General features: G+C 44.0%; 3 protein-coding genes and 1 long non-coding RNA gene across 10 annotated transcripts in view; 2 read left to right on the forward strand and 2 right to left on the reverse strand.

The window, feature by feature from the left end:
* Positions 1-33,728: 33,728 nt before the first annotated feature.
* LOC125739994 (uncharacterized) lies at positions 33,729-36,318 on the reverse strand. The gene is made up of 6 exons (XR_007397413.1): positions 35,925-36,318; positions 35,372-35,506; positions 35,038-35,127; positions 34,666-34,826; positions 34,315-34,411; positions 33,729-34,169 (listed from the first exon to the last, which is right to left on the reverse strand). It is a non-coding gene; the product is annotated as an uncharacterized LOC125739994 (long non-coding RNA).
* A 196-nt stretch (positions 36,319-36,514) lies between these two features.
* LOC125739986 (uncharacterized) lies at positions 36,515-38,972 on the forward strand. Of its 2 annotated transcripts, none has more exons than XM_049010603.1 (6): positions 36,515-36,772; positions 37,401-37,490; positions 37,801-37,911; positions 37,991-38,098; positions 38,193-38,303; positions 38,500-38,972. In XM_049010603.1, exons 1-6 carry the CDS (start codon positions 36,680-36,682, stop codon positions 38,953-38,955), a joined length of 969 nt encoding a protein of 322 aa, XP_048866560.1. In that variant the 5' UTR covers positions 36,515-36,679; the 3' UTR covers positions 38,956-38,972. The 2 variants fall into 2 exon arrangements, with proteins under 2 accessions (XP_048866560.1, XP_048866561.1); XM_049010604.1 differs by having other exon boundaries at positions 38,193-38,261.
* An 8,794-nt stretch (positions 38,973-47,766) lies between these two features.
* On the forward strand, positions 47,767-56,139 carry LOC125739985 (uncharacterized). 6 transcript variants are annotated; one of them, XM_049010600.1, is made up of 11 exons: positions 47,767-47,897; positions 52,205-52,428; positions 52,780-53,037; positions 53,137-53,210; positions 53,542-53,747; positions 53,914-54,010; positions 54,306-54,468; positions 54,707-54,810; positions 54,893-55,037; positions 55,145-55,267; positions 55,539-56,139. In XM_049010600.1, the coding sequence occupies exons 2-10, from the start codon at positions 52,330-52,332 to the stop codon at positions 55,223-55,225; spliced, it is 1,227 nt and encodes a 408-aa protein (XP_048866557.1). In that variant the 5' UTR covers positions 47,767-47,897; positions 52,205-52,329; the 3' UTR covers positions 55,226-55,267; positions 55,539-56,139. The 6 variants fall into 6 exon arrangements, with proteins under 6 accessions (XP_048866557.1, XP_048866558.1, XP_048866553.1 ...); XM_049010601.1 differs by having other exon boundaries at positions 55,542-56,139; XM_049010596.1 differs by lacking the exon at positions 55,145-55,267.
* A 7,781-nt stretch (positions 56,140-63,920) lies between these two features.
* LOC125739989 (uncharacterized) overlaps positions 63,921-71,602 on the reverse strand; it is a 9,082-nt gene continuing 1,400 nt past the window's right edge. The window contains exons 2-7 of the mRNA XM_049010609.1: positions 70,969-71,039; positions 70,381-70,668; positions 70,036-70,074; positions 69,684-69,725; positions 67,905-67,949; positions 63,921-66,723 (exon numbers count right to left, since the gene is read on the reverse strand). Of these exons, the coding sequence (XP_048866566.1) occupies positions 66,563-66,723; positions 67,905-67,949; positions 69,684-69,725; positions 70,036-70,074; positions 70,381-70,668; positions 70,969-71,039 (646 nt within the window). The 3' untranslated portion in view covers positions 63,921-66,562. The remainder of the gene's footprint in view (positions 66,724-67,904; positions 67,950-69,683; positions 69,726-70,035; positions 70,075-70,380; positions 70,669-70,968; positions 71,040-71,602) is intronic.

The following is a 71,602-nucleotide window of genomic DNA, read 5'->3' on the forward strand; positions in this document are numbered from 1 at the left end:
TGGTGCTCAGGAATGAACATCCCTGTCACTTAATTCTGGCATAGACAGTATCCTGTTCATTTCTTTCTCTTGTTTGGTCTCGCTTCTTGGGTGATTTGAAATTCACTGACACATACTGGACCTCATCATTTCCTTCCTGTAAAGCAAAGTAAGAACTTTATTTTATATATCAGTTAAAAGTACTAGAGTGAACATAAAACACTCAGCATAGTTTAATTTGCTATATGAACATGTGTGATTAAGCAGAGACACTTTCCCGCTGTGGTCTGAAGGCCACAGAAAGCCCTGTCAGTGACAGTACCTGATCGTGTCGGCTGGTCCTGCTTCCCCTCTGCTGTCAGTCAGAGCTCTTCCTCAGCGGCGCTGAAACAGTTAAGAGTGACGTCATTCACAGAGTGCACAGGGTGCTCTACCAGCCCTGCTGATAAGGGCTGCTGCTCTCACACTGTCTCACTGCACCTTGCATGCTGGACACGCTTGTGTTACAAAGAGACTGGCTGCAGGTTTGAGGTTTTAAAGCAGGAAACACAGAAAAATGATAGTCAAACATAAAGATTTCTAGATACAGTTGAATGTATGTCTGAATATTCACAAAATACTAATATTTAATGTAAGGATTAACACCAAGGCAGCTGATACTGTGTGTAACTTTTGCATTTTAACTGCTCAGCAGTCCTGCAGGTGTGACCCACTGAGCCCCACTGGCCTTTAGCTAAGGAAGAAAGTCAGAGTTACACTGTATCACAGTGAATTAACACACAGCCCACAGGAAGTGTATAGTGTCTGTACTGACAGACTGCACATCTGCTACGGCCCAGTCTGGGGCTGAATGACATGCAAAAGGACCAAACAGACAGGGAACAGAAAACACAGTGACATCACACATGTCTGACCTTTGTTATAAACGTAGCAGGCCAGGAAGACGAGGCAGAGGAGAAGGATGAAACAAATCAGGATGAAACAATGCAGGTGATCTGGGTTCAGGGTCTCAGGCTGGAGAGGGTGGGGAGTGGACTGGCCTCCAGGATGGTCTGTAAACAGAGTATAAATCCATGACATATATTGCAACAATTTGACCACCATATCAGAGAAGTTGAAACAGTCCTTTACACTGTGCAGCCTTTGGCTGCAGAAACAGGCGTGGATCCTGCTCCAGTGTTGCAACCTTCCACCAGTTACTGTGTTTACTGATCATTGTATATGTTTGTGTTGACATTCGTTTGATATTCGCTTGCAAACATACATTTTGCAGTCTTTGGAATAGTGCTGGGTGATACACCCATTAATTTGGTATACAGGTTATAGTTTCCCATACAGTATGAATCTTTAATATACCACCATACTGAAGCATAGCCGAAACGACAGCTGTGGTTGTGTGTATAATGCAATATAGATATTGTCATGCCCTGTGCGTACACTCCTCTTGTGTACCATGCCCCCTGATCAACCACATGTGCTCCCCCGATTGTGCCCAGCTGTTTTCTATCAGTCTGATGTGTTCTGTGTATTTAGTCCATGTCTGAGTCCGTTTCCCCCAGATCTGTCATTAATGTTAGTTGATCGTTGTTCTCTGTCTTCCTGGTTCCCCACAATAAACCTAATTTTCTTGAGACTATTTCAGACTTATTCTGAAATAGTGAAGTTGTTAACCATGACTAGTCAAGGGCTTGATATATCATATGTAAATTGTGTTAATATTCTTAATTGTTTCTATTTGGGAAGTTGCAGTGACATGTAGAATTTTATTTTGAAGAGATGGATTAAACACAATATGTCAACCTCTGTTTGGACTGTTGAACGTTTTATGTTTAATTACTTATTTATTTTAGTGCAGTGGTCAAATGTTATTATTAGCTTTGAATCTGTTTGTGTTTGGGAAGCTGCAGTGACATTCAGAATTTTAGTTTGAAGGGATTAAAGATCTCAGTCTGTGTTCAGGCTGGTGTGGAAACACCTGTCGCCATTTTTATTTTACCAAAGAGGGACCAACAAAATAAGAACCTTTATATTATATTATATTATATTATATTATATTATATTATATACTGTATATCCCACTGAGAAATACTGGTAATGTGTGATTAGTGGACATTGTGTTGATTTTGTTATTTTTCAAAACTATTGTCCACTGATTTCTAAATCATATTCCAGATATAAAATATTAATTATTACTGCAGATCTAATTTGTATGAAATTAGCCAGAAAACTGTCACAGATTAGTTTTCACGTACAAACGGTGGTTGGAGCAACAGCCAGCTTTGATAAAGTATCTATTATTATTATCCATCCATCCATTTTCCAAACCGCTTATCCTACTGGGTCGCGGGGGGTCCAGAGCCTATCCCGGAAGCAATGGGCACGAGGCAGGGAACAACCCGGGATGGGGGGCCAGCCCATCTCAGGGCACACTCACACACACATTCACTCACACATGCACACCTACGGGCAATTTAGCAACTCCATTTAGCCTCAGCATGTTTTTGGACTGTGGGGGGAAACCGGAGTACCCGGAGGAAACCCCACGACGACATGGGGAGAACATGCAAACTCCACACACATGTAACCCAGGCGGAGACTCGAACCCGGGTCCCAGAGGCAACAGTGCTAACCACTGCACCACCATGCCGGCCCATGTCCAAAAACATGCTGAGGCTAGGGCAGTGATCTGTTATTAACACACATTAGCTGTAGGTCACATCATAACCTTCATTTTGCTCTTACATTGTCCAGTCCAGTGCTGTCTGAAGTTAAAATGCTGTCCTGCCATGTGTTACAGCAGGAGGTGGACCTGGCGTGTTGGGAGGAGGTGTTACGGTGTCTGATGGTGGTGTGGCAGGCAGGAATGATCCCCAGTGGCACTTTTTAGCACCGTGATGAGATGAGCTGGTGCTCCCAGACAGCGCCCCCTGGAGGGGATGAGCAGAATCGTTCATGATCCTGTCCCATCTTGCCATCATCCTCTTCTCCGCTCCTGCCTCCAGTGTGTCCTGGGACAGTCCTGTGTCAGAGCTGTGCTTCCCAATGAGTTTGATGCTGCCTCCACTTTCTCCTGCTGGATGGTGATTGGTCTCAGCTTTTCTCCCGCCTGCTCAGTGGAGACAGACTAGGACGTGGAGTGGGGGCCTGGTGTCTTTGATGGGGAATTTGCAGGAAGGTGTGGAGATTTTTGGAAGCAGGAGGGAGCAGTGAAGGGCTTGGAACCCTCTCAGCTGGCACACTGAGGCTGGTGGTGCCGGGGGGGAGGGAGAGCTGGCCTGGTTCATAAGTCAGATCTGCTGAAGGACAGATTAGCTCTTTATCCCCATCTGTGCTCCGTTCCATCACAGTGTTTCCAGGCTGCTTGCAGACAGTGATGGTCCTCATCCCACTGCACACACCTGCTTCACACTGTTCTGCTGAAGCTTGTGCTCTATCTCATCCCTGAAGCAGCTTTTCAAGTCAAGTATGTCATTATAGCCATACAATCTATGACAGTTCATAGCATACAGTGGCATGAAATATTGTTCATGAAGTGCAGCTTTGGGGAAAAAGCTGAAGCAGAACCTAGAAGAGGACGGTCCGTTAATTTTGTACCTTCTGCCAGATGGGAGGGGGACAGAGACAGGGTGGTGAAGGATGGGAGGGGTCTTCCACAATGCTGGAGGCTTTGCAGATGCAATGTTTGAGGAAGATGTCCTCAACGTAGGGTAGAGAAGTCAGAAATGTTGCAGGTCCCAAACCAGACAGTGACACTCTCAGTGGTTCCCCTGTAGAACATGTTCAGGATGCGGGATGTAGACTTGCCCTCTTCAGCTGCCAAAGTACATGGAGATACTGGTGTGCCTCATTGACTAAGGAGGAGGTGTTGAGGGTCCAGGTGAGGTCAGCTGCCAGGTGTACACCAAGGAATGTGGTGGTCTTGACCAAATCTATAGCAGAGCCCTCGATGAGCAGTGGTGAATGGACACCATGGGCTGTCCTGAAGTTAACAATCATCGTCCACATTAAGAGACAGGTTGTTGCACTTGCACCAGTCCACCAGTCATTGTATCTCACTTCTGTATGTCGACTCATCATGTAACACTGTTGTGTCATCAGCAAACTTGATGATGGTGTTAGTGCTGCATGTGGCCATGCAGTCATGAGTCGGCACAGTGAACAGAAGTGGACTGAGCACACAGCCCTGGGGAGCGCTGATGCTCAGAGTGATGGTGTTGGAGACTGCGGCTGATGTGGACTGTCTTGGATCAATCTGTCGGGAAAACCACAATCCAGTTGCACAGGGAAGTGTTGAAACCTATCAGGTCCAGCTTCCCTGTGAACTTCTGGGGGATGGTGGTGTTGACTGCTATACTGAAGTCCATGAACAGAATTCTTGCATAGGTGTTCTTTTCCAGATGGGAGAGGGTCAGGTGGAGAGCAGAGTTTCATTGGTATGCATACTGGAGGGAGTCATGTGGTGCAGAACATCCAGTTGTATGGTTCCCCATGGCCAGCCTCTCGAAGCACTTCATGATGGTCAGTGTCAGTGCTATAGTGCGAAAGTCATTGAGTCAGGAGACAGATGACTTTTCCAGCACAGGAATAATGATGATGGTGGCCTTGAAACACTTGGGTATAATCGCCTGACTCAGGGAGTTGTCATTACAGACATGTCAACATCTGTCAGCTGCTCCACACATTCCCTGAGCACCCCGCCAGGTATGCTGTCTGGTCCAGCAGCTTTACGATGGTTCACTTTCAGCAAAATTCTACTTACGTCAGCTGTGGACAAACACAGTACCTTTTCCTCTCAAAGGGGGATGATCTTCCTTGCAGGTGTGTTGTTCAGGACATCAAACTGTGCATAGAAGTCATTCAGCATATCAGGGAAGAGTCACTGCTGTAGATGGGGGTTGTGGTCTTATAGTCTGTGATGTCCTGGATTCCCTGCCATTTGCGCTGTGTGTCTTTGGAGTCCAGAAAGCAGCTGTGGATTTTTTGTCATATTCATACTTGGCTGCCCTTGTGCTGCAGGGTAGGTTAGCCCTCACTGTCCTGAGGACCACCTTGTCCCCAGATCTGAAGGCAGCATTCCACACCTTCAGAAGCACAGGTACCCTTGAGGTCATCCACGGTTTCTGGTTGGCATGTGTGGTCTTGGAGACAGTCACATCGTTAATGTACCCAGTGATGGACGATGCATACTGCTCCAAGTCGATGTGATGACCATAGGTGGCAGCCACTTTAAACATGGCCCAGTCAGTGTGGTCAAAACAGACCTGCAGGGCTGAGGCAGCGCCCTCTGGACACACCCTGATTTTTTATTACCATTACATTTTCCTTATTTAGTAAATGCTAAATAAATAAATTAAAAATCCAGAGTGACATACATCTTTGAGAAAGCAGGGTGACACAGTGCCTGGAGTAATTGTGGGTTAAGGGTCTTACTCAGGAGTCCAATGGTAAGATCACTCAGCTGATTTTAACCCTTGCTGAGCTGCTTATTCAGTTCTGCCTGCACCTGCTGGATGCCTCCTTGCCTGTAGACTTGAACACCTGCTTCTTCTTGTTCAGAAGGACCGTCAGGTCATTTGTGACTCATGGTATGTTAGTGAGGAAACAGTGCACTGACTCTGTGGGGACTGTGTTGTCCATACAGAAGAAAACCTGCTGGATACCGGCACTCCAGGATCAGGGTTGCCTACATTCTGCTCCAGAACGTCCACAGCCTCCTCTGTCCATGTCCTCATGGTCCAGGTGGTGACAGGTGGCCATTGAATCATGGTTTGTAGGTCATGCTGTGGTCAGAGCTGCCCAGGGGATACAGATATACGGACTTGTATGCCTCCTTAGCATCAGCATATAACAAGTCCAGGGTCCTGTTTCCCCTAGTGGTGCAGCTCACAAGCTGATGAAAGCTGGTGAGGGTGGAGGAGAGTGAGGGTGAAGTTGCCAGAAATAGAAATGAAACACTGGGATGGTCAGTGGTGAGTTTGCTAACCATGGAATGTATTACCTCTGTAGTTGCTGCACCTGCCGATGGGACAGACCAATGTACACAGCCGGAAGCTGTGCTATTATTGTGATGTGTGAGAAAATATACGAAGACATGGGAGTCGCTATAGCAACACAAAAAGTATAATAATAATAGTATAATAATGCTAATGATGCATTATACAAACCCACAGTCACCTTAATCTGAATCACTCGTCATAAAATTACCTGTGAATTTCAGCTTTGTACAGTTTCCAAACTTTGTATCTATACTTTGGATGCAGCAGTAGATCAGCAGATCTGCCTTAGTGATGTTCTTCAGCTGCAGACTGTGTGTGCCAGACTCATCAACAGGAAACAACCTCCCTCTGTATTCATCTTTGATGTTAACAGGAGCAGGTCTTTCGATATGACCACGGCTAAATTTCAAGTCCATAACTCTGGCTGGCATGTGGTCTGACTGCAGGGAAAACCAGGAAAGCTCCATATTTACAGGAATCCCACAAGGCAGAGTGGCTGCTCCTCCAGGCTGGACCTCTATCACCACCGGCTCCTCAGTCTGGGTCACCAGAGCAGCACTGCAACCTGGAGACACATAAAACAGAGTAAATATGATATTAATAAAGGCTGAATATAGTTATGACATGTACAATAACATTTAAAATACTGACAGAACAGCACCTTCAGGACATGTAGTTTTAAATCTTTATTTTTGTAGTTAACAGGATAAGTTTTCAGTCTGCGGCGTGTTTCCTGTCAGAGACGCCGATCCGGGGGGCAGCCATTGCTCCCAGACTGCAAACTCATAAATCCGGCCCCCTGGGATCCTGCACCCCCCACTGCTTAATAAAGGTATAAACTGTCCTCATGGTAATAATCCAACTTCTGCTTTAAGATGCTTAAAATAGCATCACAGCGACACCTGCAGGACTGTATGAATTTACAGACACGTACCTTCAGCTCCTAGCTTGTATGTCGCTCTGGACAAAAATGTCTGCTAAGTAAAAGTAAATGTAACTGATCTTTTATTAAATTTAATAAAAACACCACACATACCCTTCAACATGCAACCTTTCACGTAGCGCTACACTGTTACTTTTTTTTAAATGTGACTGATGGTTGCCCGGTTACTGTCAGATCACATGCTGGTAACACAGGGACCTTCATCGAAAAGCAGTTTAAATTCAATTTTTAAGTGTTTGCAGGCCCGGTTTTCAGCCCATTCCATGTTTCTGGGGACAGAGTGTCATCAGCATCAACCCTGATCTGGCCCCCAGCTGTGTAATGAGTATGACGTCTCTAGGGCTTGGGCCCCAACACCAGCCACTGCTCCGGACACCACCAGGTTACTGTTTAATGAACATAGCATTTCCGGGGATTGGACCCCCTACACCCACCGCTACTGTAGATGCCCCCCAGTTACTGTTTAATGAATACAGTGGCTCTGGGGCTTGGATCCTTACACCCATCACTGTTCTGAATGAGATGCATGTGAATAAAGTTATCTGACACATTTTGTAGGATATATAATTTATATTATTCACAGCGATCTTAGCATTTTTATGTGTTTACATTCATGCTAGTTAGTAGATTGGATAACATTTCTGCCACAATGAAAAAGTGGAGTGGTATCAATAAATGAAGGATGGTGTTTTTTTAATCTTCCACAAGGAGTCTGACGGTATGAAAAAATAGATACTTGGGCCCTTCCATCTGGAATATGATTTAGAAATTATTAACCATTAGAACAATTGGACATTACATATGCGCACAACGCACGCGCACACTTCACTGAAACAGCTCGAATTCACACTCTGTGTGTGTGACCATGCAGCAGTGTGAGGGAGGGTGTGCAGGCAGCATCTCATTCAGTATGAAAAAACAGTGATCATCCATCCATTTTCCAAACCGCTTATCCTACTGGGTCGTGGGGGGTCCGGAGCCTATTCTGGAAGCAATGGGCACGAGGCAGGGAACAACCCAGGATGGGGGGCCAGCCCATCACAGGGCACAGTCACACACCATTCACTCACACATGCACACTTACGGGCAATTTAGCAAATCCAATCAGCCTCAGCATGTTTTTGGACTGTGGGGGGAAACCGGAGTACAAAGAGGAAATCCCATCATGACATGGGGAGAACATGCAAACTCCACACACATGTGACCCAGGCGGAGACTCAAACCCAGGTCCCAGAGGTGTGAGGCAACAGTGCTAACCACTGCACCACCATGCCACCGCAACAGTGATCATTATCTGTAAAAAACATTCCTAAACTGCGACCTTCTATAGCTTTTGCAGGAAAGATAATTGTATGAAACATGTTAAATATAAGTGTAGGTAAGGCTACTCTGGGCATAGTAAAGGTTGGGTTTCATTCATTTTACGCCTAATGGGCTAGATTAGGTTAATTAACGTTTTGCACAATGTCATTAATAAAAAATTATAAAACAGCTTATGAAGGGGACGGCATCAGTAATACTGTCTATATAAACATTTCAAAGCCAAATTTGGATAACAAATGTATTTCATGTTGGCTTGTAATGGTATGTTAATATTAAGCATTTCTCTTTCATTTTTATGTTTATATAAAATAATCTAAAATTACGTGCTTTCATACCCGTAATATTTTACTGCCCTGTAATGTTCTTATGATATAGACCTAAATTCACTCAGTAAGGCACATTCAAATAATATCTCTACATAACTTGCTGTAACCTAAACCATCAATTAATTGATATAAACTTTTATTTTAACACTGCCTACCCCCCAGAAAGCTGCACATGGCAGACATGTCAAAGCAGTTAAAACAAAATATATTAGATACATTTCTTATTGTGGTGCTTGCCCAGACAGGAAAACACGGATCCAGAAATGCGAGCAATAGCCGGATATAATGGCGAGATTGGGGCGAAGGTACTGGCAGGGATCAGCAGTAAGCAGCGTCAATGACTGAAAGCAAGGGTCAGTAGCCAGGGATCCGTCCTATGAAGAAGCACGGGACGAGCTCTGGGGAATGGAAAGGGAGCGGGTAAGGAGAACACACTAGGCACAGACTTGGCAAGGGGAAAAAGGCAGACAAAAGACACAGAATTGCTCGGTACGGCTCAAAGTCATTTGGCTCAATATTTCGCAACGTGCAGAGGCATCTCGGTTTCTTTAGAAGGTCTGCTAATCAGCTGTAACACTGCGTACCCGGTGGGTCCCACCTGCGTGGGCGTGACACTTACAAAGAAGCCTATTTTATATCAGCCCCATGACGAAGAAACAGACGTGCACACACACACACACACACACACATACACACACAGAAACACAGGCACACACACACACAGACACACAGAGGTTTGTAATTATATCGTTGTGGGGACTCTACATTCATTGCTATAGGGAAAACTGTAATCTCAACATAACGACCTTAACAAGATTTTTTACATTTTTAGTTTTTTGATTGGAGACAAACTTTGTGGGCCAAAAAAAAACAGGTTTTTATTACATTGTGGGGCACATTTACTGCCATTTATAAATAACAGGAATTATGTAAAGCCTAAAAGAACGGCGTAGAAGAGAATTAGATATGGGGGGGTTCAAATTATACCCCCACCTTAATAAAATATCACAGTATGACTATGCCAGTAACGGGAATCCTTAGCTTTCTGTTCCTATCTCTTATGTCTTTAATCAGCCATAAAATACCCTCAGAACAATAATTTATCATCCAATCTGCTTCTTACCTCTTGGTTACCTTGTTATGCTTCCTTATCCATGAAAAGATTGGTTTTAATATTTTTGGTGTGGCTTTCCGGACCTTTCTTTTGACAGCATGTCTCTCGTTTTCAATAAAAAAATAATGGTAAAATAAACCTCAAGAGAATTATATAAATAAACTGAATTGGTCTTGCCTTAAATGTATGGGCATGACTTGCCTTGTGAAAAAAAAAAAATAAATAAATTTTGTTTAAATAGAGGTTCCTGACAAAGTAAAAAAGCCTTGATGCAGTATAGAAATCTATGTGGTGCGTTTATGCATTTTAAACTTACAAATGGGTCAGTGCCGACCTTAACACTAGAGCTGTTATAATATTGACCAGAGCATTTATAATTTAGTGAATTTTTTTTATTATTGTTACTTTGTTTAAATAGAGATTCCTGACAAAGTCAAAAAGCCTTGATGCAGTACATAAATCTATGTGGTGCTTTTATGCACAAACGGGTCGGTGCCAACCTCAACACGATAGCAAGCATTTTGCTGAGGGAATGAAAAATTACTTCAGCACTCATCATTACTTTGACAGTCTAGGCCAACTTCACTGAAAACATCCTCACTGCTTTTGGAGGAGCAGAGAAAACACAATTAGTGAAAACTGGCATGAAACCTTAAACATCTGTGTCCAAAAGTGTCATTGTCAATATCACAGCCTTGAACTCACAGCCCAATTTTTCTTGTTTTTTTAGTTAAAAAAAACAATCAATCAGTTATCAGTTAATAATCATTATTGTTTTTATTATAATAATGAGTTTTTATTACATTTACATTTATTACATTTAGTTTTTATTACATTTACATTTAGTCCCCTAACCCTAATCCACACACATACAGTAGGGAGGGTTTTTCTCTCTGCTCTGCCAAGGTCACCCAGAGTGACCTGTTTAAGTTTAAAATCTCTCTTTCTCTTGGCACATATGTGATATATTGTCTATTTCTCAGAATTTGTGTCACTAATAAAAACGTAGTTTTTGCTAATTGAAATAGGCCTCATTATTTTTCAAGCCCTGGCTGCAGCTCTGCTCCCAGTCACCTCACACCACATCAGGACCTGGTACATTCCTGTCAGAGAGCTGTTCACAAGGTATGTCTCTTACTTATCCATCATAACGGTCTGTCACCTGACCCTTCTGTACTCGCCATGTCATCGGGGCTGCAGATGGCACTGACTCCCCAGTATGTCTGAGCCGAGCGCTCAGCTTCACTCCACATGTTATACAGCAAATGTGAGGAGCCCTGGGTTTGTCTTCATCACCGATTTTACAGCTGAAGTAGAGCCCATAGCTTTCTGTATAAGTGCAGTCATGCTGTCGTTGAGCCTTAAGCATGTACACAAATGTAACAGAATATATTGCAGCTGTAAATGCTATTGTTAAATGCACTCAAGTATGTTATTGTCTGAAGAACTTATACTTCAACATGCGTTCGTGCTATATCAATGTAATGCAAACCATCTGTATACGTGAGCTGTGGGTATAGCCTGTCTGCCAGCATCTACCCCAATTACACATTACCAGGCAAAATTCCCAAAATTAAGGCATGTATCCTAGTATACCTAAAATATGACAGGAAATCACAAAAATGGGGAATATTTACAAAACGGGAAATTTAGGGTTATTTTTGTGATCAACAGTCTGAAATCTATAAAATACAACCAAAAGTGTATAAAAGCAAAATCTTCATTGTCCAGTGTAATTTTTATTAATATATGCAATGAACAGGTCATTCACATAAATATTTGGATGCTAAACACTATAAAGCAATAAAATTGTAGGAACATCACAAAACAAATATTATTCAATACTTACAAAAGAGTATGAGGATAAACATTTGTAAGTGATTTTAAGTATCAGGAAGCTGTCTTCTTTCAAAGATAATCCAAGTTGTTTTTTAAATGCTGAACTAGAGAAGTATTCAGTACAGAATAAGAGTCAGATCACAAAAGGAAATACTGATACTGAAGTCTGTTAAATGTGTGAACTAAACAACATTTCACACTCAGCTCTGCTCTGATATAAACAGGACATTAAAGCAGGAGCGGTTTACACTGAACTGCCTACTGGTGCCTTAATGCTGGACTCTGTTCACCACAGAGATTCACACTAAATACAGAAATAACCTGCACGGCCACAGAGGAAGTGAGTGAACACAGCACAGCACTGACAGTTTAGCAAAACACTAGAGCTGCTAACTTAGGCTCGCTGAACACAATCTTTGTGGGTCCAGTGGACTTTCTTGCAGTGTTGTCACCAAAATATCAATCTTCAATACAATGCCAAAAAAGTACCAACAGCATTTTCAATATTCAACACTATATATTGTTGTGTCCCCCAGCTGAGTTTCATCTATATGGTTGCATGTTATGAGCCCCATCAGCGAGAAGCCCTGAGCTCGCCGGGAGCCTACAGATTCACATGTACATGTCCTCAGTAGAAGGGGCATCCACATGTCAGATGGTGAATGACCAGGGTGGGCTCCAAGTCTGAGGGATGTCTGGCAGAGGAGTGTGGGGGCGACCGGGATGCGCAGCAGCAAGTGCAGCTGTAGCAGCTGCTGAGTGAGTTCCAGGATTTTTCATCTGCAGTGAGGATGCTGTAGCCCGGACCCACCTTGTCCACCAGGGACGCCACACCCAGCATCCACAGTACCTACCCATGGCCAGGCAAAAAGCAGTGGATTGTGTGTTGTAGGCAGGGACGTATTACGGACCGGGCCAGCGGGGCCGCTGCCCAGGGGCCCTTGGGGTGCAGGGGGCCCGTGGGGCCCCTAGCCCAAAACAACCTTATCAACAATGTATTTTCGTTTTTCTATTTTAGAGGGCATTCTTTGATCCTCTGCCTACAAGGGCCCCTGACCCTATAGGGAGGGCGTTTGGCTGCCAAGGGCCCTTGAATTGTGGTGGTTGTGGTGGTGGTGCTGGTGGTGGTGGTGGTGGTGGTGGTGGTGGGGGGCCCTCATGAACGTTTTGCCCAGGGGCCCACACAACCTATAATCCGTCCCTGGTTGTAGGATCTTTTGTCGGCCAGGGAAGGAAAGCCATCGGAGAGCCCATGGGTGTCACCAGTGGTTCTGGTGCCAAAAAAAAAGGTGGCATAAGGATTTTAAGTGGCTGAACGAGGTCACCAGGAAGGGCTCTTACCTCTTACCTCAGTTGTATCGATGTTTGTATATGGTAGAGAAAGGGGGGTTTGTTTATGCAGTAAAAGCCAGCAAGGGTCTGTGTATTCCCCTAGAGAGAGAGCGATCTGTTTATGCATTAAAGGCCAATGAGGACCTGTGTATACCCGTAGAGAGAGGGGGGTCTGTTTATGCAGTAAAGGCCAGTGAGGGCCTGTGTTTTCCCATAGAGAGAGAGGAGTCTGTCTGTGTAGTAAAAGCCAGTGAGGGCTTGTGTAATCCCATAGAGAGAGGGGGTCTGACTGTGCAGTCAAGGCCAGCGAGGGCTTGTGTATTCCCGTAGAGAGAGGGTGGTCTGTCTAGTAAAACTAATGAGGGCCTGTGTATTCCCATAGAGCAGTGGCTCTCAAAGTTGGCTCTTTGTAACCGCTGTGGTGGAGTCGTCTGGGACCTCCTCGGGGACTGGAGCTGGAGAGACTGGAACAGAGTTAGGGACAAGAGTCACAGGGATCACAGTCATAGGAGTAGGTTGAGAGGCCGCCTCGGGCGCAGGAACTGCAGGTGGAGGCGGCTGCTCGGGCGCAGGAACTGTAGGTGGAGGCAACTGCTCGGGCTCAGGTGCCGTAGGCGGAGGGAGCGCCTCGGGCCAGGTGGCTGCAGCAGGAGGAGGCGAAGGGAGCGCCTCAGGCGGAGGCAGAGGAAGTGCCTCGGGTGTAGCAGGCAGGGCCAGAGGCAGAGCCTCTGATGTAGCTGCAGTAGGCAGCGGAGGCAGGTCTGCAGCAGGCGGCAGGACAGACAGAGGGTCCTCAAGCAGAGGTGGAGGGAGCACCTCGAGTGCAGCGGCTACAATAAGCGGAGGTGGAGGGAGCGCCTCGGGCGCAGCGGTTACAACAAGCAGAGGCGGAGGGAGCGCCTCGGGCCAGGCGGCTGCAGCAGGCAGAGGCAAAGGCAGGGAAGCCTCTGGCGTAGCGGCCGGAGGCGGAGGGAGCGCCTCGGGTGTGGCGACCGGAGGCGGAGGGAGCACCTGGGGCGTAGAGGAGAGTTCCAGCATGGCCAGTGCAGCAGGCAGTACCACGGGGGACACCGCCACTGCTGCTGGGGAAGCCTGCTCCTTCCTCCATTGGAGCAGTCTCCTCAGAGTCCCCTCTGCGACAGCCAGGTGCTGGAGTGGAGCCTCCGGGGTTACAGCAGCGAACTCCCTCTGCAGCTGTTCCAGGAGCTCAGCCGCTTCGGGGGAGTCTCTGATGGCTGGTTCCCGCCTCACGTGCCAGAACAGATCCTGGAGGGCAAAAAACCGCTTGGCCAGGATCATAGCCGCAGACGGAGCAGGAGCAGGTAGCGCACCGGCTGTAGCAGGTGCCAGAGGCAGCGCCTGAGGTGGAGGCAATACCTCGGGCGTAGTTGCAGGCGGGTCATCCGCCGGCGGGACAGGCAGGTCCCGCACAGGCGGGATGGGCGTGGCCCCTTTAAGGATCCTGGGGACCCGCGGAATAGCGTCCTTAACCGCGCTGGCCCCTTTGTTGGCCAGTCGCTCTGGCCGGTAGGAGTACCGCTCGAGGGGAGGCGGTAGCTCTTTGGCGACGGGTCACGTCCTCAGGAAGAAGAGAGCCGCCCATGCAGGCAGCTTAGCGGCGGGGGTGATCCCCAAACTGCCTGGAGAGTCCTCCTGATCACCCACAGGGAGACAAGCGGGGACGAGCACGCATGCCCCAGGATGATTGCTGGCTTGCTCTTCCTTTTCCTCTGCCCGTTCATGGTGGCGGGGGGAGGCTGCACTGTCTCTGTCAGGACGGACTGCGGGGAAACAGCCTCTGTGCTGCACGATGCAGCTAGCTCGAGCCTCCGCTCCGTAAGCCGTAGAACTAGCCGCTGGAGGTTGGCATGCACCCTCCCCAGTCGGTGCTTGCCTTCAGGTAGGGACATCTCCCTCAGGAGATCGGCGCTTTGGTTGGCTAAGTCTAGTGCGACAGGGTCCTCTTGGAGGTCGGGCTGGTTCAGCCAATAAAACACCTCATGCAGCAGACCGAGATGCTGATCCTCTAGCTGCTGCAATGCCTCATCTTTTGGGTCCGTCATTCTGTCAGAGTGAGGGCTGAGCAGGTAAGGCACACGGGCAGGCAAGGAGGAAGCAGGTAGCCGAAAGTCGGGTAAAACTGGGGGTTTATTGTTGGGATGACGGCTACGAGCAGGACAGAAGAACGATGCAGACATCACCTAACAACAGCTAACATCAATGACGGACAAAGAACTAAGGCAAGACATGGACTCAAATAGACAGGACTGGGCGAAAATAAGTGGACACAGCTGGATAAGATCAGGGAAGCACACGTGGATAATCAGGGGGCGTGGCACACATGAGGAGCGGACGAGCCGGGTATGGCACCATCCAATTCAGTTGAACACAGATAGATGGATAAAAGCGGGCAGTGACTAATTTTGCTTTTTAAGGCATGACTAATTAATTAATAGCAACTCAAAGTGGCAAGTGAATATAACATTTGCCTTTATTTCGCAGCCAGGAGTCATTGAACATCCACAGTCTCTAAGGCTTTTGATTCTAGTAATGCAGGTGTGTAAGACTTTCCCAGTTAGCCTCTAATGTCATGTCAGGTATTGTGTTTGTGACACTAGGGTTAAATCATATTATCGTAAATAATGTTTGTATGTGCATGGTGTTTGTGCTTGATAACCAGCTCCAGCCATAGAGAAGATTCCCCCGCCAGTACCAGCAGCTTCTTGCCTTACTTCCAAGGATGCACTTTCTCCAGCCACTGCCTCTACAAAGGATCGGACACAATTGGTGCAAGGTAAGACTCCATATAGATAAACTACATCAGTCTTTTTTGTTCCATTCACAAGGCCCACTACCCTGTACCCTTTAGAGGATTACCTTGTCACAGCACATATCATCCAGATTATTATTAATTATCAAGCCCTTCTTGAGCTGAATCAAGTGTTTTGGTGGCAGGAAACTGTGCAGGAAATTGGGACCCTAGTACTGGGCTATAAACAGTGAACGACATCAATGTTCCATGCAATGTTCCATGCCGTCCAGCCCCTCTCGACTGGGGGAAGCACAAGACCCAAAAAACAGTCCAGACCACAAAAGCTGTAGAATCTGAGGGACACTCTCCATCAGTCTCGTTGCTCTCAGCCCTGAAGGATGTTCCACTATCATGTTTCTTCAGAAGAGCCCATGATGGAGGACACTGCACACATAACTGTGTTTCACTTTCTTTACCTCCAGTCGCTGGCAACTTAAGTGACGTAAGATCACACATGCACATCTCACAGAGCTTAAATTCCTGGTGGCCTGTGATAAGGCCTACCCTGGTACGAGAGGTACTCGCTGGCCTAGGCATCAAAGGGGGGTTCGTGACCCCACACACACAAACACACTTAAACACACACACACACACAGATAACAAGGGAGGCCAGCACTCCAACTTTTATTGCCCAAAGATTTAGGGACCTACAGACAGCAGAGTGGACCTCAAGGACAAGGGTCCCTCGACTTGGCACACAACCCCCTCCCCCGACATCCTGCCTTACATACCACTCACCCAACAGACCAACACCCCAAAGAAAGTTTCTTTTAAATTTGGCTTTTGTATATCTAAATAAGTAAATTTATTTACTTACGACTATTAGTCTCAATATACAGATATGTACAGGTTATGTTTGTATGTGTCTTAACTTTCGGAGATTCTTTTTCTTTGTTTCACAAACCCCCCTTTTTCTCTTCCACATTCCTCGGTGGCCTTATCTGATCTTTGTGGCCGTTAGCAAGCTCTTTGTGTTCTACATGCTATATTAACAGAACTGAATTAAGATGTACATTATCCATTCTGGGGAGAAGATCAATTGGGATAATACACACCAAGCAAAATATGTTGTTCCCAGATGTGCAATTTAAATTGGTATTACCACAGACTAACGGCCATGCCTATCTAAGTGTAAGATTTGCCGTTTCAGTGTGAATATGTCATGTAATGTCTGTATAAAGTGTAACATCTGTTGAGGTGCAACCCAAACCACCTATATCATATACTGATGTGAGTCAGTAACATACAAGATATAAGTAAATGTTAATTAATTATTACAGATGGTATGAGGTGTGAACCGCTAGTCTGTTATGGCATGTTTGGTATCAAACTGATGGAAAATCACTCCTGATTCCAAATCTGGTCAGTGGTTACCATGAAAGTGTATGTAAATCCCAAAATCACTGATACAGACCCCTTTCCGAAAGCCCGCCAAATGGATGGTCAGCCATTGGTCCAGGAGTCGAATTCCTGATCATTCCTATTCATGAACTTTAGACTATAAAACCTGGCACCTCAGAACAAAGCCAGAGAGAAGAGCAGCAGAAAAACATCAGCCCGAAGAGAAGCAGAGAACATCAGCCCAGGAGAAGAGAAGCCCACAAGCAGCCCTCCTGAAGCCTATCAGTGAAGACCCAACTGGACAAAGAACTGAAACTCAGCCCAAGCTTCACCAGGAGAGAGAATCAGAGGGCTCCACTCCAACAACCACTGCAAACACCGCGCCTCCCTGAATGCCATCATCCATCAGCTCATCAGCCACTGCAACCAACTGCAAAGACTTCCCCCTTTCCTGCATCCAAGTAAACCAACTTCCTTTCATTTCTAACAACCTAAGCTATTCTGTTAACCTGCTATATGACTTTAGGGTCGTGTTCCCACAAACTGTGCTTGCTTTGCAGAACAGTTTTTCCCTTTTAAGGTTACTCATTAAATCCGGTCATTGCATTTCCATAATTACATTGTTTGTGTCTATTCCGTTATTTCATGTTTATTGTTTGTTAGGTGTAATGTCTGTCTTATGTTAGTTGTAGGAATAAATGCATGTCTTTTACACAACTTCAGCCTCCGTCATTGAGTGCTCACAATAGTCCCTGCCTCTGTGCGATCTGGCTACTACGCTCTGAAACCTCAAAACTCGCCTGAAATATCGCGAGACTCTCTCTCATCGGCCGTGAGGGGAGCTTCGCTATCCAATCATTTCCATTGCCTGGTGATTCAGCTCGCTGGACGAGCCTACTAACCCAGGTTATTAAGCAATACTGGTTATTAGTGGATCCCATTTAAGTCTCACATTATCAGACTCACAGGGATTCGCAATTGAGTTTGGAGGAGCCGACCATTCGGCATAACAATTGGTTAATAATCAGCATTAAATAATAATTAATTAAAAGTTAATTAATTTCACTGCGATGGGCTGACCCCCCATCCTGGGTTGTTCCCTGCCTTGTGCCCATTGCTTCCGGGATAGGCTCCGGATCCCCCGCGACCCAATAGGATAAGCGGTTTGGAAAATGGATGGATGGATGGATAATTAATTTCAAAACATATTGGTGGAGATATTAAAATTTACCTGAGCTAATAATTCCTACACCCATAATAAAGAACGTTATTTTTGCTCATAAAGCACCACAGCTATGGAATAAACTTCCTGTAAATGTTTGGAACTCAGAGACAATCTCTGCTTTTAATTCAAGGCTTAAGATGTACCTCTTTAGCCAGTCCTTTGGATAGTTAAATCCCCTTTTCTTAGGTGAATGGGAAATCTGGAGGTTCATAGTCATTTGAGATTAAAGGTGAAAGGAGGGATTGGTGCTGTCGTCCTGCCACTCTCACCTATCACTTAAGCTGTGGACGGTAGGTTGGCTTAATGCCGAAACCCCTGGAAACCCTCATGTCTGTGCTTCCTTCCAGGTCTCTCTTTTAGCCAGGCTGTCATAGTTACTTTAGTCCTGCCAGAGGTTAGGTTAGGTGTAGGGCAATAACTCTTCTCCATCTTCTCTTTTCCGAGCTGATCCTGAGCCGACTCTACACCGTGTGAACCCGCACCTGGACTCCTGGAGGTAACTACATGAAACCAACTGAGACTTTATAACTATATGAACTCAAATTAATGTCAATATAAATGCAGTTTCATGCTCCCCGGTCACCCAGAGGAGGATGGGGTCCCCTTCTGAGTCTAGGTTCCTCTCAAGGTTTCTTCCTGCTAGAGGGAGTTTTTCTTGCCACTGTCACCTCAGGCTTGCTTGGTGGGGTTCGGGCCGGTTATATGTAAAGTGCTTTGTGACAATGACTGTTGTTAAAAGCGCTATATAAATAGAATTGAATTGAATTTGACCAGATTCCAAGATCAAGCTGTTTCTGATGAGTCTGCACACAATTTGTGTGAAAAACTTTCAGACTGCAACTGCAACTCAAATATGATAAAACCCTGAAGGTTGCCAAGGGTTGTGTTGGTGTTGCCAGTGTTTCCAGAAGGAGGTGTTTCATCTTACAGGGTACCCTGGATATTATCGAGAGGAGTCACAGCGCATGACTTGGTGGCAACTCCAGTCTGTACTGGAGACTGAGGAGGACGGCTGTGAGGGGTCTGAGGATCTGTGATCTGGTGACCCACGTCCTACATAGGAATCGAAGCATTACGCACATCTGAATCTGTTCTTAGGAGCCCTGCAGTCAGGGCGGGTGATGGAATGGTCCTTACTGATGACACTGCACTTGTGACCCGCTGGGCTGGCTCCTTTGGACAACTGTTTGAAGCTGACCCTCTACCTAGGATGTTGGACATCTCTGGGTCCAAGTTTCTCAAGCCTGATCCTCCATTCAACTGTGCACCATCCAGTCTCACTGAGTGGTGAATCAGCTGGGGGTAGGAAAGGCCACAGGGATCTGTGGTATCTAGTGTGAAATTCCCCAGGCTAGTGGGATAACACTCCTGTCAGTGCCGAGTAAGATCCTTGCTAGGGTCATCGTTAACAGGATCCATGATCACTTGCTCGCCTGTCAGCAACTGGAACAGTCTGGTTCTAAACATAAGAAGTCTACCATCAAATGTATCCTGACACTGAGCGCAAGCACGAATATCAGCAGAGGTTCTTTGCAGCCTTTGTCGATTTCCGTAAAGCGTTTCACTCAGTTGATCGAGGTCCCTGTGGGACATCCTGAGACTTTGCAGGATCCCCCTGAAGTTGCTGGACATCATGGCCGGCCTGTACACTGGTACTGTAGTGCTATGCAGGGTGGAGGGAGAACCTCTGCATTCTTCCCAGTTGATTTTTGGGTTCACCAGGGTGTTGAGTATGCTCGTGGGGACCAGCAGCTTTGGGGCATCCATTGGTGGAGAAAGATTTACTGATCTTGACATTGCTGGTGATGCTGTCAGCTTTATGAAGTCAATGGAGGCTCTGATCAGGGCTCCCGAGAGACTGAGCGAGGAGTCTGACTGTCAAGGAGTACAAGTGTTCTGGATATAAGCTAAGATCCAGGCATAGACATGGATGCTATCCAGTGAGCTGAGACAAAGGCTGGACTCCTTCGGTACTGTGTCTCTTCTGAGAATCCTTGAGTACCACTGGTTTGACTTTGTGAGCGGTTGCTAGAGGAGTCCCGAATGAGGCACATTACCTGCATTGTTAGGGAGCGTCAGTTATGGCACTATGTCACGTGTTTCCCTGAGGCTGAGGGTGATCCGGCTTAGATGGACGGCCATTTCTGGAGGGTGGGACTGGACTGTGTGTCTGCCTGGGGGGTTTCCAGCCAGCTTCCTGAGGAGTTTCGCCATGTGGTGAGTGCGGCAACGTGATGTATCAGCGCAAGCTCCCCAACCTGACCTATAATATTATTATTATAGATATGCATTTTTCTGGCTTATCTACAAATTTGACTTAAAGACAGACTAAGGGATCAGATCTCATTCTTAACCTGGGCACTCTGTTTGTAGTTCAGAATGAGCAAGTCCTGCTCAGAGAACTTTACTGGTGTCCTGCTGACAGAAATAAGCTCCTCTGGGATTCATGTGAAGATAATGTTTGTTTTATTACCACTACAGAGGAGAGAGCAGACATTTTAGTGTAGCTTTGACCCTCAGGCCTGTGGCCCCATCGTCACCATGGAAACAAGATTCACAACCGCACCCTGCAGACGTTCAGAGTGAAGCTGCTGAAACCCACCAGCGTGTGACAGACTTTCCATCAGCCGTTATTAACCTCAGTCACAGAGAGACCCGACAGTGCACCAGAGACACAGGCCACAGTTTGCTCCTAAATCAGTAAGCAGATGATTTAAAAGGCCCTGCTTAGTTTCTAAGCAGCACCAGAGGGCCAGAGGTGGGGTTTTCTTATTTAGAGAAGCCTGTGCTTGTCTGAGTATCAGAGATTTTACATCAGAGGCTGTAGCAGGTGTGGATCTTACCCAAACGTGCAGATGAGCCCCACACTATGCTGTCTGTGGAATGAACAGAGCTGTAATCTGCATTATACTCTTTCATCTCATTTAAACAGACCGGAACTTTCTTAGGTACAAACTTCCCTGTATCCACAGCCCCCTGGACCAGCCCACCCCCAGAACCCCACAAACACGGGTACAAGAGAGTCCACTGGACCCACAGAAATTGTGTTCAGCAAGAGAAAGTTAGCAGCTCTTGTGTTCTGCTAAACTGTCAGTGCTGTGCTGTGTTCACTCACTTCCTCTGTGACCTGTAGGTTATTTCTGTATTCAGTGTGAATCTCTGTGGTGAACAGAGTCCAGCATGATTGGACCAGCAGGTAGCTCAGTGCAAACCGCTCCTGTCCGGTTTCTAACAGAGCAGAGGTGTGAATGTTAAACATTGTTTAATTCAGACTTTTAACTAACAGGGTTCAGTATCAGTATTTTCTGTTGTCATCAGTAAGCATCAGGCTGTATTTCCCAAATTCCAATGAAATGTTTTTCAGGTTCGTACTCAGTTCTAAGGGACATAAAATTCAATCAGATTATAATGTGTCAGTGTCAGTAAAGCGGCTGGCTGGGTTAGTTAGCTATGGTAACCTACTAACCAATGGGGTTTCCTTTAACCTGTATGACCGACACTGCAGATGATCATGATGTTATTTTAACGTTATTTAAATGTTACAGCATCTGACCCTGAGGATGCAGACTGCAGACAGCCGGGCTGAGTTTGTATTTTTATTCCCATCCTTCATACCTGTGAATCCTGACCTCTTTCATCTCGATCTTCTCTAACTGCAGGCTGATGTTCAGGCTTCTGCTGATCCTCTGCCTTGGTCACTGTCTCCCTGCTGTCTTAGGGACAGAGTTAGGTGGGTAACAGCCTCACACTGACCCTGTGTGTAATTAACTGTGTATGTCAGTGCTTCACTGCTTTGTTAATTAGACAGTGATGTGAGTGTCTGATGGGGCTGTCTGTTGTAACATTCTTCTGTTGTGGGGGGGGTCTCTTTGTTGTGCTGTAAGCACTGTATTTTAGTCAGGTGCTTGTTTACTCTACCTGCTTTATGATGTAATTTAAGATGAAGTTAAGCTGTGGTACGTGATTAGTGCAGAGTCACATGGCACTGTAAATGGACCAAATCAGTGTGGAAAACTGGCACTGTGTGTAAAGTAATTATAATAATCCTTTTAAATACTTTCTTCTGTATATTAATCAGATATCGACTGTCATATTGGAGACACTGTCACGCTGCCCTGTGATGGACAAGCAGCTACAGGCACCAAGGAGGTTTATGTTCTGTGGGTGTTTGGAAGCAGGCCTTTCTGTTGGTTTGAAGATGGCAGGTGGTGTGAAACTGGTCATTATGTGAATTGAACTCGGCTTGGATCCATCCGACAGAACAACTTCTCTTTGGTCATTAATCCTGTCAGAAAAGACGATGCCGGGGTGTATAAGTGTCGAATCAATCATGAAGATATACAAACCATTCGCCTTATTGTTAAAGGTAAATGACCCTTCTGATGGTTCCCCTTCCCCCTTAAACCCTCCTGAGACCCGTCTCTGTGGGGCAGAGCCTCCTACAGCTCAGTCTGCCCCCCGACCCGCATGAACAGAACCGTGACCCAGAAGCTGAGAGCAGTAGGGAGCTCTCTGCAGGCCGCCTTTATCTCTCGGCCCCCAGCTCTCTGCAGGCCGCCTTCATCCCCCGACCCCCAGCTCTCTGCAGGCCGCCTTCATCCCCCGGCCCCCAGCTCTCTGCAGGCCGCCTTTATCTCTCGGCCCCCAGCTCTCTGCAGGCCGCCTTTATCCCCCGACCCCCAGCTCTCTGCAGGCCGCCTTTATCCCCCGACCCCCAGCTCTCTGCAGGCCGCCTTCATCCCCCGACCCCCAGCTCTCTGCAGGCCGCCTTCATCCCCCGGCCCCCAGCTCTCTGCAGGCCGCCTTTATCTCTCGGCCCCCAGCTCTCTGCGGGTCGCCTTTATCCCCCGGCCCCCAGCTCTCTGCTGCTACCCTGCATCTCACACTCACTGCTGCAGCTCTGAGTTACAGGCTCACACTGACTCTGCTGCTTCTGTCCCTCTCTGTCTGCAGGAGACCGGAAGCGAAGGGATGCAGAGACCCCCCCTGGAGGTTACTGCAGGTATTTTTTTAAACCCCCCACCGCCTGGGCATTGGTTCACATGTGGCACGTCAGTGCTAACAGCATAGCACACGTATTTAATAAGTGATATGAATATTATGGGATGTTACAGGCTCCCAAGCGAATGTGTTCACATGGCTAGTGTTCAGAAATCATGGCTGTATGACATGGTACAAACAAGAATAAACTGTCAGAATTCACACAGGATCTGCTGATTAGTTTCTCTTTTCCCTCCTGGATCAGATTTTATTTGCAGGCCATACAGAGAGAGAGAAGATCCTCCAGGTGAGTTTATACCCTGTGTGATAAACATGCTTCTGCCCCAGTGTAGAAGCTGCTGTCTGTTTCCAATTTATGAATTGTTATTGACTGAACCTAGTTCTTGCCAGGAGATAGACGCTGATATTACATGATATTAAACTTTCACACACCTACCTGCTCTACCTAATTACTTGTAATGGTGGATTCTTCATATTTATTTTAATTCTAGATCTTAGTAATGATAATTTGGTTTTTGTCTGGATTAAATGGTCCCATCGGTCAGATCAGTAACAACGCGGGTTCTGACCCATCAGCAGGGGGTGAAGCTGTCAGAGGGTCACGCTGGTGATGCAGCACCCCCTAGTGTCCACAGCTCACAGCAGATACAAACTCCTCACTGCCTGGCCGTCCTAAGCTATTAGCATTTAGCATTTTATGAGTAATACTGTGTCAGACTGGCTGTTCAGGACCCCGCAGGCAGGGTGCTTAAGGGTGTGGATCTGAGCCCCAGGGGGCCTGCTGTTGTACCTCTGAGGAGGGTCCCTAACAGCTGCAGAATGGGGTCAGACAGAAAGCTGCTCTGGGTCGGGCTATCGGCTCGGTGATGCGGCTCTACTGACTGCTGGGGTGACATTTTACACTGAGGATCGAGTGTCTGTGTGAAAATGTGTCTGGGCACTTGTTGATCTCTTTGCTCTCTGCAGGGGTGTCTTCACTGGTGGTGACTGCAGTGATCGTGGCGCTTGTGTTGATTCCGCAGGCTGCAATAGTGGCTGTGTTCATCAGAAGACTGTGTAATCGGCAAAGAGATAATAATCTGTCTGGTCCGGGACCATCTGAACATGCTGTGATTAATGCTGCCTCTGGGAAAAACAGTGTTTATGAGATGATGGAAGAAGCAGGTGTGTTATAAGAAACAGGCTAATAACTAAATAACTATCTTGTTGTTTTTCATAACTGCTTGTGCCACATATATATGAAATGTGATGGGATATACTTCAGTCTACAACATTGGATGCTTTTCCACTGCACCAGGAACCATAAGTATGGTACTACAAGATGTTGGTTTTCCACTGGTGTAAAAACTGGTACTGGCACCAAATGACATCACAGCGCAAGGCTGGGACACACGAGAAAACGGTGGATAAAAGTCATAAGCGATCGGTGCAGTGACCCGTTACCCAAAAAGTCCTGTCCCAGTTTAACCTGATAGACAGGCCCACATTGTGAGCACCGGTGGAATAAATGCAAACAGTTGTCGTACTGAAATCCTCCCCCCCTACTAAATACCCCCCCCCCTTTTGCATGCACTTGCAGTCTCATTACTGCAGTGTTTCATCTGCATTTAATTAACAACAAGGTTTAAAACAAACTATTTAAACTGAACTTAAGGTTTTTTACGGCAATTACCTAAGTACATCGCAAATTATTGGTTGTGTCTGTAAATGTCTGTGTTATGGCAGTCAGCCCTAAGCAAAATTTAGGTTAATCCGACAAATAGATACTTTAATATGCACTGCTCTCGACTGTTCACACTCCTGACACTCAAATTGGAGACAGCATGTGCATGTGAAAGGAGGGAGGATTTCAGCTCGACACCTGCCATAAAATGTCTTCTGAAGTGCGGCAGCAAAACTGTTTGCAGGCAGCGTCTGTTCCAGCAAACTCCCATCTATACCTTCCGATCTCACAAGCAAAGCCGAACCCACAGGGTCAGCGACATAACAGCACACTGCCTCTGGGGGAAAGGTCAGCCCACTTCGGGCTAAAGACCGTGCTGCTGCGGTGGATGGTGTACCTATTAACACAGTCCAGAGTCATTTAATAAAGTAAACACAGCCACTGTATAAAGGCAGTGTCAGAAATACTGAGCAAAAGTGACTAGTATTCGAGATCTAGCTGTATTGAATGAAATACTGAATTGTTCAATGGATTTGTGGCCTCAAAATGATGATAATTTTCCTGTGACTTTTCTAAATGTATTACCCCAGCCATAATATTTTGCAATATACATGTATATAATGTGTATTTCTCATTTAATTAGTATAAATACCACTTTTCTCTAGAAAGTGCAGTGGGTCTTATTGTACCACCTCCCTTCCTGTAGGGAATCAAAAGACTAAAATGATTGGAGAGTTCTCATAATGAGACCTGTTTGTATAGTTTTCCTTGTGTGATCAGTATACTGTCACATGTTTGCTGCGGACCAGGTTCTGTATATATGAACAGTGCCTATAGAGGGTCATCATACCCTTTAGAAATACTTTGGGTTTGATTTCAGGCTGTATGACATTCTCAAAAAAACTTCTACCAACTTTATTTACTAATTTCCCTCTTACATCATGAAACTCCTGAAAGTCAACAGCTTAGAAAATTAATTAAAAAAGAAAAACCAGAATGACAGGGTTGAATACCAAGTAGAACCACCTTTTTCTGTAATTAGTCATCAGTCTTTTGGATATGTCTCTACTAGCTTTGCACACCTAGAATGGGAATGCTTGCCTATTATTCCTTGCAGAATTGTTCAAGTTCAGTGAAATTCCATAGAGAGAGGCAATGAGCTGCTGTCTTCAGTTCCATCCATAAAGTTTCTATTGGATCCTCTGACTTGGCCACTCAAGGACATTCACCTTCCCATCCTTAAGCCACTGTGTTGTTCTTTTGGCAGCATGTTTAGGATCATTGTCATGCTGGAAGGAGAATGACACCCATCTTCAGCTGTCTGCCAGAGGGATGCAGGTTTTCTTCCAGAATTTGTGTATATTTGGAAGCCTCCATTTTCCCTTCACTCCTGACCAATCGGCCAGTCCCTGCTGGAGAGAAACCCCCCCACAGCGTCATGCTTTCAGCACCATGCTTCACACTGGCTGTGGTGTTTGGATGGTGCACTGTATTTGCTTTTTGCCGAACACGGTGCTTTGAGTTAAATCCAAAAAGGCCGATTTTTATCTCCTCTGACCAGAGCACCTTTTTCTTCATGGCAGCAGAATCTCCCAGGTGTGTTTTTGCGAACGAGACTGAACGTGGCACTTCTTCAGAAAAGGTTTCCTTTTTGACCTCCTGTCATACAGGACAGCTGTGTGTAAAGCGTGAGAGATTGTTGTCACATGCACAGATCGACCTTTATCCCAGAAGCCTTTTGAAAGCACTTTCCCAACCAGGCTGATTTCTTTTTCAGAACCTTGCACTACTAATAGTGAAATCTTCAAGAGAGCTGGGTTTATTCTGAGGTAATAAAAAATAAAGTATTGATCATTATTATGTGCCTGAGCTGAGCTGCACACAGTGATTACAGCTTAGAGTTTATTTTGAAAGTGTCAAGTTGACATCATTTGTTGTCATTCAGAGAGGAGCATAGTCTTCCTTACATATTGTTTTAATTTCTACAGCTGTGACTAAATCAGCAACTTTTTTATTTGGTAAATATCGTTCCTGTTATGTATAATAAACTGCAATTTTCCCCTATCCCTCCCCATCTCTTCCGAATCAATATACTTGTTCTGTACTGTACATACTATCATAATTTACTGTTTTGTATATAAATTATTATGACGGAAAGTGCATCGGCGAGTTGTGGTCGGGGTCTGGACAGGGAGGCGGAGCAAAGGTCGAATGGAGGCCGTGATGCAGTCGACGAGACCTGTGGGCGGAGCTGAGCTTGCAGCGTCGCGTAACAGGCCTGACAGCTACTGGAGTCTCCATACGCGGGATTCCTCCATCACCTAAAGAAAGCAGCCCTGAGGTGGTGCTCTGCATTCAGGTACAGTGGGTTATATCTGAAATGGAGCCTGGATGGTTCACGAAAATACGCGAATACGGCATCTGTCAATGGCCCCAACTGTTGAATAACTAAGTGGGCAAAGCCCTCACCAGCTACTGTCAGTTCCTGCATGGATGGATAATAGATACCTTTTCCTTGCCTTATAAGCTCTTTTATCTATTTTCAGGTATAAAACCAGGCTAGTTTCAGTGTGTCCTTACAGTGATGTACCTGCTGTGTACTATGCATTTCATATTTGCTGGTCTAAGATAAATATGATCCCAAATTCCTATTGTAACCATGGCCTCTTACTCAAATCAATGTGTCCACTTGCTCACTGTGCCCTGCTTCCATTTTACTGTTACAAAGGAAACATCACATTAACCCTGTGTAATTACACCATTTTAATTACAGGGAGATTTGTGAAATTCATATATAGAATAAAATAAATATTACATGCTATAGCTGAAATGTTTTGCTCATACATTATTCTATATTTTCAAAATGCCATTATAATAAACTGCCCAGCATGTGTCCATACAGCGCTCCTCGTAGGTGTGTGATTTTATACACCTGTGACAGTGGGGTCTAAATGAAACACCTGAATTCAACGATTAAGTAGTACATAAAAACCACATTTACTTAACTCGTTTTTTTCTTCCAAATCTAGTAAATATTGTTTAGCAGTCCACTCACAGAGCTCCAGGGGTCCTGCACACAATACCTCAAGAAGGAGGCCAAAGTCTCTCAAACAGCCCCAGACCAGCACACAAGAACCACCACCAACCATTCCTGTTGTGGCAGTAAACAGTCAGTATCTTTTACTATATCTGGGCTTCTATATTCTTGCCCACCAAGCCAACACCATCACAGTGGATTAAAAATAATCAGCTAAATAAAAGGCAAATATACATCCAGCACCACTGGTCTGACTGTAGGAAAAAAAAAAATTATTACACCCTACTAACATTTGTTTAGTTTATATAACATAAAATTGAACTATGAACTTAAAATATATTTCTGTTCTTAGATAAATTAATTTTGTGTAACCACTTGTCTTAAAAAATGAATTACACTAAAATGTATTGTTGGGTGTAAGTAGCTAGAGGGGTAGATAGAATGAAATATTACAAATCACAAATAACTTAATTAATATATTTATGTAATGTAAGAGTTTTTAGGTTTAACTTGATTATTTCAGGTTTTATTTAATACCTGCAACAAAGCAAATATTTTGCAAGACCAAAAGATAATGATTAAATTTCCTTTTATTTAACATGTAATTGTTAAGGCTTATAATTAAGTGACTTGTACTCAATAGTGCTGCAGTTAAACTTACTGAGAAAATGCTTGTGCAGTAACTTCGGAGGATTTTTTAAAGTAAACTTTTTTTTCACTGTGCCCTTAAAATGACAGTGATTTTTTGTGCCAGATTTCTTTTTTGGGAGGTGGATGGGCATGTGGTTCAGCAGACTCTGAAGGGGGCTCCGGTCTCTGAGGTCTCATTTATAACCGCTGCATTTTGGAGAATAAAATGTGACCGCGGGTGAATAGGGTGAGCAAAAATGTGAGCGGCATCAGTACATATATAATAAGTCCTTGTGCTAGTGAGTCATACACCGTACATTTAATTTCACTTATTCAGTCACATATTTATAATAGTGAATAAATATATAAGTAAAATATATAATCCGACTCATATCTTAACTTAATCTACACTTTTAATCTATGCGCCGCAGCTGTTGAAATGTAAATTGATGAGTGATTATCACTATCATTTGGACACGGTGTGAAACAGTCAGTCTGACTGCTGAAAACACATAAATACCACAATCACATTCGTGCTTAACTTAGCATAATGGATGTCATGCCCCGTTCGTCCGTTTCCTCCCATGTGCCGCGCCCCCTCGTTACCTCATGTCGAATCCCTGTGTGATCAGTGTTGGTTTCTTAATAAATCCCTCATTCCCCAATTCTACATCTCCGTCTCCTTGCTCCTGCTTCCCCGGTCCATTTCGTTCCACGACAATGGATGCTCCATTACGCCAATGGCAGAATTAGAAGAGAACAGGTGTTCAGGGACAATTAAGATTTTTTTGGCCCATGATGATGACTGGCTCATAAGCCGATTCAGATTACCTAGATGTGTGCTTTTGGAGCTCTGTGCTGAACTGGGTTCAGTGTTAGAGAGACCAACCCGACGGAACCGCACAATCCCGGACCAAATACAGGTACTGACAACCCTGGGGTTCCTTGCAACTGGCTGTTACAATTAGCCGATAGGTATATGTTAAAATTAACAATAAAACTGTTAATTTGTTCTAAAGCTTGTTTAGGAAATACAAGAATAATCTAATTGTGTTTAATTGTATTCTAGGTCTGGGATATCACAACACATCACAAGTTCTCTTGTACTGTGGGAGAACAGGCCAACATCAAAAGTCAATTTGCAGCAATGTCTGATTTTCTTTGCATACGTCATTTTTGTCTTTTGAGCGCATGTACACTTTTAGTATGAGTTCTACGCAGAGTTTTACAGTATAAATGAGACCCCTGGTCTGTGATCAGAAGGTAACTGGTTCATGCCCAGCATTAGCAGAACTATGGGTCCTTCACTAAAGCCCTTAACTCCCACCTGGACTAGAAACCACCCTAAGATCATGCTAGCAGACACTTGCACTATGTCTGGTACCATTTTGCACCAGATGCTGAATAGGGCCCTTCATCTTAATTGGCAATGACCATATTATTTTCTAAACAAACACAAGTTTCATTTGCCAGTCCTGTTGTTATTGGAGGGGTTTGAATTGGCCAAATAAAATGCCTATTTTTGATTGTCCTGAAATTGTCTGCTTGAGACTCATAGTGAGAAATTTGAGTTAATACATGAGTAAATCATCCACCCATCATCTGAAACTGCTTCTCCTATTCAGGGTCACAAGGCATCCAGAGCCCATCCTGGAGGCAGTGGGCATAAGGCAGGGAACAGCCCAGGAAGGGGCACCCACCCATTGCGGGGCACACTCACACACCAGTCACTCACACACCAGTCACTCACATACCATTCACAACTGTGGGTAATATGGCAACTCCAGTTAAGCATAGTTTTGGACTGCCTGAGGAAACCAGAGTACTCCACAACAACACAAGGAAATCATGCAACCTCCACACACAGAGCACACTCTGGTCTCAGACATGTGAGGTAACAATGCTAATCACCACACCACCCTGCCAACCACAGGAGTAAATCAAACATAGTAATTTTAGTCATTTAGTAGTGTTTGAGGGCAGTATGTGGCTCAGTAAACTAAGACTTTGTGCCTGGGCTCAGAAGGTCACTTATTCAAGCCCAGCCTCCACGTCTGCAGGTTCTTGAGCAACTTCCTGGGTGCTGTAACCGATGGCTGCCCTACACAGCCAGCATGTTCTCACCTACAGAGAGCAAGCTGGGAGAGGCATAAGGAGAATTTCTCCAAAGATATCTATTATTAGTTAGTTAATGTTTATTATTAGTGAATAGTATTTAATCCATCCATTTTCCAAACCGCGTATCCTACTGGGTCGCGGGGGGTCCAGAGCCTATCCCAGAATCAATGGGCACGAGGCAGGGAACATCCCAGGATGGGGGGCCAGCCCATCGCAGGGCACACTCACACACCATTCACTCACACATGCACACTTACGGGCAATTTAGCAAATCCAATCAGCCTCAGCATGTTTTTGGACTGTGGGGGGAAACCAGAGTACTCAGAGGAAACCCCACTACGACATGGGGAGAACATGCAAACTCCACACACATGTGACCCAGGCGGAGACTCAAACCAGGGTCCCAGAGGTGTGAGGCAACAGTGCTAACCACTGCACCACCATGCCGCCCCTGAATAGCATTTAATTTCATATATAATTTAAACAACAATTTTGAGCATTGTGAAATAAAACTGCAAAGTTTCAAAAACTCAACATTTACTATACACGGTGCGTAGAATTATTAGGCAAGTGTGTATTTTACTTGTATGTTCTCATCCGAGCAATACTTTCAGTCCAGATGAATCTCTAATTGAGAATCAACTGTTTAAAAACAGCAAAATGTTCAGTAAACAGGAGAACATAGATACTTTCCTGTGCAAATTATTATTACTATTAAAATGGGCCAAAGAGGACCTTACAGAGAGCAGGATAAAAACAAGATTCAAGATTGGTTTATTGTCAATACAGCAATATACACATTATACAGTGTATTGAAATGCCGTTCCACACAGGTCCTCCATGGTGAATTATAAACATAAAAATATATCAAAAAAATATAAAACAGAAATAATAATGGAGAAATAATTCACATAAATAATCAAACAAAATTTTTATGAAAAAAAAAACAAACTAGTTCTAACTAACTGTCTATGTACAGTAAACAGGCCAGAGACAATACAAAGTGGTCATGTGCAATTAGAGCTCAAGAGAAATGTCCAGGTAGTATTTAAAATTCCAGGTTATAGTCAGGATATTGTTGACAAGACAAGACAAAGACATACCAGTTATAACAAGTGCATTGAGGTGTGCAAATAAGCATAATGTGAGAGTCCGGTTTGCAGTGTTTCTGTGTTGTGGGTATCAACATTCCTTTTGGTGACAGTGAGTTGAGAGCTCTGACTGCTTGAGGAAAGAAGCTTTTGAAGTGTCTGGCAGTTACAGTTCTGATGCTGCGGAACCGTCTACCAGACAGGAGAGAGAACAGTGCATGTGAGGGGTGGGAAGTGTCCTTCACTATGCTGTTTGCACGACGGATGATGTGCTTTTCATACAGATGGGAGATGGCTGGGAGAGGGACCCCGTGATACTCTCTGCTGTCCTGCTGCAGGGATTTATTTTCAGCGGCGGTGCAGTTTCCATACCAGACAGTGATGTAGCAGCAGAGAACACTCTCGATGGTCCCCTGGAACAAAATAGTACAGTACCAGTCAGAGGGATGCAAAACGATCAAAACTGCCAGACTTTTGAAACGTGATCTCTGTACAATCAAGTGTTTTGCTGCCAACAGCTGAAGAAGCATGTAGAGAGAAGAAGACAGTTAAACTGCCAAAAGTTCTGCATCAAATTAAAGGGGAGACTTCCAGAAACTCTTGAGCATCAAATGACATCATTTTTCAAAACTGCAATCTGAACAGAATCTCCAGACGTTCTAGGTGCAGTGTGATGCGTGACATTTCTAAGGTCATTAACACTGAAACGTGACCTGCACTCAATAAGGCATGCAAGGTATAACATTAAGAATGGGCACGGACACATCTCAGGATTGATGGTACAAAGGTTTTGGGGACAGATCCCAGGTCGAAAAGAAATGTACTTAAGTTGTATTTTTTTGCCTTGTACTTATTGAACTTTTAGCATGCTGTAGAAGTGCAAACTTAAATGTGCTATTTTGGAACAGCTATTAGTGTATTAAGTGCATTTTAAGAAGTTCTTAAGCACAACTTAATTTTAAATTAAATACACTATTTTATGCTAAAATGGAACAACTAATAGTATCTTTATTGCATGTACAGCATGTTTTAAGTATATTTATCACTAAACAGAAAAACCTTTAGACTGTTTAAAACATTCTTAAACTCTTATTTTAGTAAATTCTTTAACAATCGCTAATGAACACAAATCAAAATGACACTTTCATTGTGCCTCTACTGACTAAAGAACAACAGCAAATGACAAAGGGAAAATTTGGCAAGGCCCATTATTTGGAAAATAATGGGCAAACAAAAATATATAGATATTTTAAAAAAATATATCAAGTTTTTCTTGCATTCATTGGCAAAATCAAACCATTTCAAACATTTATTTGAGGTAGAAACATGTAAAATAAATAAATAAATAAATAAATAAATAAATAAATAAAATTATGCAACTTACAGCCTAAAGTAATATGCCTAACATCCATGTAAACCCTGGTGCATACTGCCCTTGCACACACGTGTGTGTGTGTGTGTGTGTGTGTGTGTGTGTGTGTGTGTGTGTGTGTGAGTGAAAACAAAACACAAAATCACAATCAAACCTACATCTTCTTCTTTGAAACAAAATTTTCATTGTTGCACTTTCGTCTTATGACAGCTCTCACTTCAGACACACTTGTTCCTGGGAACTCAGATATTACTGTATCTGTAGGGAAAAATAAAACACACATTTGTATGCCACTTACTTAGACATAAGCATAGGCAAATGTATTGTTTTAAATTAATGCATTATTTTAACTCACTAGTCAGTTTACACACTCACAATCCTTGTCGGTCATAATAAAGACATACAATCCATAGACAATAATGAAATATATGATATATTCAATACATACCAACAAGAGCATTCAACTTTTCAGAATCTAAGGGATCCTTTTCCGTTCCATTGCCTGTAAGGCTTGAGGAAGCTAAAATGTTGCGACCAAAGAGTAGAATAGCTAAATACTCAGATTACTATACAAAGTAAAGTCCAGTAACCAAAAGCTAAAAATAACATTGTGAAGACATAGAAATAACAATATGAAACGAAACAGCAATTTTCAAAGCAGATGATGCTCAGAACTAAATAGTCTTGGTAAAGAAGTAATATCTGTGTGTTGTGACTTCACACAGCACCTGACAAGCCACATGGAAACATCTGTCACTTCCCTCACTGCACCCAGGTAGCAGAAATTTGCCAAGAAAGAATATTTGAGTATCATCTTGTTTGGAAATCATGGGCTCATTTATGGCATAAGATACTGCCTATAGTAAAAATAAGTCATTATTTTAGAAAGGGAAGCACAGAGGGAACCAACATACTATTTCTGGAGCAGGACTGGAGGACCCTGAACTTGTATCACTGTCGAAGGAAGGTAGCAAACGCTTCATAGTGGTTGTTAGTTCCTTAACACAATTGATAAGGGTGGGTATTTCTGTATAAAAGTAAAAAAAAAAAAAAAAAAAAAAGACATCAGCCACAGATATCTGACAATTTTCTAATTACCAAATAACATGATTTATGTTATCTAAATTTAACATACACAAATATATAGAACATTTCTTTTTCATTACAGATACCTTTTAATGCATCTATCACTTCCTGGCGCCTGTCTATGTTTTCCAGTGCCTGATTCATCGGGCCACACTCCATTTCCTGTTGCCTAAAGCAGGGGTCCTATATAAATGAAAATTTTTTTATGTTATGTTTCACAAAACAAGAATTTATTGTATTTTCTGTTGCATAATTCAAATTACCCCCAACAAGTGTATTATTTAAGGTCTCCTGTTTCTTGTCAGCCTCTACTTTGATCTTGGCCTTCACTTTCTCCCACAAATGCTTTCTGTGCAAACTTTGTTGCTAATACACAAGTTCTAAACTTGCAATTTAGACTTTGCATATATTTTGTGCTGTATAAAGAATATACTTACAGCTGTTCTAGAAGCTTGGGGTGAATCAAAAAGGTCTATATTGGTGTCTATGTCTACATCATCTTCCTCACTTTGTGAGGAAAATTTTTTCCTTTTTTCAGCAGAGAAGACTTAAGCTGCGAAAGAACCCTCTCGTTTGCAGCCTTCATCATTTTTGGTTTCTGAAACAAAGACCACAATAAGTAAAATTAAGATATGTACAAACAACGTTCCACAAAATTCTTCATATTTTTTATATTATTAGCACACAATGTATTGAACTTTTCATAGAAACGGATTTGCCTGGCGGGTGTTAGTCAGAGGTAATAGCGCAGAGGTTAAACTAGTGTGTGCAGTAATTCCCAATATTAACTCATGTCTTTCAAAACTCACCTTCGTTCCAAAGGCTTGTGCTGAATCTATGTCAGTCTCATCATTGTCTGAAGAAATTATGTGACATCCTGTCACATGTTTTTTCTTTTTCTGTAGATGGAGGAAAACATATGTAATTCACAATACATAAAATATCCCACTGATATTTTCAGGTGAAAATCCTCTTAAATCCTTCCCAATCAGCAAGATAAGAAATGTATCTGTTATTTAGCATTGTATTTAATACTGACTGATAACTAATCTGGGATGTGTAGATGTCTAGTACTGTGGTGTCCATAACTACATATTGTAACAGTTTTTATTCAATGTCATATGTCAAAAAAGCAGTATCGACCTTCGGTCTGTCTTCATCTTGTGTCACTGTACACTCTGCAGACTCTCCTCACAGCTGCTGTGGTGCTGCTGCTGTGCCAGATGTCTTCATTTCTGAGGAAAGCTGTTTTTTTTTCTACAACTTCCTTAAAGTTCTCTGCATACAAAATGATAAAAATTGTGGACAGGAAGAATGTCATTGTGGATATTTGAACTACAGATTGTAACTGCAAAGAATTCCTAACCTTTATGACTCCTACTCTTATTCCTAAAACATTAGTTAAATAGGATACATATTTTCAAAACTAGACAATGTAAGGATTACTTTGGATCTACAACAATGACCAAAACATGTAAACAAACAGTCAGTGCACACACAAGGAGCCATTACAGATTGGCTAAAGAGCGGCTAATCTACTAATCTAAACTGACCGACCGACACCACCACCACCACCACCACCCCACACACACACACACACACACACACACACACACACACACACACACACACACACACACACACACACACACACACACACACGCAGATAGTATTGCATTGGCTATAATGAACTTACCTCCAAGAAAGAGTATTTTTGCCGCCAGTGTCTTAGCTTCTCCGTGTCTGCTGCGACTAGGCAAACACACTTCAACATAGCCATCTTCACTATCAAGTTGCTGTCGAGAGGCTATCCGATATTCTTCCCTCCTGTGTTCGCATCTTATTATGTTCGTACTCTCACCAACTTTGTATCGGGGAAATAAAACAGCCCGAATTTGGGAAATACCATTATTTTTTAGCTTCCTCTCAACTATAGCACACTACACTTATGCTACACACGTTAGAAACAGCTCAGTAGTCTGACGTTTTCGCATCACCGGAAGATATGAATTTGAATACGGCAAAGCTCAACTCTGATTGGTTAAATGGCATTACACTCCGTTGGCGATCTCTGAAGAGGAAACGGACCTGATTAATTATTTGCATTTAAGGTAGGTATTTTGGGTATTTTTAAGTTGCAATGCAATCCTTTGTTTGAAATAATTAGCCTATAGGCCTGACAAGTTGATTCTGCCAAATTACCATAAAGAAGTACAATTTTCTCTTTGTCTATGGTTGAACATTGAGAAGGATCTGTGAGCATAGTGTTATAAATATTTCCTATAATGGCGCAAGCTAATCTGGAGCATTAACAACAAGGTAGTTAAAATATAGTGACATGCTGTCAAGTAGTTTTACATTGCAATGTGAAGATCATAATTACACGAAATAAGTAATTTTTTTCTTGCCTGTGCACAGCAGGCAGCATTTGGTAACTTGCAAGTGACCAAAATGAAGAAATACAAATCCTATCTGCAGGCATCTGAAAACAACATTCCAAGAACCACAGATTACAGGCGATTGAGACTTGGTAGAGATAAAGAGGTAACACTGAATTTGCTTATTTTTTGTTAAGTTTTCATTGGTGACACTCTCCACAGACTGTCAATTTGCCAGAAATCCTATCAATTTCCTCCTGATGCTGTTATTCTTGTCATCCTGCAACATCTGACTGTGGCGTGCAGCTCGCATCACAGCCAACCCTTCACACCCTGGACACAAGCTGTTTGACCTGCTACCCTCAGGCAGGAGGCTCCGGTCCATTCGGACCAGAACCTCTCGCCATAGGAACAGTTTCTTCCCCTCTGCTGTTGGTCTCATGAACAATATGCACAAGTCTGTTGCCACCACTCTCTCTAAGCCAAACACATGACCCTGTTTCGTGTTTGTCGCTCCGGTTCTACTTCACCTGCACTCTTGTAAATATATCAATCTGCTCAGCAAAGGAACTTTTTTACTCTATGTTTATTTAAGTACTGCCCATAATATTGCACTTGAGTTTATTTATTTATCTAACTGACTGTCTCCCTCTGTATTGCATAATATCGCACTGAACACCGCAGCAATTTCCTGATGTTGTAAACCTGCTCAACATTTGGCAATAAAGTCCATTCTGATTCTGATTCTGATTCTGAGACACCTATGTAATGTCCTTATCTCAATCTCTTTGCAGAACTATGGCAGAGTACTTTATAAAGACTTTGTTTCTACCAGCGAGTCAGATATCCCAAGAACAAGTGCATACCGGAAAAGGAAAACACAGGTAAAATAAATATTCTGTGTTACATGGTTATATGCTGTGTAGGTTGTACTGTGGTTGTTGTGGTCATGTGTGTACACAAAACTCAGCTCTATAAAGATTTCCCATTATTGAGCTAAATACAGTCAGTGTCATAAACTACAGTCTAAAACTAAATCAGGAAAATAGGTAAACAACGCCACATTTAATGCTGCCAAGTATACACACTAACGTGTGTACCAAGTATTAACATGATGTGCACATCCCGTGTGTGAATTGTTTTCTAAGGAGATACTTATAAAAAGACCTTGACATAGTTTCATATGCTGCTAAGTTCCCTGTTCACTCCAATGAGGATGAGGACACCAGTGTACAAAATTTCCACTGCCCTGGACCTGCTAAAAGACCCAGAATTAAAAGACAAATGCAAGCAGCGTCAGTCTGGGTATACAATTTATTATTTATATCAGTTTATATCTGCCATATGTTACAACACTAAATAATTACTCAAAATAAATATTTAGTCTGTTGCAGATGAACCAAACAGTGATTTCAGGGCACTGCCTCACCAGACAGAGTCACTTGTAACTGCTGAGGAAGGTTACAATGAAGCAATCAGGAACCAGTCACAGGTCATTTGAAATAGCTTGGAACACATATTCTTGAAAGTTGTTGTTTGAATTACTCATCAGAATTTATTACTCAGATATACAATATATTCCATAGATTTACAAAGACCAAAAGGACACCAGAGGACACCAGGAGCATACTGCTAATTTGCAAACAGCACCTGATGTACGTCAACCACCTCAAAGTCCAAACTGCAATGCATTACAGGTACTTTCATGAGACACACAATGTGGCATTGTAAAGGATATGTACACTATATCTTCAGTCATGTTCATGGATATCTTACTTAATATAAAAGCACTGTAATTATAATGATTTTTACTATATAGTTACACTTTAGTTGCAAATTTAATATAGCCGGATATTAAATGCTGACTCTAATTACTGATTTGTTCTTTTCTAGGACTCTGAAGGGGATGAGCTCCTCTACCCAGGGGCACCTCTCTCCAAAGGACAGAGTCTGCTTCTTTTGATGGCGTACATTTTGAGACACAACCTGACAGGGATAGCCCTTCAACATCTTCTCAAAATGTTCAATGAACATTTCCCAGGATCAATGCCTGCAACTTCTTACCTGTTCCATAAGGCCTATGGACAGTATGGACAGTATGAAGCACATTTTTACTGTTCTGGATGCACAAGCTACATAGGTAATGGTACTGATCAGACACAGTGTACAATATGTCACATGTCATTTGATGCAGACACTAATTTGAGAAATGGGTCATATTTTCTTGTTTTGAATTTATCCTCCCAAATTAAGGACATTCTTGAAAAGCCCCAGACAGCTTTAGCAGGGAATGTATCACCCAGTGGTGTTTTAATGATATACATTCAGGAACGCAGTATGAGAAGCTAATCAGGAGTGGTGAAACTAGTGAAGATGACATAAGTCTATTGTGGAACTGTGATGGTATCCCTGTTTTCAAGAGTTCCAAGTGTCAGCTATGGCCCATTCAGTGTCAGATTATTGAACTGAATCCGAAAGATCGGAAAAGTAATGTTTGCATACCATGTATTTGGTGTGGTGAGGTGAAACCCAACATGACAACTCTGTTAACTCCATTTGTTGATCAGCTACAAGAATTGGAGAAAAATGGAATAAAATGGATAGACACAGAGAACCAACAGCATTCATCTAAAGTGCATGCCCTGATCTGTAGTTCAGATTCAGTGGCTCGTGCTCAAATTCGTAACTCAAAACAGTTCAACGGAGAATATGGCTGTGACTTTTGCTACCATAAAGGTGGTCCATACTCACATATAAGTCCTGAACCTCCTCTCAGATCAGAATCTAAACATATTGACCATGCAATGGCTGCAACTCCTCAGCAACCTGTAATGGGAGTGAAAGGTCCCGCTCCTCTAATGAAGCTTTCAAAGTTTTTGTGCCAGAATACCAGCACAGCATTTGCTTTGGAGTTACACGGCAGCTAACGACATTATGGCTAGATTCGCGAAATAATGCAAAGCCATGGTACATCGGCACTAAATCTGAAATGATTGATAAGCGGCTGCTAGCCATTAAGCCTCCAGTAGAGTTAACTAGAGTCCCACGTTCAGTACAGGAACGGAAATATTGGAAAGCCTCAGAATGGAGATCTTTTCTTTTGTTCTATGCTTTACCTGTGCTTTCTGGTATTCTTTCAAAGAAGTATTTGAACCATCTTTTCCTCCTTGTTTTTGGTGTTTATACTCTGCTTCAGGAAAACATCCAAATAGTTGATATTGATAATGCAGAGAAGGCACTGAAAAAATTTGTTATGGAGTTTGAGAAGTTGTACGGATGAGAAAACATGACTTACAATGTGCACACACATTTCAGCAAGTGTCAGAAACTGGGGTCCCCTGTGGGCCACATCCACATTTTCATTTGAAAGTTTTAATGGCACCCTACTGAAATTCTTTAATGGGACCACATATGTCCAAGATCAGATTGTCAAGAGATTCCTCAAATGGAGAGACCTTTCAAACAAAGCAAACAAACGCATGAACAAGGCCAAAGACACTGTGAAGGAACTATTCTATGATATGCAAAACAGCAAGCAAAAGACAGCTAAATCATCACACCTATCAGATAATGTTAGGGTATTTGGTAATTCTAATCCAGTGAATGTTCCAGTGCATCACATACTGGCTATTGAGGAACTTTTTGGTGTCAGGGTACAGCAGTACCTATATTATGGTCGTTTTCTCGTCGACCATGTTCTCTATCATTCAGAAACATATACAAGGCTTCAGAAAAGAAACAACTCAGTTGTAGAATTAGCTGATGGCACATTTTGCAGGATCCTGAGAATCGTGGCATTTCACACTGCAGGTTGTAATACACAACAGAGTTGTGTTTTGGTTAAGGAGCTTTGCAGGTCTAGAAGTCAAATGTATAAGGATGCAGACTTTAAGATTTCTTTTAGGTTTGTGAATGAAGTGACGGAGTCCAACACTATTCATGCAGTGCATCCACAGGCTTTGAAAAGGAAATGCGTCATGATTAATGTCAAACAGAAGATGTATGTAATTGCCCTGCCAAATAATATTGAAAGGGACTGATGTACATAATTGCAACTGCACTGATAAAATGCAAGACAGTAGAGGGATTATTGAAAATGTTTGTAACCTCATGAAATTTAGCCATATTATATGTATAGTACCATTTTTATAACATCAGCTTCATAACTGAATGTATGTTGCAATTACGTGTCTTTTTGCTTTGTATCCTTTTGAAATTCTTTTCAAAGTTTAACATTGTAACTGCACTGTAGTTGGGAATAAATACACTCAAAGTAGCCAGAAATGTGCTGTTTTTCTATGAAAAGCATATAGGAAAATATTCAAAGTATGCTTTGACTGCTTTGACTTTTTGATATTAGATAGTATACTGAAGAAGTGCTGAATAAATATGTTACTTTAAGTAAATAAACTGAAATGATGATAAAGGTATGCCTAAAAAGTTAGCCTATAACATATTTTTTGCAGGACACTGAAAAGTATACTTTTGAAAAATGAACTGAAGTACAACTTAAAATAAGTGTTAAATAAATGGGTTTCAATAAATATGCTGAAATGTAACTGATAGTATGCTTACATTTTAGCATATTTTTAAAAGACAGAACAAAATATATTTTAATTACACTATACTGACAGTGTACTTTGCAATACCATACTTAAGTACAGTAATGGTATGTACTAAAAAAATACAAATGTATTGCAAATATGTTATTTGGATTTCTAACACCGTTTAAGTATATTTAAGAACACTTCTTTTCGACCTGGGCAGTGTGAACACCCAGCAGAATCAGTGACACCCCCATCCTCTGACCCGTCTGATGGTTCTGCTGGGCCCAGATTCTCACACAGTTTTATAGGCCCGATTGTTGGAGATGGATAAAACACATACAACCATGAAACAGTCAAAACACAGAGAAAGCTTATCGTGTAAATCAGTACAAGTGCATTTTTCAACATTCATATGTGTGCAGCAAGATATATATATTTTTTTGTGACCAATTTTTTTTTTGACAAAGAACAAAATGGAACAGAACAGAACACTTCTCTTAATGTAAGTAAAATTAGAAAAGCAGAAGGTGCATTATCAGGGTCTTGGTGACATTATGCTTATGCTTGTCCTGCGGGGCCTAACAATGGAGGGGGTCGCTGATGCTGCCACTTTGCAACATAACAGGATAAGATAAAAGGAAAAGGGTGTGGGTACTAATGCCAGTATTGTCAAAACAAGAGTTGTATGTTATGCCAACTGGAAAGGTACCAACAAGAACAGCAGACGCCCTAAAAAGCTAGACACAGACAACAGAGAGCTGAGCTTCCTTCGGTATGTACTGTTTGTGCATCTGAGCGTGGCTCCCGGATCGCGATCTGTACAACAAATAAAGAGAGCTGACTTACAACCATCCTTTGCCTCACGAATGCATCTTTTCCTCATCAACGGACTCGGTGGAGTCGAACTCCAACAATTTGGGGGCTCGTCCGGGATGAGGAGGAGGTTGTTCTGATTGGAACCAGAGACGAGGTCTTGCGGACGCGGACAGCCACGGGGCCCAGAGAAAAAAGGTAGGCAGAGCCTGTTTTATCAAATTCTGCATATTGGCGATTGCTAAATAAAATGGCTGGAAGTGTCTCAGGATCTGTTAGCCAATATTGAGGCGAGGGTTTGTTCCTGGAGGAGGACAGTATCCCATCCTCACTGGATCAGAGGACTGGGAGTGGGGAGACTCCTCCCAGTGACGGTGCCCGTGGGTGGCCCGGGACGCTGGGGAGGCAGACCCCATGCTGTCCCTAACGGTCATAGATAAGGAACTGTCGTTCTTGGTGGACACAGGGGCCACATATTCGACATTGAATGTGATACCTAACCAACAACATCTTTCCACCACTACAGTGACCGTTGTGGGCTTCTCCAGGGAGGAACAGAGACTGCCAGTGACTAAGCCTGTGAGAGTGAAGTTGGGGGGACAGACTTTTCTTCACTCGTTTGTGGTTTCCGCTTCAGTGCCTGTGAACCTTCTGGGGTGGGACATGCTGGTTAAGCTGGGAGCTTCAATTTTGTGCAGTGCTGATGGTCTGGTTGTCACCCTCCCAGAAGGGCGGCTCGGGACAGTGGCTGATGCAACCTGTGTCACAGCACCCAGTGGCTGACATCTACTGGGGTCTCCTGCAGCCTAGGCCGGAAGGTATTCTGGCGGTGTACTCCGCATGGCGTCCCTGGATAGCCCTTCTGGAACCCTATGTTCCTCCGCCCGACCCCCCACATGTTACACTGTTTTATGACCGTGATTCTACAGAATGGTATGGGGACCTATTTTCTGGGCAACTGGAAGGCCACGAGTGGCAAGTTGCATCCCAAAATATTTATGTAGGCCCCGAGGGGGTGGCATCGGCTGTCCAGCTGTCTCCGGAGCAACTGCCCTGGTACAGGATGGGAGAGGAGGCGGTGCCACACGTCTCTCGCCCTACATCCTAAGCATCAGGCCAAAGATTTGGGCCCTATGGTGAAAAGAGCCACTTGGGCCAAGGACTGGGTCCCCACCCAGATCCCTCAAATCTCATACTCCCCCTCCTGCAGTTCTTACTGTATTCAAACTAGGGTAACAGACACAGCCCTGTTACAGCATGAACAATTGTCTAGGGACCACGGTAGGGAAAAGATGGATCATCCCAGTGCAGCAGCACTACTGGCTTCCCTGCCAGACTCACTGTGGTCCACCAACCCCACTGATGTTGGTTTGGTGGACTGCACGCCCGTCGACTTCCTACTGCGCCCTACAGCAGGACCCCTTTGGGTCAGGCAATACCAACACAAACCAGCTGCAGAGGAAGGGATATCCGATGTTGATGGTCTCTTACGGGCAAGAGTGTTAGAACGTTCCACTTCTCAGTGGAATACCCCTATCCTCCCAGTGGAGAAGGCAGGAACAGGTAAATATCGTATGGTACACGACCTGCGCGCTATAAACAATCTGCTGCTGACCCCCACTGTTCCAGTTCCTAATCCCTATGTTGCTCTCACTAATCTTACTCCATCCCAAACATGGTTCACGTGCATTGATTTTGCTAACGCTTTCTTTTCCTAACCGCTGGCACCCCACTGCAGGGACGTCTTCTCGTTCACTTACAGGGGATGCCAGTTCAGGTACCCGCGTCTCCCACAGGGATCTGCTCTGTCTCCCGGAATTTTTAATCAGGTGTTGAAGCAGTCGTTGCAGGGCTGCCCTCTCCCTGATGGGGTCACCCTCGTCCAGTACGTCGATGACTTGCTTATCGCGGCTCCGACTGCGGAGGCGGCACTTGAGGCGACTCGGTCAGTGCTCCTCTGGCTGGCAGAAAAAGGATTCAAGGTCAGTAAGGACAAGTTGCAGGTGGCCAGGACGGTGGTTTCCTTCCTGGGGAGGGTCCTATCTGGTAAGGGGACTGGGCTCTCTCCGGCCCATCGGTCAGCCATCCTGAGTCACCCTAAACACATCACTGTGAAGGACATGCTGTCCTTTCTGGGACTTACAGGCTATAGTCGAACTTACATTGCCAATTACACTAGTCTTACGCAACCCCTGAGAGCCCTGGTGCGGCCACATAGCCTGCGGAGCCTCAGCGCCACTCTGACGTGGGATTAGCCTGCAGAGGAGGCTTTCATCACTCTCAAGCAGAGGTTAGCCCAGGCTGCAGATTTGGCACTACCTGATTATTATCTTTCGTTCCATCTAGATGTTTCTGAAACTGAAGACGTTGTGAACGCCATTCTGTTTGGTGTGGTGGACTATGTGAACTCACAAACGTTTACGATGACATCTCTAAGACAGCAGAGGCTCAGCAAAATTCTAGAAGCACCAAATTTAACTTATGTCCATGAAGGCATCAACATGGCTGATCGGATGGGAGGAGGAGTACCACATGAATGCGAGGCAAGGGTAAGGAGAGAGGAAAAGGTCAGGGAGGACCTCGCAGCCGAAAAGATAGAAGGAACAGAGGAGTGGTTTACAGATGGATCTTGTTTTAGAACAGAGAGCGGAGGTTTGCAAGCAGGTTTTGCAGTGGTAGCGAAAGAGGGTCTGGGATTTAGGACGCTTAAAGCAGAGAGACTGGAGGGCGCCCAATCGGTGCCCAGAGAGCAGAGATCTGGGCAGTTATTGAAGCCTTGAAACTAGTGGAAGGTAGAGAAGTCACCATCTATTCAGACTCAGCGTATGCGGTGGGGGCTGTGCATGTGGAACTCAGCCAGTGGCTGAGAGCTGGATTCTTAACTACAGGAAACAGACCGATTAAGCACGAGGCAGATATGAGAGAGCAAGCGGAAGCATTGATGCTTCCTGAGAGAGTAGCCATAGTAAAATGCAAAGGACACGAGGGGTCAGGGACAGTGATAGCACAAGGAAATCAAGCAGCAGATGAGGAAGCAAAACGGGCCGCAGGGTATGTGGTGAGCAGACAGATGGTCACTGTAGAAGAGGAACTGGAGGGCGGCCAGGACAGGCTGACCTCAAGCAGGATCCGCGTCATGCAGGCCCAAGCCTCCCCAGAGGAGAAGAACATGTGGGTAGAAAAGAGGGGCATGGAAACAGAGGGACTGTGGTGCAACAAGGAGGGGAAGCCAGCCCTCCCTATGGGAATCAGGCAACAGGTCATGGAGGAGGCACACGGAGTCATATAGGAGTAGGACAAATGCTTCACAACTTGAGAGGGTGGAGGCATCCGTTCCTGAAGGACATGGTGCAGGAGTTTGTGAGGAGCTATGAGATCTGTGCGCTGCACAGCCCGAGACCCACGGTAAAACCAGAGAAGGGTCAGTTTCCAGCATGCTGTAGGACCGGAGAGGAAATAGTCATAGACTACACAGATATGATAATACCGGTGCGCAGAATGCGATATGTGCCGATGTGTGTGGATGCATTCTCAGGATGGCCAGAAGCCTGGCCCACGAGGAGAGAGGACGGTGCCTCTGTGGTTAAGTTCTTAATTAATCAATATATACCCAGGCATGGGTTCCCCGAGAGGGTGAGGTCAGACAATGGATCCCATTTCAAAAACGAGGATCTGCAGAAGGCAGAAAGGGCGTTGGGACTCAGACATGCTTTTGGGACAGTGTATCATCCCCAGTCCCAGGGGTAGGTGGAGCGCATGAACCAGATGGTCAAACAAAAATTGGCAAAAATCTGTGCACAGACTAAATTGAATTGGGTTGATGCATTACCCCTGGCACTGATGTCAATCAGATGCTCCATAAATCGGGGGACAGGGTTCACTCTGTTTGAGTTGCAGACAGGACAACAATTACCGAGACCCCACGGAGAACTTAAGTGGAAACCGGAACAAGAAGGGGTAAGAACTGCCAAGACATATTATGATGGATTACAAGTTCTTGTTACAGGTTTCTCCAAGCAGGTCCAGGAGGCGAGACCAGAGGCCCGACCAGCTAAACCACATACGGCAAAGTGGGTCCTTCTGAAGGTCATCAAATGGAAGTGGTCAGAGCCCAGGTGGACCGGCCCCTTCCAGGTCACCGAATGGACGTCTCACGCAGTGCGGCTGAAAGGCAAAGGTGAAACCTGGTACCATTGGAGTCAGTGCGCAGCGGTAGCAGAGCCCAGCAGATCCCTCGCCGAGATCCAGGAAGGCCTCACCGACAGCGCAGAGCAACCCGGTTCGGCCGAACCGGCAGCAACTCAGGTCCCAGCAGAGGGGCAGAATAATCCCCTGACCTGAGTCAACCAGCAGGGTAGTCCACCCCTGACTGAAAAGAAGAAAACAGCACCTCATCCTCCATCGGAAAGATCGGGACCAGGATGAAGATGATCAAGATAAAAAGGGGGACTCTGGGGGGAAAACAAGTAATGTGTATGATGTATAACGTGACTAACATGCTCATGCTTTGGCTTCATTCCACTGCCCAGGCTATCCCATGTGGATCGCATCAACTACGTGCATTATAATGTGCTCCGTCTCTCCAATCTGACGCGAGACGCTGTCGAAGGGTTAGCTGAACAACTGGGCCCCACCTCCCTGGTGACCATGCAGAACAGACTTACATTAGACATGTTGCTGGCGGAAAAAGGGGGTGTGTGCCATGTTTGGGGATGTCTGCTGCACTTTCATCCCCAATAATACTGCACCCGACGGGTCTGTCACTAAGGCGCTAGAGGGTCTCCGCACCCTCTGCAAAACCCTGCATGAGCAGGCCGGTATAGGGAACCTCTGGGATGACTGGATGACTTCCAAGTTTCGGCAGTGGAAGGGATTAATCGCTTCGCTACTAATATCGAGTGCTACATTTACATCTATACTGGTTACTTGTGGATGTTGTTGTATTCCCTGCCTATGTGCTCTTGTGGTCAGGCTGATCATATCCACCATAGAGAAAAAGGAAGGGGACTCCAATAACATGTACATGCCAATGATACCTCTGTTGTCGACCCGAGAGGAAGGGGGGACGGACGGGGTGACGTTGGCCTGCTTGGAGCGTCCGTTTTGAGAAGTGATCTCCTTGCGGAGATCAAAAGGGGGATACCACAAATTTTCCACGAATCAATATGACCAGGAGTAATTTTACACGAATCATTGTAATCAGAAGTGATCTCTTAGCAGAGATCAAAAGGGGGAAATTGAGGGGGGGGAGGCTTCTTGCTAAACTTTGTCACACTAAGAAATGGGAACAAACTGGCACACAGGCAGGAAGAAAAGGGGGGCTTCGGCCCTTCTCATAGTGTAAGTAAAATTAGAAAAGCAGAAGGTGCATTATCAAGGTCTTGGTGACATTATGCTTATGCTTGACCTGCTGGGCCTAACAATGGAGGGGGTCGCTGACGCTGCCACTTTGCAACATAACAGGATAAGATAAAAGGAAAAGGGGGTGGGTACTAACGCACAGCACTGTCAAAACAAGAGTTGTATGTCACGAGAGTGGAAAGATACCAACAAGAACAGCAGACGCCCTAAAAGGGGTATAAAAGCTAGACACAGACAACAGAGAGCTGAGCTTCCTTCGGTATGTACTGTTTGTGCCTCTGAGTGTGGCTCCCGGATCGATCTGTACAACAAATAAAGAGAGCGGACTTACAACCATCCTTCGCCTCCAGTTTGCATCTTTTCCTCATCAACGGACTCAGTGGAGTCGAACTCCAACAGCAGACATCAGAAGCCTCTGCTGGAAGCGAGAGAGAGAGAGAGAAGAGAAGTCCAGAAGGAGGAAGACCATGGGAGATGGGGATGGGAGAGGAAAGAACTGAAGAGAGAGATCTGGCCACATAATCCCAAAGAGCAGCCGCTGGAGGACAGTTCCAGAACATATGGAGAAAGGTACCAGGGACCTGAAGGGGACAAAGATAACATACTGTAAGGGGTCAGGCTCTAAACCCATGAGATGGCGTTTCCTGGGAGTGGGGTATAATCTGTGAACAAACTTAAATTGTGTAAGACGGGGGTGGGAGAGAGCTCCCCCTCCCAGACAGAAATTATGGGGAGAGGTTTATGAGAGGATTTGCGGAGGAGGGAATAGAGACTGGACACGGGCTTAGAAACAGGAGAAAAGGACAGAGCAAATCTGCACAGCGGGTGAAGCAGAAGAGGTGAGGAAAAGGAGATATTACAGGCCCTAAGCATGGACCTCAGCTGGAGGTAGAAAAAAATATGAGGAAGAGGGAAGATTAAATGTGACCTTAACAGACTGGAACGATTTGAGGCCCGAGCTATCAAAAATGTCACCCAGGGTGGAGATACCTGACTGAGAGCATGGTGAGGAAGAGATGGGGCGGCCTCCAATGTTCAGGACAGGATTATGGAGCAACGGAACACTGGGGTGCCATTTTGGGAAGGGGCCCAACAATTTCTCAACCCTTCTCCATGTGCGAAGGGCCTGACAGATAATCGGACCGACGGAGGCAGAGATGGATTTGAATTTAACAGGGAGGAAAGGAAGCGAGGCTAGACGATGGGGGAGAAAATATTCTGCTTCGATAGGAAGCCAGGCAGGGGGATGCTGGGGAGGACTGATCCAGCTCCAAACTGGCCTTAGAGTAAAAGCAAGGTGGTAAATTTCGAAGTCCGGTAGAGAGACGCCCCCATCCAACCGGTCACGGATTAGGGTAGAGTGTCTGACGGAGGGTCTCTTGCCATCCCAAAGAAAAGTAGAAATAGTAGACTTGACAGAGGCCCAGTACGCAGGTGGAGGGGAGAGGGGAAGCATGGAGCTCATAAAATTAATTCTAGGGAGCACGTTCATCTTAATAACAGCCAGCCTAGCCCGAAATGAGAGGGGAAGAGAAGACCACGAGGAGATCGAGGCTTTAATGCCCTCGAGAGTGCGGCGGAAGCCAACAGCTGTGAGCTCTGCAACTGATGGATAAATGTCCAACCCCAGGTATCTGAAAGACCCTGCCTGAGGAATAGAAGGAGGAAGTGAAGAGGAGCGGCAGGCAGGATTCAACGGAAGGAGAGAGGATTTTGCCCAGTTAATCCTATAGCCAGACAGGGATTCATATGATTCATATGGTTAAAGACATGACATGTCTGAGGGACACCTTTCACTAGGATGGGGGAAATAACATCTGAGTGACGGAGAGCGGCAGCCAGAGGCTCCAACGACAGATTAAAGAGTAGGGGGGAGAGGGGACAGCCCTGTCTGGCCCCCTGAAGAAGCCAAAAAGGAGGAGAAATGTTGGCATTAATCAAAAGGACAGAAGAGGGGGAGGAGTAAAGGGTCTGGACTAGGTTGATAAAATAAGAGCCAAAACCCATTCTATGCAGGACCCTCCACAAAAATGACCAATTCATCCAATCGAAAGCCTTCTCTGCGTCTAAAGAGAGAAGGGCAGCAGGGAAGGGAAAGGAAGGAGCAGTGTGAAGTACATGGAGGAGGCGACGGATGTTGTCGGCCGCATGACGGGATTTAATAAAACCAGTTTAGTCTGGGTGAATCAATTTGGAAATCACCGCCTGCAGTCGACGGGCAAACAGTTTGAAGTCTGAATTCATCAGGGACAACGGGCGATAGCTGGAGCAATCTGTAGGGTCTTTACCTTGTTTGAGCAACAAAGTCATCAAGGACTGATTAAGAGAAGGATGGAGATGGGAGGCAGAAATGGCAGAATTCAGCATGTGGAAGAGCGGAATAGAGAGCTGCTTCCAGAAGGCAGAAAGGAGTTCAGGAGGGAGACCATCGGGCCCTGGAGACTTCCCAGGGCTCATGGAGTCCAGAGCCTCTTTACGTTCTGTCATTGAAAGGGGAGCCTCAAGCATAGAGGCTTCTGGGCCTGAGAGACAAGAAAGCGGTACAGAGTCAAGAAACGAATCAGGGTCAGAGGATGGAAAGACAGTGGGAGGGGAGAATAGATCTGAGTAAAATTGAAAAAAGCTACTGTTAATTTCCTGTGGGTCAGTGGTGAGAGCTCCGTCCTTGGTTCTAATAGAAGAAATTGTGGAGAAAGAGTCACATTGCCGGAGCCTGAGAGCCAACAACTTACTGGGCCTAGCACCTGAAACATAATATCGTGACCTAGTGCGATGAACCATAAACTCAGCGCGGTGTGACAGAAGGACATTTAGCTCCGCCCTGGTGTTTAAAATGAGGGTCTCATGATCCGGATCAACCACTACAGGACGAGCACTCTCTAAGTGAGCTAGCCGCCTTTCGAGATCACAGATCTTCCGGTGACGTTCGCGAGCCAGGCCACTGGCAAAAGCAACCATGGCATCGCGGAGAAAGCCCTTTATTGCCATCCAGCAGTTGACTGGGTCATCAGTTGAGCCTGTATTAATTGAAATAAATTCTTCAAGTCTAGGAGTCAGATAGGCTATATATTTAGAGTTTTGAAGCAAAGAAGTGTTGAGCTTCCATCGTGGGGCCCGAGGAGAGAGAGAAGGTAGAGCTAAGTGGAGGAGAGCACATTTGTGGTCAGATAAAGAGGAAGAAATCAGAGAAGCATTAGAAACAGCAGAGGCAAGAGAGCAAGAAACAAAGATGTAGTCTATGCGAGACTGGGATTTGAAGCGAGGTGAGAAGAAGGAAAATTCTCTGGCGGAGGGGTTAATTAGGCGGAATGAGTCGACCAAATTCAAGTCCTCCACGAATTTACACAGGGAACGTGTGGAGGGAGGCACCCAGCTACCCGCGAGAGAGGGAGATTTATCAAGGACAGGGTTGTGGACAGCGTTAGCATCAGTTCCAATAACAAGGTCAAATTCCTGAAATTTAAGAAGGTGGTCAGAAAGATCCCGAAAGAATGAGGCGCGTGGGGGAGTGGGAGCGTATGCGGCAACAAAGCAGACCTTCCTACCCCCCAGGTCAGAGAGGGCATAACAGTACCTACCATCAGCATCCCCCCCAGAGTTAAGAATATGAATCTGAAGGGACCGCTTGACTAATATGGCTACTCCACATCTACGTGAGGAAGCTGATGAAGTGGAGATAAACCTGTAGAACCTGGAGGCCGCCCGCAGTGCATCTTGATGGAGTAGGTGGGTCTCAATTAAAAAGGCAAGGTCGACGTGCTGCCTCTTCAAAAAATCAGTCACACTGGACCGTTTTTTGGGAATATTCAGAGCCCTAACATTCCAGGAAGCTATATTTATATTGGCCATGATCAAAACAAAACGAAGTTTTGTTTTATAAACGTTTTATAAAAAAGTTTTATAACAGTTTTGCGTTGTGGGGAAATCTTTGGTCCCAACAAGGTAGGGAATTCCAGGTTTTTTGGTACCCACAATGTAATAAAAAAAACTCACACACACAGCAGGGGGGGTAGGATTCAAACCAACAACCCTACTATACAGTGATACCCACTGAGTGTCCTAGAGAAAAGCAGTATTTATACTAAACAAGTCAGAAATAAACATCATATATGTATATTCAGGGCTGGGGGAGTAAATTTAGTAAAATCTGAGGGAAATTATTGACATTATCATCATTTAAATCCAAACCTGCACTGTACAATTCAGTCTTTTATTTAACACATCTGGTTTACCAGTCACTTATCACTCAGTATTTCTGAGACACTCTTTATACACGGCGGCTGACAGTCTGTGTTTACTTTATTAAGTGCCTCCCTCAGCTATGTTAATACTGTAGGTACACCATCCACCGCAGCAGCACGGTCTTTAGCCCAAAGTGTGCTGACTATGGCGTTTAATTAGTGCCAAAAGTAATATTGTATAATTGTAAAATTAATATTGTATATAAGCAATCTGTTAAGTAATGCTGTTTCTTAACAAATTTAATTGTAATGTATTTCATGACACTATTTTAAAGCAACAATGCTGTCAGTAGGAGCTATAAAAAACAGCATATGTTGATGATGGATCAACATTTTATGTAATTGATTATTCAGAGGGTAGTCCTTGTAACAATGGCAAATTTGTAGTTTTTTGTGTTTGAAATGATAATGAGTTTCTGCAGTTTCTGCAAACCAGCAGCATACTAGTGGACAAGGAGTTCAGCAGAATAACACACTAGAGCAGAACATGGCAAGGTTTGTCATATCCAGGCAATAGAGTTTGTGCTGATTTGAATTGTTATGATTATTTCAATGTCAATATTATATGTAGTGCTTTACATTACTTACATTACACTACTGTAACACTTTCTCTTGTCTTATTTTACTCTTTTATAGATCCTTCCCAGGACTGTTTGGGAAAAAAATGACAGGGAAAAAGAGACAAAATTCTGCTTTTAATGACTTGAAAAGTCAATCCAGTCAAGTGTTTTCCAGTACAGTTTTACCTGGTTAACAAATATATGGAGAAGACACCAAAAACATCGGATGAATTAAAACTTCTACAGGCCAGGATGGGTCGGAGGACCATCAGTATCCCAGAGGCTGCTGACCATTCATGGGTAAATTGTAACAGAGGATGATTGAGGATTCTTTTAAGTCACCATGGCATTTACGTGTTCATTTAATTGCATTGTTCACACATTGTACTGAAATGAACATAATCTTCTTAAATAGTTTGATAAAACTGTTGAAGTTGATGTGTATTTCGATATATTTTTGATGTTATCAAACTCTGTGAGTTTACTTTTATCATTCACCTCAATGTAAACTAATATACACTTTTCTCTGACTAAAAACATTTGCATTGTTGAAGCTGTGTAATTGATAATTGCATTAGTGCTATTTCAAGTGGTAAGCTTGTCCTGTGGTTAATTTGTTTTTTTTTTCTTTCTTTCTTTTTCTTTTTTCAGACTGAAGATTTTCAGCAGTCCCCAGATAAGAATCCTGCCATGGATGTAATCCTGGAAAACTCCCTGGCCCATACTCCTACTATTAACTTGTCTGTGACAGTAAGTCTGTCACAAAATGCAAATATAAAGTCAGACATCTGTTCCAAATTAGTTGGCCTATCCACCCACCAGCCCATCCAACACTTTGGTCCACAGCAACATGTACTCAAACCTGTTGGTTGGATTGTCACAAAATTTGGCACATTTGAACATCTCTGCGTATGTATCTTCTTGATTTTTTTTACTCTTCACTACCCTCAGGCAACATTTTGGTGTGTACACAGTATTAATGTTTATTTTTACTCGGGTATATTCTAGACAGCCTGTCCCATTTGTGAGCAAATTTGTCCCAGTGACTTTCTGGAAGTCCATGCAAGCTTCTGTGGTGAAAGGTATTTCAGTTTCCCCATGCATCATTTTCTGAAGCAAAATGTCTTGTATTGCACTGCTCTTTTATCTTGCCATGCTGGTGACTGTATATCAGCTTTTAGTATGACTAATGTGTAGCATGTACTCCTACAGAACCTTTGATGAAATGGAGGTAATCAATTTAGATAAAAAAACTGATGGAACAGAGATATGTCCAAAATGATTTAAGGGACAGGAAGAGACTAAAAAGTACTTAATAAAGCTTTCTTCTGAAAGTGTGATTAATTTTACACTAATAATATGAAACTTTCCCAAATTGTGTAATTATTTCTCTTTTCCCAATATTACTATAAGCGTTGCTGATGTTGTCAAAAGCCGTACTGAAAGGGTGGATGAAAATGGCATATTCAGCATTTGTGTTGCAAGGGATCAAATGCTTGAAAGGGGCATAAAACAATGGCAGCGCCAGAAAAAATCTTCGCCTAAAAATCCCCTCAGAGTTTCTCTTATTGGAAAGGCTGGCATTGACAATGGAGCCCTGAGGAAGGAATTTTTAACTGGTATGTTGTTTTCTTTTTCTTTGTGTTGGATCTACACAATACATTTTGTGATTTATGAACTTACATGACATGACATTCATCAGTCTTACAAATGTTGTCATGCATTTAGATGGTTGTTACCTATGTATTCTATGCTTAATGATCTCTATTTCCCTGTTTTAAAAAGAAATGATGGCAGGAATAAATCAGCGATTCTTTGAGGGAGGGGATAATGGCAAAAACCCCAAGTATTCAATGACAGACCTGGACAAACACAACTTCAAGTGGGTTATAAAAGATATACATTGAAATTACAGCGTAACACTTTTTAATATATCCAATCCATGTTAGGCAAGCATTTCCCACTACGTTCAATTACGCACATTACAAGACATGTATTGTTTCAGAAAAGATTAACATTAGTTTGACTACATAAGGAGTTTTACTCTGAGATATTCTACAGATTATTCTATTTTCCTCTCACAAGCAACATCACTGTTCACTCTTACGAAATGTAGCTGTCAATTGTGCAGGAATATTTTTTTTTGTTTATTTTTTGGGGGCGGGTGGGGATTGCAGGACTGTTGGAGAGATATTTGCTGTCAGTATTGCACAGGGTGGACCACCTCCAAACTTTTTAATGCAGTGGTGCTACAACTACATATCCACTGGAGAAATGGATCAGGAAGCAATAAGTGAAAGGGATGTTACAGACCCTGAACTAATAGAACTAATAAAAGAGGTACATCATTTCAATGTGGGGAAAATTGCATTGTGAATCATCATTTCATGTCTATGTGATGTAAATTGTTCAAGTGTTGTTATGATTATTAATTCCAGGCTTTTCTGTCAATGAGGATACTTCATTTCAAAATAAAAATGGAGATTTTATTCTCGAAAAATCAGTTGTTAACTCAAACACTAAACTGAGCTCTCATAGCATAGGTGTGAAGTTAAGTGTGGTTTTGTGTCTTTCAAAGATTGAGGCAGCTGACAATACAACCCTAACGGAGTTCACAGACAGGACTTTGTCCTGTGGATACACAGGGGCAGTGTCCACCCAAAGAAAAGAAGACATTGTACGGTAGGACAATTCCTTTAATGTAAGTTCAACTTCTAGATTTGGATTTATTTTGTATTTAATTATATTTCACTTTTTGTTACAGCTCAGTAGTCCTACACTCCAAAGTGAGGTTACTTCCCATGCTCCAACAAATCTGCTCAGGAATGAAACTGTATGGTCTCCTCAGCTTGGTCCAGCAAGAAACTGACATCTGCAGACAGCTGTTTGTTCCCGGATCTTTTTCCAAGGCAATAAACATTGTCCATTGAAATATCTGCACTGAATCATCTACGAAATATTTTTTTCAAATAAAAATATGGATGACTTTCTTCTATTCTTTCTTTCTTCAATTAAGATGGATTCTGATTTTCTAGTTAAGTCACTATCACCTGTCTTCAGCGAGAAGGGTACAATGAGGCATCAGAGTCCAAAGTAGTCAACTTTTTGCAGGACTTCATACAGGATTTAGAAGATGAGGGTAGATGATTTATATACATTAATGTCATACAACAGTAGAGAATAATAACTTTTCTGATGACATTTCTGTTGCATGATTCACGTTGGAAAACATACAAATGAAATGTATTTGAAAGGATTTATATTTCTTTAGAATTGTTGCAATCCTATCACTTCATGATTGGCCATCAAACAAAGGGAATTGTAAAATCTTATTGACAAGTGACAATGCTTTTAATCATCCTTTAAAATAAACTTTGCTAACAATGACTCTTTTAAATTACTTTTGTCAGAAGAAGAGGGAGAACATAACAGAGAAGACATGCCTGAAGAGATCAAGAGTGAGGATGAAGATGTCATCAAGGCAGAAAGACATACCAACCACATGAACATTACTGTAGGCAAGTTCTGCCAGTGGCTGACAGGACAGGATCATATCCCACTAAGTCATTCAGATAGGGAAGGTTTTAGAATTGTCATAGAATTTGACTGCCAGGTGCGTTATGGGACACATCACAGCATATGCTATCCTGTAGTCAATGCATGCTCATGCTCAGTCACATTTCCAATAGCACACCTGAGTACATACATAGAATTCAAAAATATTATCTCACAGGCGATTGTCCATGGCTATGAATTTGGCCGCTGTTAGGAACTGAATGTTCCGGCTCACTTTTTGTCTTATTGGTCAGGTCTGTTCTAAAGACATTACACTTGACAAGTACAAAGATTTAAAAATGAAGCTGAAATTGATTGCAAAGTTAGAGCACAATATTAAGTACAGGATGTATGATGTCATAAACAAAACCTTGGAGTTTTTAGTAGCACTTTATTATGATTATTATGTATATACAGTTTCAATGCATTTTCAGTAATGTTTCTGTTGTTTTTCATGTACACTTTTTCTGTAAGAATTCTGAAGCATTTTAAGGATTTCAGTCTATCAGAATAATTGTGCCATGAAATAAAAATGTAAAACAAAGGATGTGTACAATAATTCAAACAGGACAACATGTTCAAAGACAGAAGTCAACAGACTTAGTCTGATAAGACAAAATTCCTTAGCGCGTGAATGAGTTAAAGAGATGACCTGAACGGAGCAGTGTGTGTTTGTGAGGAGTCCAATGGGAGTGAACTGAGCAGGTTTTTAAGTTTGTGCCTGCAGTCGTTTTATATGCTCATAGCAAACAGTGTATAGCTGTTCATCAGTAATGTTTCGGTCAGTAGGATCAACCAAAGTTTGGAGTTCATTCATCTCCTCCTCAGTCAGAGGGCACTCATATTCAGGCACTACAACACCAGTTTCTGAGTCAAGGCCATCATAGTCAACAACAGTCTCCCAGTCGATGTTCGGCTCTTGTAGGTTCTATAAATTTAACAGAAGACATAACAAATCATAGCTTTCAAGTGGTAACAATACTGGATATTTCAGTTTACTCACAAGATCAACAATTATATGGTTATGACATGTACATTTAAGAACTCGTCATGGAGCATTGCTTAGCACACTAGAAAAAACACTTACCGCAAGGTTCTCAGAATGGACATTAGTGTTTAACATTTGTGCAATCTCCCAGATCTGTGCTGGACTCCAGTTTCCCTCAGTACGTAGTGAATGGTGGTTCCAGCCTTCAGTGAATATTTCCAAGTCTCTTTTGATTCGTGGAAGAAATGTATAATGTACACAGAATATGTCATGTGTACAGGAGATGTCCAGGAGGTCATTTTCTTCGAGGGACTGTAAAAGGTTGTAGTATTTTGATGTCACTGAGATCCACACATCTCACATAACCGTTCTATCCTAAGGTTAAAACAAAATAAAACAATTTCCATTACCACGGTGGAAAACATGACATTGTTCCCAAGTCTAGCAGAAAAATAATTTCATGGGAAAACTATGTTAGTGCATCACTAAAAAGTGGTATAGTTGCATGCAGAACAAAACAGCGCATACTAATTTGCAAACTGAAATCATTCAAATGATCAATCTTTCAATTAGTAAATCTTAAAATATATCATTCATTAAATGTGTTAAAAAAAAAAAAAACAATGAACCTCTCCTGGAGCCGACACCTTATCGTGGTGGAGAGGTTTGCGTGTTCCAGTGATCTCAGGAGCTATGTTGTCTGGGGCTTTATGCCCCTGGTAGGGTCACCCAAGGCAAACAGGTCAGGCTCAGAAGATTCCTATGAAGAAGATTTTGGACACACGATTTCCCTTGCCCGGATGCGGGTCACCGGGCCCCCCCCTGGAACCAGGCCTGGGGGTGGGGCTCAATGGCGAGCGCCTGGTGGCCAGGCCTACACCTATGGGGCCTGGTCGGGCACAGCCCGAACAAGGCATGTGGGTCCCCCTTCCAATGGGCTCACCACCCATGGGAGGGGCCATAGGGGTCGGGTACAATGTGATCTGGGCGGCGGCCAAAGGCAGGGACCTTGGCGGTCCGATCCTCGGCTACAGAAGCTAGCTCTAGGGACATGGAATATCACCTCTCTGATGGGGAAGGAGCCTGAACTGGTGCGCGAGGTTGTGAAGTTCCGGCTAGATATAGTCGGACTCACCTCGACGCACGGCTTGGGCTCTGGAACCAGTCTCCTTGAGGGGGGTTGGACCCTTTTCCACTCTGGAGTTGCCCGCGGGGAGAGGCGCCGAGCGGGCGTGGGCATACTTATTGCTCCCAGGCTGGGTGCCTGTACATTGGGGTTTACCGCAGTAGACGAGAGGGTAGCCTCCCTTCACCTTCGGGTGGAGGGACGGGTTCCGACTGTTGTTTGCGCTAATGCGCCAAACGGCAGTTCAGAATACCCACCCTTTTTGGAGTCCTTGGAAGGGGTGTTGGAGAGCGCTCCTCCTGGGGACTCTCTTGTTCTGCTGGGGGACTTCAATGCTCACGTGGGCAACGACAGTGAGACCTGGAGGGGCGTAATTGGAAGGAATGCCCCCCCCGATCTGAACCCGAGCGGTGTTTTGTTGTTGGACTTCTGTGCTCGTCACGGATTGTCCATAATGAACACCATGTTCAGGCATAAGGGTGTCCACATGTGCACTTGGCACCAGGACACCCTAGGCCGCAGTTCGATGATCGACTTTGTAGTCGTGTCGTCGGACTTGCGGCCGCATGTCTTGGACACTCGGGTGAGGAGAGGGGCGGAGCTGTCAACTGATGACTACCTGGTGGTGGGTTGGCTCCGCTGGTGGGGGAAGAAGCCGGCCAGGACTGGCAGGCCCAAGCGTATAGTGAGGGTCTGCTGGGAACGTCTGGCAGAACCCCCTGTCAGGGAGAGTTTCAACTCCTACCTCCGGCAGAACTTCTCCCATATCCCGGGGGAGGCGGGGTACATTGAGTCCAAATGGGCCGTGCCTCCATTGTGGAGGCGGCTGACCGGAGCTGCAGCCGTAAGGTGGTCGGTGCCTGTCGCGGCGGCAATCCCCGAACCCGCTGGTGGACAGCGGTGGTAAGGGATGCCGTCAAGCTGAAGAAGGAGTCCTATCGGGCCTTTTTGGCCTGTGGGACTCCAGATGCAGCTGACAGGTACAGGCAGGCCAAGCAGGATGCGGCTTTGGCGGTTGCTGAGGCAAAAACTCGGGTGTGGGAGGAGTTTGGCGAGGCCATGGAGAACGACTTCCGGACAGCTTCGAGGAGATTCTGGTCCACCATCCGGCAGCTCCGGGCGGGAAAGCGGTGCAGCATCAACACTATTTATGCTGAGGATGGTGAGCTGCTGACTTCAACTCGGGACGTCTTGGGTCGGTGGAAGGAATACTTCGAAGACCTCCTCAATCCCACCGACACGCCTTCCGATATGGAAGCAGAGTGTGGGGACTTGGGGGTGGACTCGCCTATTTCTGGGGCGGAGGTCACTGAGGTGGTCAAAAAGCTCCTCGGTGGCCAGGCCCCGGGGGTGGATGAGATTCGCCCGGAGTTCCTCAAGGCTCTGGATGCTGTGGGGCTGTCCTGGCTGACACGCATCTGCGGCATCGCGTGGACATCGGGGGCAGTGCCTCAGGACTGGCAGACCGGGGTGGTGGTCCCCCTCTTTAAGAAAGGGGACCGGAGGGTGTGCTCCAACTATAGGGGGATCACACTCCTCAGCCTCCCTGGTAAGGTCTATTCGGGGGTCCTGGAGAGGAGGGTCCGCCGGATTGTCGAACCTCGGATTCAGGAGGAGCAGTGTGGTTTTCGCCCTGGCCGTGGAACAGTGGACCAGCTCTATACTCTCAGCAGGGTTTTGGAGGGTTCATGGGCGTTTGCCTAACCAGTCTACATGTGTTTTGTGGACTTGGAGAGGGCATTCGACCGTGTCCCTCGGGGAGTCCTGTGGGGAGTGCTCCGGGAGTATGGGGTTCCTTTTAAGGGCGGTTCAGTCCCTGTATGACCGGTGCCAGAGCCTGGTCCGCATGGGCGGCAATAAGTCGGACTTGTTTCCGGTGAGGGTTGGACTCCGTCAGAGCTGCCCTTTGTCACCGATTCTGTTCATAGCTTTAATGGACAGAATTTCTAGGCGCAGCCAGGGCGTTGAGGGTGTCCGGTTCGGTGACCTCAGGATTAGGTCTCTGCTTTTTGCGGATGATGTGGTTCTGCTGGCCTCATCGGACCGTGACCTTCAGCTCTCACTGGGGCAGTTCGCAACCGAGTGTGAAGCCGCTGGGATGAGAATCAGCACCTCCAAATCCGAGACCATGGTTCTCAGCCGGAAAAGGGTAGAATGCTCTCTCCGGATTGGGGATGGGGTCCTCCCCCAAGTGGAGGAGTTTAAGTATCTCGGGATCTTGTTCACGAGTGGGGGAACGATGGAACGGGAGGTCGACAGGCGGATCGGTGCGGCGTCAGCAGTCATGCGGGCGCTGCATCGGTCTGTCATGGTGAAGAGAGAGCTGAGCCAAAAGGCGAAGCTCTCAATTTACCAGTCGATCTACATTCCTACCCTCACCTATGATCATGAGCTATGGGTAGTGACCGAAAGAACGAGATCGCGGGTGCAAGTGGCTGAAATGAGTTTCCTCTGCAGGGTGGCTGGGCTCTCCCTTAAAGATAGGGTGAGGAGTTCAGTCATTCGGGAGGGACTCAGAGTAGAGCCGCTGCTCCTCCGCATCGAGAGGAGCCAGATGAGGTGGCTCAGGCATCTGATTCGGATGCCTCCGGGACGCCTCCCTGGGGAGGTGTTCCGGGCATGTCCCACTGGGAGGAGACCCCGGGGAAGACCCAGGACACGCTGGAGAGACTATGTCTCCCGGCTGGCCTGGGAACGCCTCGGGATCCCCCCAGAGGAGCTAGATGAAGTGGCCGGGGAGATGGAAGTCTGGGCTTCCTTGCTGAGACTGCTGCCCCCGCGACCCGACCCCGGATAAGCGGAAGAGAATGGATGGATGGATGGATGGATGGATGGAAAAACAATGGAACAGTTTTTTTCAATAAATTGAATGATTTATTGACATATTTCATTGAGGTATTTATTGGACAAAAGATCCTCCATAACCACTAAACTTTGAACTGCTAGTAACCTGTATATATATAGAATTTTGTGATTATGGAAATGTGATGTTACTAATAAATTTTGAAGTTCAAAGTGAATGTCTGGGTGATCAAGCAGGTAAAACTTCTGGTTCACAAGCTCTCTCCGTCTACTTAGAAGAAGAAAAAAAGCATAGGGCACTGGCCAAACTAGTTCTATCAAGTCATTTATTAGATACGTGCCAAACTGTACATTGTGGGCAATAGTATTCTATACAACTTCTTCATAAAGATGTACTGCTTAGGGAATGCAAATATTCTAACTGTTTTTGTTATCAGTCAGCATTTAAATAACCTTACAAACCTGATTCCGTACAGATACAGTATATTGGAATAAATAAAATGAAATGAAAAAAAGTATCAGGGATACACTATGGAAGTAAAGAAATATGAATCATACCTTTGGTTGTGCACACTTTTTCCTGAGATGAAGCTGTTCTGATCATTGCCACGGACAGTGAACATAAACCGGGCGATGTCCACATTCTCTGCTCCCTGGTCAGCTCTTACCCTGAAATCACAGGCTCTGTAACCTCTTAGATACATCAGCACTACCCTCAAGAAGTTATATTAGTGTTGGTAAATGTGATCAAAATTCTTGCGTTAAACTTAAGCAAACAAATGCAATAGCCATTCAAGTCCGCTGACCTAGTCACAACTAAAAATGTGGGGTGTAACAAAAAAGTTCCCACAAGCAAGGACTACGAGTTTCTGTAAAGTGGAATAGTGTAAAATATGTTCCCATATTGTTATTGTCCTGGCAAAGGGAAGGTATATGAAGTAATGGATGTAGAGTTGCCAATATTTCTAAAAACTTTTCCAATAAATTTATCTTTGATGGCATTTTGCTTTGAAGAAACTGAACAGGTAAATGGCAGATTTATGTACTTTTTTGGAGTGTATATTCAAGCTGGAATAGAGCAAATAGATTTTTTCCCCAGCCTACTGATCTACATTGCCAAGACTTTTAGAGGACTTTTAGAAGAACTGTGCACCAATCTAAAGCACACTACCTTGAGGGTAAGCCATGTCGCTGCGTTGCATCCAGGAAGAACTGAAATGCAGTTGATGCACAGTTGTTTGTGGCCACATTCAAGTACAATATCTACAAAAGTAAAGTTTAAAGCAATTAAAAGGCATCAAAGGTATATGTGTGTAACAAGAGAACAGTGGTCAAAGAAAGAGGGTAGCTGGTTGATTATTTGTAGGCTATTGCTAAATTTGCCCTCCTTTTCAGTCCTTTGACATAATTAGCCCTCTACTGTTGCTTTCCTGTTAGCTTGGGGCATAACAAAATGAAAATGTCCAGTTAAAGTACAGAAAGATAAAAAGCACTACAAACTCATTAGTGGACTGAAATTGATGATTATCAAAGCTTCTAAATGTTTTTACAGAGTACACAACGTTTATATAGCCAGTGCACAGCATGTGAAATTACTAAGATATTACTAAGTCAGGTACCTTTCTTGAAAAACTATCCACTCCTCCAAATATCACAATGTTGTATCTGTGAAGCAATGAAGTATAAAATATTATTTATATTTTAAATGAAATCACAGCAAATGTCTAGATGCATTTAAAGGGGTTAGAGAGGAATCCCCTTTGAGAACTTTCCAAAGGTTTCTTGTCTTTTGTCTTGATAGATTTTTTCTTGTATATTTTTTTAAATAAAAACTTTCACTTCAAAAATTTACTGTGAACATACGCAATCATCATTGTGCGTGTTAAGTAATCCTTCTGATATGTTGTGCACAGCTAACAAAAAAGAGAAAAATGCAAAACCAAAGGAAGGCTTTCTTTTCTCTTAAAAGTTTTTTTTCTAAACCAACTGAAAGTCAGTTAGAGGGGTGTTCATTATCAGTATTCTTTCTGGCATTTCTGAAAATGTGCCAATTTTAGTCAAGTGGCTACTTTTCAAATGCAGTCCCTGGCCAAGATGAAGAAAGCCATTAAGTTGGGTTAAAACCGTTCATGAAGACTACATGATAATATTACGCACTGACGTAACAAACAACATTTTTACATGCAAAATATACAGGAAATATACACTGCAACAGGCTAGGATAGACAAATAACCAAATACACTAGCAAGCCTGACCACTTTAGACCCCAGATTAGAAACTGTTGGTGAATGAACATATATATTTTTCCAAGTTTTGTTTACTTTGCTGAAAGCAATTTAAGGGCTTTGAAGTTCTCCCAAATAAAAAAAAACAAAACGATTTTCCCACTATAGCCAGATCCAGTTTCTGTGTGATCTGGGGGGGGGGGGGTGACAATTTGTAGTAATAACTATTTCCTGCTGAAAAACACTGGTAAACTATCTACATGTCTCTGAGTCCTATGACCTCCATAACACATAGATACAAGTTGCCAGTGTTCATCGGCAGGAAATCTTTTCCAAAGCCCCACCACCACCTCACACCCAGGGCTGTAGATGAACAAACTTCAAATAAATTTGATGTTAATACAAACCGGATCAACTTGTGGTTTGTGTCCACGTGTACCAGAGACAAGGGCCCTGGTACAGAGTACACTCTGCGTACAACAAAGCCAAGACTTGACAACCTTGAGATGATGCCCATGGAATCAACCCTTTGCATGGAGGCTGCAACTCTTTTCCACCGAAACCTGTAGCCCATTGACTGCAGCCTCCCTCTGACCATCCTGTAGCCTGCATTTGGTAGATCATTCTTGACAGAAGAAACCAAATTGTCAAGTTCCTCATCACTGATGGAATTATATGTGTCCCTAACACAGAGCTCATACTCTTTCATTCTTCTTAATATTGTTCTTCTTGAAACACCCATCAGTGTGGCTATAAAAGGCACAGGAAGTTGAGTATGGAGCATTTCTTTCAAACGTTGTTCTTCAATCAAAATCTTGGGTCGTCCATTGGTGGCAGTGACTTCTTGTGTGACACATGGGGCTGGAAGTTCCAGATGTGCCCTCACAAGGTCAAAAAGCTTTTGCAAAGCCAGGGTGATAGCAGGAGGTACTTCAATGTGATTAGACAGGGCCTGCAGAAGATACAGCTCCTGACGACAAAGGAACTCTAGGTAATCCAAATTTAGTGGAGTCGCGCTGAATCCCATTTCTATTTTATGCAGAAGACTTTCGAGAAGGTGGTATCTGAGCTGTTCACAGAACAAATTATAGTTAATGAGGTGTCAAGATCTTGTCTCTGATCCACACACTAGGCCTACCATTTAAAAGTTTCAATTATGAAAATGAAATGTTTTTGTTTTGTGAGGTGCTTGTTCATGTATGATGAGGTATTGGCTGCTCTGTTTGATCGTGGTAAACCTTTTCACAAACAATATAAGTGAAGAAGTATGACATTAGCTCTAAGGACCAAAGTCTGTTAAATAAAATCCATCAAAAACACTTACTCAGTGGAGATTCCAATGTAGCAAGCAGACAACTTTATAGCTTTAATAATGAGTGTATTTAGCAGCTACAAGGACAAAAGATATTCAAAACCTATACATTCTAATGCTAATTTAATAAACATTAATAGATAGCACTGAAGGTGGTTTCGCCTATAGTCCCCTAACACTAACCCGAGAACTAATATCTGAGGAGCGCTCTTCCCAGGATTTGAATTTATTAAATTGGTTTTGTGATGTTGTATGAAGAAATGTTATTCACAATGCAATTTACCGTACATTGGCCCATTCTTTTATATACGGTCAGACGAAGCGGGAAATTCCCACATTATGATAGCAGACTGTGAATAAATAATATTGCAGGAGATACCGGCTATCCCACATTGAATTTCAAGCTCTGCTTTAATTAAGACACACACGATTCCAATCCTGGTTTTCATGCGCGCGACTTTTGGCACTAATTAAACTGACCTTCTCCCTGGGCGCTACATGCTGTTGTGTCACTGACCCTGTGGGTTCGGCTTCGCTTGAGAGATCGGAAGGTGCCGATGACAGTTTGCCAAAAAAGGGAAAACTCTTTCGAAGCTGCTTGAAAATGGCTTTTTTCTCTGGTCCCCAGACATACGAAAATACTGCCACAATTCAGAAGCCCGGTATGCATTTACACAACCGGTGCTCATGATGCGGGCGTGTCTGTTAGGTTAAACCAGCTGTTAATTAGCTGCCTTATCAATAGTCCCAATCCTATTAGGTTTAGCATTATATTCATGCATTATACAGGTAATATGAGAACCAAAGCTACAAAGCAGATTGAAGTATATCATCTCATTTTATAAACTGGTCATTTTACTGTGAATAGTTAAGTGAGCAGAAGATGCACTGATCCCCAAAAGGCATAAAGTTAAAGATGACACAATTCTTTTCAGCATTATATGCAAGATTAGTGCATTGTTATTGTTTTTTATGACTGTAAAGAAAGGAAAGGAGCACCATGCCACAGTTTGGGCACCTCAAGAACATGTCATTGAGGGAAGAAGGAATTCAAATAAATACCAGCAAATTCTGGAAGCAAACATCACACCGACTGTAAAAAAGTTGAAGTTAAGAAGAGGAGGGGTCCTACAACAAGATAATGATCCTAAACACACCCCAAAATTTATAATGGAATACATCAAGAGGCACAAGCTTGAAGGATTTGGTATGGCCCTTACAGTCCTCCGACCTAAACATCATTTGACATTTGTGGATAGATCTCAAAAGAGCAGTGACATAAGACAGCCAATAATTTTGAAGAATTAAAAACTTTTTGCAAGGATGAATTGGCAAAAATCCCCTAAATAAGAACTAAAAGACTCTTAGTTGGATGCAAAAAGCACTTTGCCAAAGGGGGGTGTCACTAAGTACTGAACATGTCAGCTGCCCAAACTCTTGGTTCAGGCCCTAATCATTTGTTGGTATTTTGTACCTGTGAATGATGGAAATAAAAATGCAATATTGCTTAAAATATTAAAGAAATGTGTCATCTTTAACTTTATGCTTTTTGGTGATCAGTTCATCTTCTGCTCACTAAGCTATTCACAGTAACAGACATCTGTTGGAGAAAGCGCCAAAGCTTTACACTCCAACTCTGCACACACTATGAATTACGAGACAACACACTTTTAAGTTCTACTTGCGCAAGGGTACCCACACTCTCTGCAGGATGAGCTACAAAGGAATATGTTACAAAGGGTGGTTCCCCTTGGCTCCTTTATTTATAGTCAGTGGGAGGCGCAGGGGTCTCGCAAAATAGGGAGGTGAGAGCAAGAAGAGAAAGTTCTGGTTTTGCTAAGGTGGGAATGCTATTATTAATATAATGTAAAGTATGAGGCTAGAGGAAAACAAAATAATGTATATACATATTTACACTCATTGCTGATTATACAGGAATGATAACAAATGATTAATAACAGTTTCTTCAACCTAACAACATCTTAAGCCAGGGTGCCCAAACTTTTGCATTTCACTGTATTATTCGACCTGTTTTTAATTACACTGCTGGTTCCCCCATCTTCTCATCAAAACTGCAGCCCTCAACATGGAGAGAGTCACCATTACATAGAGGCACCATTGCGGGGCAGCGTGTGGCTCAGTGGGTTAAGCCAGTGTGCTTATAATCACAAGGTTGCCGAATCAAACCCAGCCTCAGCACATCTGCGAGTCCTTCAGCAAGGTCCTTAACCCCCAGCTGAGTGGCTGCCCTTCGCAGACAACTTACTCTAATCCATGGGGATTTAATAATCATTATTAATAAAATACAAATAAAAAATTCTTTATTTAAGAAATAATGATGACATTAATAAGGATATATTAATATTATATAATATTAATCGTAATAATTATATGAATATTAATTACACAATAATAATTATTATTATTAAATCAGGTTAGCTTCAGATGGTCTCCGTTTAGACGGCTTATTTCTTTGCCTGTTCCACAATCTTTTGGTGAACACTGCAGCCACAGCCACAGCCCCTAGCAGCACAACCATTCCCACGATCACCCCAATCACCACTGAGTTTCCTCCTAAAGACGCCCCTGCAGAGAGATCAGTCAGTGTCCAGATACATTTTCACACAGACATTCCATCCTCAGTCAGTGTAAAATATCACTGAAACAGCCAGTAGAGCCGCATCACCGAGCCAACAGCCCGACCCAGAGCAGCTTTCCGTCTGACCCCATTCTGCAGCTGTTAGGGACCCTCCTCAGGGGTACAACAGCAGGCCCCCTGGGGTTCAGATATACACCCTTAAGCACCCTGCCTGATGGGCGCTGAACAGCCAGTCTGACACAGTATTACTCATAATATGCTAAATGCTAATAGTGCAGGACAGCCAGGCTGTGAGGAGTGTGTATCTGCTGTGAGCTGTGGGCAGTGGGGGGCGCTGCATCACCAGTGTGACCCTCTGACAGCTGCACCCGCTGCTGATGGGTTAGAACCAGCATTGTCACTGGTTTGACTAATGGGACCATTAAATCCTGGCTAAAACAATCTGTTTATTTTGTAATTTTGTACAAATTATGGTGATGACTTGGTAATAATTACCATTACTAAGCTCTAGCATGTAAATAAAAGTCACCGTTTTTAGTTGGACTGCCTTTAGCTTTGATTATAGCACGCATTCGCCATGGCATTTTTGCCACAAGCTTATACAACATCTCAACCTTTATTTTCATCCATATTAATTTTAATCTCGTATTGACCAGTGAGTTGAACCACTCCGTAACGTCGTCTTCAGCACATCCCAAAGACCTTCAATGGGATTAAGGTGAAGACTCTGTGGTGGTCAAATCATGTGTGAAAATGATTCCTCAAGCTCCCTGAACCACTCTTTCACAACTCGAGTCCGATGAATCGTGGCATTCTCATCCTGGGATATGCCCATAGCATTAGGGAAGAACAAAATCATTGATGGGGTAACCTGGTTATTCAGCAGATTCAGGGACTCAGCTGACTTCACTGTATTGCTGCATAACGGTGTTGAGCTGCAATATTGATCCAGTCATTGACTTTTAAGTATTTGTTGATTTAAATGCAAATGGTGGCTTTTTTGGCTGGGCATTGTATTAAGAATCCACCATTACAGGTAGACTGGTGTGTGAAAGTTTGTCACATTAGTGACTATCTCCTGGCAAGAACTAGGTTCAGTCAATAACTATTCATACAGAGATAAGACACTGGGGCAGAAGCATGTTTATCACACAGGGGATAAACTCACCTGAAAGGTTTTCATCAGAATCCCGTTTGTCTTTGTTTTCTGACCCTGGTAAAAACAAGCAAATCAGCTGATTTTGTCCAAACTGTAGTGACCATTTACTGCCATAACAATTATGACTAACAAGCCTGTGTCCTTGTAATCAGAAGGTGTATTAGGATGAATTCACAGATGATTACATCACCCACGTATACGGAATTAATCCTTTTACTGTAATATTCTGGGAGATCGTAATTGTGGATTAATTCTGATCGTGTGGAGACTGATCGTCCTGAAGATCAATCATCCATGATTCACCCGGAATATCATTGAACATGTTATTCTTTGCCGATCCCCCGTAAACCCTGTCCTGTCATAAAAAACTTGGGCTCATAAAAGAAACCAGGATGCGTATATGAGCCATTAGATCGGCATACAGAATGCTTATCTTGGTTTCGGGAGACAGAGGGGGGTCGTTATCTAGCACCCTATGTTGTCTGTAGGGGGGACAGGGAGGCGTTGCGCAGACACCCGGCACCAGGACGCCTATTGTGTTTCATTATCTCAAGCAGCATCACTCGGACAAAAGGGGGAATTGGATAACACCTTGCCCTGGAGGGAAGGGGTGAGTCTGGCCAGCTCACCCCCTGCCCACAGGTAGCACCCAATTTAGTATAAAGGACGGGGAAAACTCAGTACTGACCGGAGCTCAGCCGTGGGATAGAGCGCGCATCGCCCAGCATTTCTCGGGACTCACGTGTTGGTCTCCTGCCAGGACTGAAAAGGGCTCCCCAGTCCGTGTGTGAAGGTGGGTGATGAGGGCACGTCCGAGTGTAAATAGTTTAGCAGCTGCTTTTGCAGTCGATTGATTAAGGGGATTAATTATCACCGCTTGTGATAATAGTTCGCCTTACCTATATTTTTATTTTTGCTTATATATATATATATATATATATATATATATATATATATATATATATATATATATATATATATATTCTCTGCCTGGGTCACATGTCTGCGGAGTTTGCATGTTCTCCCCATGTCATCGTGGGGTTTCCTCCGGGTACTCCGGTTTCCCCCCACAGTCCAAAAACATGCTGAGGCTAATTGGAGTTGCTAAAATTGCCCATAGGAGTGCATGTGTGTGTGAGTGTGCCCTGCGATGGGCTGGCCCCCCATCCTGGGTTGTTCCCTGCCTCGTGCCCATTGCTTCCGGGATAGGCTCCGGACCCCCCGCGACCCAATAGGATAAGCGGTTTGGAAAATGGATGGAGATATATATATATATATATATATATATATATATATATATATATATATATATATATATATATATATATATATTCGTATGATTTATACTATTCTATATATCTGGTGGTATAAGGTTATCTTGCATTGTTTTTAATTGACATTGATTTTAATGCGAGGTTGTCTTGTATCACTTGTATTAAAGTGTTTTTTTTGAGTGAACCGAAGCGTGCCTGTTTGTTCCTTCGAGAGCCCTATATCCCTCTCTTATCCATTTTAAGACAGAAGGTCGCAGGTTCGAACCCAGCCTCAGCACGTCTGCGGGTCCTTGAGCGGGTCCTTGAGACCCTTAACCCCCAGCTCTCTGGGCGCCGCTACGGGTGGCTGCCCTTTGCGGTCAACTTACTCCGCAAAGGGCAAGTTGAGGGAGGCGTAAAGATAATTTCCCTACAGGGGATCAATAAAGTATCAATTAAGCAGTAGAATGTAAAATAAATCAAATTAAAATAATGCAGGAATCACACTGGAGCAGAAGCATGTTCACAAACTGACCTGGGGGATCTTCCATCTCTCTGTATGGCCTACATACTGGATCTAGGAGGGAAAAAATAAATAAAATCAGCAGATCCTGTGTGAATTCTGGTGCCTGTTTATTCCTCTTGGTACCAAACCCTGTCATACAGCCATGATCTCTGAACACTGGCTATGCGTTTGCATGCTGACCTCACACACGTACGTTAGGGAGCCTGTAACATCCCATCATATTCATATCACTTATTAAACATGCATTGTCACGGACACAGCTAAGACACGGAGGGAAGCCCAAGCTGGGGGGGTCAGAGGCCACGGGTCCGGGGGCGGGGGTGGTAACAGTCTTGTTTACATTAAATAAACCTGCACAGACCTTTGGTAGCCATCTCTGCATCCCGTCGCTTCCGGTCTCCTGCAGACAGAGAGGGATAGAAGCAAAAGAGTCAGACTGAGCCTGTAACTCAGAGCTACAGCAGTGAGTGTGAAATGCAGGGTAGCAGCAGACAGCCGGGGGCCGGGGGATAAAGGCGGCCCGCAGAGAGCTGGGGGCCGGGGGATAAAGGCGGCCTGCAGAGAGATCCCTACTGCTCTCAGCTTCTGGGTCACGGTTCTGTTCATGCGGGTCGGGGGGCTGACTGAGCTGTAGGAGGCTCTGCCCCACAGAGACGGGTCTCAGGGGGTTGAAGGGGGAAGGGGAACCGGCAGAAGGGTCACTTACCATCAACAAAAAGGCGACTCATCATATTTTTTCCCCCAGTGATTCGACACTCATACACCCCGTCATCCTCTTCTTTCACATGATTAATGACCAAAGAGAAGTTGTTCTGTCGGACGGATCCAAGCCGAGTTCGATTCACATAATGACCAGTTTCACACCAGTGCGCATCTTCAAACCAGCAGACAGGTTTGCCTTCAAACATCCACATAACATGAACCTCCTTGGTGTCTGTAGCTGCTGGTCCATCACAGGGCAGCGTGACAGTGTCTCCGACATGACTGTCGATCCCTGATTAATATAGAGAATAAAGAAATAAAAAGGATTATTATAATTACTTTACACATAGTGCCAGTTCACCGCACTGATTGGTCCATTCACTGTACCATGTCACTCTGCACTAATCACATACCACAGCTTAACTTCAGCTTAAATAACATCATACAGCAGGTAGAGTAAACAAGCAGCTGGTTAAGTTACAGTCCTTACAGCACAACAGAGAGAGACAGTGAGTGACCCCCCCCCACATAATTAACAAAGCAGAGAAGCTCTGACACACACAGCTAATTACACGCAGGGTCAGTTACTCACCATATTCCACCCCTAAGTCAGCAGGGAGACAGTGACCAAGGCAGAGGATCAGCAGAAGCCTGAACATCATCCTGCAGTTAGAGAAGATCGAGATGAAAGAGATCAGGATTCACAGGTGCAGTCTGCATCCTCAGGGTCAGACGCTATAACATCAAAACAACGTTAATATAACAGCATGACCATCTGCATTGTCCATCATACAAGTTAACCCCGATGAATGTGAATGTGTTCCTATATTTAAAATAAATCAGAAAGAAACAGGGGTCATTCCATGTCAAGTCATCACGCTCATCGGCACAGATTTGAACGAAACTTGGCAGCAGATTTAGTGAAACTGAAACTGTGCATATCTGGGGGTCAATATTGAGGGAGATTTAAGCAAACAAACTTTTTTTTTTTTTTTTTTTGGGGGGGGGGGGGGCTATGATTTTGACTGCCTATATTTACCTTAATGTAAACTGTACAGAAGTGGTCCTTATATTGTCCAGCTATATAGATTGAATAAATAATATGAATAATTACTATGTAATGACTGATTAAAATATTAAAAATTCTATGACAACGTAACCCATATTTCAAAATTGTTCAGTTCTTTACTTAAACTAGATCATAATGTCATGAAAATTTCCAGACA

The sequence above is a fragment of the Brienomyrus brachyistius genome, chromosome 4 (genome assembly GCF_023856365.1).
Source record: "Brienomyrus brachyistius isolate T26 chromosome 4, BBRACH_0.4, whole genome shotgun sequence".
Taxonomy (NCBI): Eukaryota; Metazoa; Chordata; class Actinopteri; order Osteoglossiformes; family Mormyridae; genus Brienomyrus; species Brienomyrus brachyistius.

Bases quoted from the DNA above. Each gene is read 5' to 3' on its own strand.
- LOC125739986 (XM_049010603.1), top strand. From the start codon at position 36,680: ATGAAGAAATACAAATCCTATCTGCAGGCATCTGAAAACAACATTCCA. The intron at 36,773-37,400 runs GTAACACTGAAT...ATCTCTTTGCAG, and splicing joins GACTTGGTAGAGATAAAGAG to AACTATGGCAGAGTACTTTA. The intron at 38,099-38,192 runs GTCATTTGAAAT...TATATTCCATAG, and splicing joins CAATCAGGAACCAGTCACAG to ATTTACAAAGACCAAAAGGA.
- LOC125739985 (XM_049010596.1), top strand. From the start codon at position 52,330: ATGGAGAAGACACCAAAAACATCGGATGAATTAAAACTTCTACAGGCC. The intron at 53,211-53,541 runs GTATTTCAGTTT...TATTACTATAAG, and splicing joins GCAAGCTTCTGTGGTGAAAG to CGTTGCTGATGTTGTCAAAA. The intron at 53,748-53,913 runs GTATGTTGTTTT...TGTTTTAAAAAG, and splicing joins GAGGAAGGAATTTTTAACTG to AAATGATGGCAGGAATAAAT.